Source organism: Mangifera indica, chromosome 2 (genome assembly GCF_011075055.1).
Source record: "Mangifera indica cultivar Alphonso chromosome 2, CATAS_Mindica_2.1, whole genome shotgun sequence".
Taxonomy (NCBI): Eukaryota; Viridiplantae; Streptophyta; class Magnoliopsida; order Sapindales; family Anacardiaceae; genus Mangifera; species Mangifera indica.
This window is the reverse complement of record NC_058138.1, coordinates 10581859-10653947: the sequence shown is the minus strand read 5'-3', so window position 1 is coordinate 10653947 and position 72089 is coordinate 10581859. Positions and strand designations below refer to the sequence as shown.

The 72089-nt window shown below is 32.3% G+C and overlaps 7 protein-coding genes across 11 annotated transcripts in view; 4 read left to right on the top strand and 3 right to left on the bottom strand.

Moving 5' to 3' along the window:
* Window positions 1-4191, top strand: part of LOC123209250 — a 5248-nt gene extending 1057 nt beyond the window's left edge. Inside the window, exons 4-7 of one of the 2 annotated variants that reach the window (XM_044627144.1) lie at window positions 807-921; window positions 1139-1261; window positions 3561-3732; window positions 3932-4191. In XM_044627144.1, the coding sequence (XP_044483079.1) occupies window positions 807-921; window positions 1139-1261; window positions 3561-3732; window positions 3932-4105 (584 nt within the window). In that variant the 3' untranslated portion in view covers window positions 4106-4191. Of the gene's footprint in view, window positions 1-806; window positions 922-1138; window positions 1262-3560; window positions 3733-3919 lie in introns of both variants that reach the window. The other variant, XM_044627143.1, reaches the window with a different exon arrangement.
* A 790-nt stretch (window positions 4192-4981) lies between these two features.
* Window positions 4982-6536, bottom strand: LOC123209251 (upstream activation factor subunit UAF30-like). 2 transcript variants are annotated; one of them, XM_044627145.1, is made up of 2 exons: window positions 6187-6536; window positions 4982-5353 (listed from the first exon to the last, which is right to left on the bottom strand). In XM_044627145.1, exons 1-2 carry the CDS (start codon window positions 6454-6456, stop codon window positions 5195-5197), a joined length of 429 nt encoding a protein of 142 aa, XP_044483080.1. In that variant the 5' UTR covers window positions 6457-6536; the 3' UTR covers window positions 4982-5194. The 2 variants fall into 2 exon arrangements, with proteins under 2 accessions (XP_044483080.1, XP_044483081.1); XM_044627146.1 differs by having other exon boundaries at window positions 4982-5320; window positions 6187-6524.
* Window positions 6537-19189: 12653 nt separating this feature from the next.
* On the top strand, window positions 19190-23182 carry LOC123198856 (RNA polymerase sigma factor sigB-like). The gene is made up of 7 exons (XM_044613653.1): window positions 19190-19428; window positions 19961-20148; window positions 20524-21126; window positions 21741-21971; window positions 22112-22252; window positions 22384-22584; window positions 22671-23182. The coding sequence occupies exons 1-7, from the start codon at window positions 19356-19358 to the stop codon at window positions 22959-22961; spliced, it is 1728 nt and encodes a 575-aa protein (XP_044469588.1). The 5' UTR covers window positions 19190-19355; the 3' UTR covers window positions 22962-23182.
* Window positions 23183-33635: 10453 nt separating this feature from the next.
* On the top strand, window positions 33636-37918 carry LOC123198817 (chromo domain-containing protein LHP1). The gene is made up of 6 exons (XM_044613606.1): window positions 33636-33972; window positions 34059-34084; window positions 34175-34261; window positions 34561-35316; window positions 37415-37475; window positions 37554-37918. Exons 1-6 carry the CDS (start codon window positions 33676-33678, stop codon window positions 37596-37598), a joined length of 1272 nt encoding a protein of 423 aa, XP_044469541.1. The 5' UTR covers window positions 33636-33675; the 3' UTR covers window positions 37599-37918.
* Window positions 37919-44554: 6636 nt separating this feature from the next.
* Window positions 44555-45889, bottom strand: LOC123208536 (uncharacterized mitochondrial protein AtMg00810-like). Its single transcript, XM_044626068.1, has 2 exons — window positions 45336-45889; window positions 44555-45248 (listed from the first exon to the last, which is right to left on the bottom strand). The coding sequence occupies exons 1-2, from the start codon at window positions 45887-45889 to the stop codon at window positions 44555-44557; spliced, it is 1248 nt and encodes a 415-aa protein (XP_044482003.1).
* A 1744-nt stretch (window positions 45890-47633) lies between these two features.
* Window positions 47634-48209, bottom strand: LOC123208535. Its single transcript, XM_044626067.1, has one exon. The coding sequence runs from the start codon at window positions 48207-48209 to the stop codon at window positions 47634-47636; it is 576 nt and encodes a 191-aa protein (XP_044482002.1).
* Window positions 48210-58989: 10780 nt separating this feature from the next.
* LOC123199075 (annexin A7) lies at window positions 58990-61394 on the top strand. 3 transcript variants are annotated; one of them, XM_044613919.1, is made up of 4 exons: window positions 58990-59129; window positions 60094-60429; window positions 60463-60633; window positions 60934-61394. In XM_044613919.1, the coding sequence occupies exons 2-4, from the start codon at window positions 60108-60110 to the stop codon at window positions 61158-61160; spliced, it is 720 nt and encodes a 239-aa protein (XP_044469854.1). In that variant the 5' UTR covers window positions 58990-59129; window positions 60094-60107; the 3' UTR covers window positions 61161-61394. The 3 variants fall into 3 exon arrangements, with proteins under 3 accessions (XP_044469854.1, XP_044469851.1, XP_044469843.1); XM_044613916.1 differs by adding an exon at window positions 59795-59951 and having other exon boundaries at window positions 60094-60633; XM_044613908.1 differs by having other exon boundaries at window positions 60094-60633.
* The last annotated feature ends 10695 nt before the right edge of the window (window positions 61395-72089 follow it).

The following is a 72089-nucleotide window of genomic DNA, read 5'->3' as shown; positions in this document are numbered from 1 at the left end:
TCGTTGGATTCCTTCTAGTTATAATTTTTTGTTTATCTGATTGCATGCCAAATGATTATTTAGTATGTGGATACATAGTAAACACTTACTACTACTATCATGCAAATCAAAGTGATTCATAATAGGAAAGGCACAAAAACACTAAGTTATTACATTATTTTTACTGTATCATACTTTCTATGCTGCTCTTGCAATTTGAAAGGAAAGAAAATGATATAATTGTTAAGCAATATATTGTTTATGGATGATTAACTAGGCATAAATTCATTCCATTCACTATAGATGAATGTTTACCCTACATAACCAACCACCCCGAAGGAACCACTTCCTTCATTTTTATCTGTGATTGCAAAAGTTGTTCTTGTTATGGTATAGCTTGAAGAAAGTTCATTAGCAAGGCCATCAAGTTGGGTGAAAGAGGAGCCAACATTTTTCAATCCTTGAACTAAAAATGGGGCAAAAATGTTCATGCTACATGCTGCTAGGATCCCTAACCTTTAGGCATGTATACAATAAAAGAAATCTAGAATTCTCTTGTATTTCCATAAGCAATAATAAGCTCCTTGTTCTGGTTTTTTAATCAAGTAGAATCTAATGATAAATATGAAGCAAATGATCCCACATTAGATCTTGCACTGTCTGGTTATCTCAAAGCAACTAAAATGGTGATTATTGAGGAAACTGCCGGCGATAGTAATCGGAATCATGTTCTGACTTTTGCACCATTGCTTCTTTATTGTAAATGCCTCTTTATATAATACCCACATACCATGCTATCTAAAACCCTGTAATTTTTCTAATTGTAGAGGGAAGTTTATCCCTGATTGGACACTCAGCTGGAGGATGGCTTGCACGTGTCTACATGGAAGAATTTGGGTTCTCTGATGTCTCTTTGTTATTGACTCTTGGTACTCCCCACCTGTAGGTTATCAATTTTCAGAATTGGATATTCTTGCTAAACTTTTGGATGCATTAAAGTTTTTCACACATACTTTATATGCATAGTGGAGTTGTTTGGTTGGGATAGGCTTGCAACTTCAGTTAATCTATTGTAAAAAATTACTTAAATTAATTGTGAGGTTTATCCTTTTTTTCCTTTTGTCATGAATCCAACCATCATTTTAAAAAACTTTTCCAGGCCACCTCCAAAAGCTTCACCTGGTGTGATTGATCAAACAAGGGGTCTCCTGAACTATGTTGAAGAAAATTGCCCAAAACCTGTTTACACACCTCAACTAAAATATGTATGTGTTGCGGGCAGGTAACCTCTTTATCAGATCCTGTTATTGTTCCAGAATTTAATCTTTTTTCAATTTTACCACTTAACTAGTTAAATTTTTGCAAGTTAAATATTGTTATCGCTAGTTTGTGCAACATACTGTAGATTTCTGAAATTCTCCTCTCAATGTACAATGCACTTTTTCATCAAAGAAAATAAGTGTTCTAAGATCCTATCGTTACCTTGGTGAACCATCAGTAGTTATTTTATTCTAGAATTTGGATCTTATTACATTAACTTTAGGTATGCACACAAAATATTCCTCTTTATTTCTGCGGTTGTTCATTTTTTAAAGAAGAACGTACTATTCACACCGTTCAAACCACATTTCTTTTAGATAAATTGCAAGACTGAATTTAAAACACACTTTCACCTTCTTTTGGAGGTTGAGGCCTAGCTTGATGCAGTTGAGGTGACTGCCTTTTGTACGAATGTTTTGATTGTTTTCATTTCAATTTTCATGTTTAGATATCTATGAAGTCAACTTACCTTAGGTTATTTGACTAAACGTAACTGAAAACAAGGATGCAATTGTTTTTCATGTGGTACCTAATTTTTCCCTTTTCCACTTAAATTAAGAAATGCTTCTTGTTTAAATCAATTGATCGAGTAAATCTGTGTTATTCCTTGAGAAAGTAAAGGAAAAATTGTTTTGTAGTTGTATAGAATCATGTCTGGTTAGTCTTCAGTTGTTAACCTGTTGGCTAAGTAATTCACAACCATCGTCAATGGAAAAGAGATAACACAAAAAACTCCTAGGTTCAGCTTTCTAGAGATCGAATTCTCTCCATAAAATTGCCTAGTTATCAAGATGCTAGACATTATCCTTCAATCAACCGAAGTTGCCCAGAAAACTTAATTTAAATTATCCTCCCTCTTCCTTTCCCATGCCTCCCTTTTTATCTCCTTTCTTTCCTTAGCTATATTCACATGGCCATCTCCCTAATGTGGGCCTCCTCTTTCGTTTTGTGCTAGCAGTTACATTGTGTTTATGCCAACGATTTTTTTCCTCCCTTTTCCTTTCCCATGCCTCCCTTTTTATCTCCTTTCTTTCCTTAGCTATGGTCACATGGCCTTCTACCTAAAGTGGTCCTCCTCTTTCTTTTTGTGATAGCAGTTATGTTGTGTTTATGCTGCTGATTTAAGCACCTTGGTCCATACTTTTCATCACACTCAATTTCGATTGGATATCGGCTTCTGAAAGCTTTCGAAAATTGTTGTCATTTCCTGCACTTGAAATCAACCCACTAGAACTCACAGGCTCTTTTGCAAGTTTGGTGTATTTAACCGAGTTAAGTCTGCTTCATTAGTGTTTGAAGATGGGTGGGAAAAATTGGATTTTGTATGTTTTTGGCTTGCAGGTTGTTAAGTGTAAGGGTCTGAGTAGTGTGTGTTTAGGTGTAAGTGGGTTGTAACTCCTGGGCCAGGGCAGTAATAGTTAAGGTTGGATTGAGTGAAAGTGTATAGGCTGGAACATTTGTTTATATGGAAATTAGACTTGAAGTAGATTGGGTTGGGTTGGTGTATGTTTGGGCTGTAGTGAGTTAAAGTGTTTGGGTTGGGGTTGTTAGTATGATAAAAGAATCAGGTCGGGTTATAGTCTTAGATCTGCAAGTTAAATCGATTGGATATAGATTCAGGTCAGGTGTTTGTCACCTTGTTCTTTTCTTGTCTTTTGTGCCCTTTGCATTGCATCTTCCAAATCCCTCAATCCAAATCATTTCACCTCAACAACCCATCCAGATCTTTTCTTAGATTTTTTGTGCCCTTTGCATTGCACATATGATGTATGTTTGTTTATCCTAAAAGAATCACATTGCAGAGAAAATTATGTAAATCCAACTGTATTTTAAAAGTTGTTGAAGTTAATTTTGTGGATGATCATCATTAATATCTTTCTCTTCTTTTGTTCTTTTTATTTATTTATTTTTATTTTCATTATTATTATTTTTTCTTGCATGTCACTGAATGGCAAATCATAGAAATGTAGTTAAAATTTACACGTACGATGCTCCTGTACATTTGATATGAAAATAGAAACTGAAAGGCTGAGGCCGACTGTAAGGGTTCTTTGCAATGGCTGGCTGTTTATGAATAATATGTGCTACTCATTGTGAACTGAATCATATTGCGCCTAACCTGAAAAGGTTTTGTAAATTTTATGTTGAAAAGAACTAAGAAATTGTGTCGACATAAGGGATTTGCAAATTGTACTTGGTTAAGTTTATGTAAATCAAAATATTGCTAAAACATTAAACTTAAATGAGTTGTATAATTGCAGGTATATTCAGGGAGCTCGCTTCTTTGGAAACTCATACGTTGATGTTGATTCTGTTGTTCCTGTCAACAGTGACCAACCAATTTCTGAGGTTGCTGTCATGAATAACGAGACTAATTCAACATCAGTTTCAACAGCATTTCGTGCTAGATTAGTTGGACAGGGGTACAAGCAGGTAACCTCGATGATCTCTGCACCTCATCCATATTTCAAAAAGTTAAAAAATAGAATGTTATCTAAAGAGTTTTGATTTCTCTGTTTTCATGTTTCCATCCTCTGTTTAAATTATGCATGTTTTCTTAGTAAAAAAGGATATCCTGTGAGTTGATGTTAGTGGTTGATTGGTCATATTGATAAATCAGGTGTGTGGGCAGGCAGATGTATGGGGTGACGGAGTTGTGCCGGAAATATCAGCGCATCTGGATGGTGCACTAAACATCAGCTTGGATGGAGTTTATCACTCGCCGGTTGGTTCAGATGACATGTTGAGACCCTGGTATGGTTCTCCTGCAGTAGTTGAAAAATGGATACACCACCTCCTCAACTAGTTATATATCTGTGAGATGCTTCACTAGAAAGCAATGATTATCTATTAATGCAGTGGTCTATCTATGAAGTGTTAAAATCATTTCAATTTCTTTCTTTTTCATTTTTTTTTTTTTATTTTCCCTTTTTGTTGCCTTCCTTCGAATTTGAAAGCCACCGATTTCAAACATCAAGAAAATAGATGGTTAGAAATGGCAATGGTCGAGCTATGTTGGACTGATCTCAGCCGAACAAAAACACAAAACCCAAAATATGGCCCAAGACCCCTAAGACTATGCCCTCATAGGCCCTTGTTCGGCTGGCCTGTGTGTTTTTGCACCTCTGTCCACTCAATTATAATTTTTTAATTATAATATTTATCTATTTTTTATTATTTATAATTTTTAATATTTTTTAAAGATTGTTTCTGGGCTAACCCAAAGGCCTTATCACACGGCCTAAAACACATCCTGCTTTTACCATGCTAGGCCAACACAGGCCGTGCCAAATTTTCCACAGCCGATCCCGATCCTTTGACATCTCTGTAAATGGTTGATGCTTTTTAGTGCTTTATATTGGAAGACAAGACCTCAGTCCTCTCTACGTATTTCTTACTGCCTACCAACATGATTTGAAAACCAAAGCCATATTGTCAGCAACTTGCTTTAAACATAGCGCAAAAGATTCATACATGCATCTAATTTCCTCTCATGGTTCCACATGTTTCACATACACAACTCAATGTTCTTAAGATAAAGGGACCAAATGAATACTCCTCATCATCACATTATTTTAGTAAGAAGCATTGATTAGGTATCATCCCCCTAGATAAATCAGAACTAGAAAAATAACCTAGTATGAAGCATTGTGTAGGAATCATCACCAACATAAATCAAAAATTGAAAAAGAACCTGGAGGCCACAATGCCAAATAAACCTTTTCCATGTCCACCTAAACACCTGAGTCACAAACCCAAACCCAAGAGTTCTGCTGTCACACAATAGTATGCATAAATATTACAACTTCCATACAAGAATGAGCGCAAGAGCAAGCTCTTAAGAGTTTGGTATCAATTTGAAGCCAAAAACCTACAGTTGATATCTGAACAGCAGTCAAGCAGTCTTCACAAAATGTGGGGACAATAGTTTCCCAATCTCCAGGAATCCAACAGTATCTTTACCATCAAAGATGGCCTTAAGCTTGGCATCACAGATGATTTCCCGCTTATTCTGAGGATTCTGCACCCAAAGGCCAATAGATATTACCATTCTCTGAATCATAGCACATTTCCAACTACACAAGTTCAGATACATGTATCTAATACTGATAAGCCATATGTAATATACATGAGATAAAAGAAATTCCAATCACGACAAATTATAGAAAGCAAATCAAAATCCAGAATTGAGCATGAGTGCCCTCCCCATTAATAGGCATAGCTGAACAATAAGTAGTTCTCTCTAAAATTTACCTGACTATTCTAATACTTGCTATACATGGAGAAGCCTTTACCAAATATTAGAAGTCCATCCTAAGGCTACTACATTAACACGGTAACAATAAAAGTCGAATGCATCAAACATAAAACTTATATATATGCACATTAGCTGACTATTTCATTTATAAATACATAAAACATGCACAAAAAAGAGTCATTCAGAATCAACAAACCTCAACGGTTGCACACCTCCTCACATGCCAACACAATGCATCACCATGCATGGTTTTTGGCAAATGAAATCTATCTTGCATAAAATCCCCAATGATCAACTTGTTGATTTTAATTTTCTAGCGTTTCCTAAATGAGATAACACTATTAAGCAGTGATAATTTACTTATTTGAAACCAAGTGCTTGAACCTCAAAGCCCAGCCTTTGACACTAAAAATCGTTCATTCTACGCGTAACTTGTTTTCTGACACTACCAATAGTAATTTCAACTAGTTAAAACTGCTTTTTAAAATAAAAACAAAAAATAAACAAACTCGGTCAGATAGTTCTACAAAAACACCCTAATCGAACCCAAACACAAACACAATCTGGGAGATTCCACATATACATAAATAAAATATTAGGGTTTAAAATGAAAAATGAAAAAAGAAAACCTGGAGGTTGTGAGTCTTGATGTGTGTCCAGATCTTGCGAACGGCGTCAGCGCGGGAAGATTCAGAGGCTCCCAGAAAACGAGCAAGGGTAGGGGAGATAGGGCCCACCTTAAGAATTCCAACGGGTCGAACAGAGGCTGGAGATTTGGTTTTGGGCTTTTTGGCAGTGGTTGAATTAGTTCTGGTGGCGACAGAGGCTGACGAAGAGGACTTGGCCGGAGCCAAGAGAGCCCGGCAAGCGTTGAAAACCCTAGAAGCAGCAGAGGACATCGGTGTTTATTGCTCAAGAAAATGAGTAAGCCAATTAGGACTTTGATTATATAGCAGCGGACACCGGTCAACAACCCACGAAAGTTTTAATATCAAAACAAATTAGTATCTATAGGGTTTCTAAAGCGTCTCTTATTTGTTAAAACTTTTTACTAAAAATAAGAATAAAATTCTTATTTTATTAATAATATAAAAAAATATAAAATTTAGTAAGTTTTTTTTCTTAAATTTTAAAATCTAACAATTTTATCCTTATATAAAGTTTTCTAACTTTAAAAAATAATATTTTTTTTTCCCAAAACCTATTATTTATTCTCTTACCCTCTCTAACCACCATCTTCAGCAACCGATGATGATTCTTTTGCCTGAGGACACATCTGCCACCATCCCTCACCCTCTTTAGCACACAATAAAAACATATAAATTCAAAAAAACTGATGAAGCCTTGACAATTCATCTAAAATCAATAAAGATAAGTCTTCGTCGATTCAAATGAGTTGACGAAGCCCTATCACTTTGTCAATTTCAAACAACTCTTCCTTGAGTCAAAGAGATAGTGATCAGTGTATGAGTTCAACCATCGTTGTTAGTGGTCGAAGAGGATAAAAAAATAAACCTTAGGTTTTTTTTTTTTTAATGGGAGTGGGATGTTATTTTTTAAAGTTAAAAAACTTTAGACAGAGAAAAAGTTATTAGTTTTTAAAATCTAGGGGGAAAAACTTAATAAAATTTATATTTTTAAAATTGTTAGTAAAACAATGATTTTAACATTATCTCTAATAGAAATTAATTTATGAGTGAAATATTAGATTTTTTAAATTTTTTGGATGTGTATTTTTTAACATTAAAACTTACAACTTACGTAGGAAATAACCCTTTGGCCCAATAAATAAATATAAATCCTAATTCACTGTAAAACAGTTGAAAAAATTAAGTATTGAAATTTAAGATTTATTTTGAAATAAGCTCGATAAATGTAAAATCAATCTAATCCCATTTATTTATTTATTTGAAGTTTATTATGGGTGTATTTTTATAAATTTGTATGACCAAATTTTGAAGGGGCGTTTTGGACTAAATTTTATGACCAAAAAAATTGTTAACTGACCAGAATGCCCTTAATATAAACCAAGTTTTTCCGTCATTGTCGCCCATTTTCCAACTTCCAACCAATTTTTTGTTAAAAATCCAGCAAATCCGTTGAAACACCACCCACTTTCAGCCTCAACACTTGAAAACATGATTATCCCTAGTTTTTGTTTTGTTTTTCGTTGCCGTTTGAATTTATCAAAGCTCTTATATTTCTTGTGGAGCTTCAAGCTTTGTTGATTAGCATTTTCAGTTACATAATAGCAAAGTAATGGGAAAAAAAAAGAAACATTTTACCATTTCATGCAATAATGTTACTAATCCTGACTCTGATAATCTTGATTATTATGGGTTTGTGTTTGAGAGATTGAGTCTTAGGGTTTTTGATTAACAAATACGGTTTTAGGGGTTATTTAACTGATTAAAATTATGAATTTGTTTAAAATAAATGGAGTTTCAAGTGTTATTGAAAAAAATTGAACGTGATTGGAGTTGATATGTCAAAATTTTAGTTGAAAAACAAAGTTTAGCATTAAACTTTAAAGAAAGTTTAGCATTAACTCAAAACTTTCAAACAAGAGGGTTTATGTTTGAAAAAAGTTAGAGAGTTATATGTGTTTTTATCATGTGACATGGCAAAAGGATTGGGTCAGGCCGACCATTGTAGTTTGGCCCAAAAAGGCATAACTCACTATTGTAACAGATTGCGTTCAACACATGGGTTGATCAAACTGTGTTGTAGGGTTAGCCTTCAACCCCGCCGATCGACTTGATTCAACACGGACTATAGCACACCCTTAAAAAACAAAAAAAAAAAAGGAAGTTGTGGCCTACAAGGTACAAAAACAACCCCACACATGTGAGAGACACTATTGGATAACCATACACGAGTTAATTTATTCTTCTTGCTACCAAAGTGTATGAAAAATAGTTACCTCAAGTCAAATGTCAAATAACCCAAGAAGACATAATTAGAGAAAACAAGTTTATCATTCCATCACCAATAGAATACAAAGTTTCATTTAATTAGATATAACATTTAGTAATAAAAAATAATTTTACATCATTTGAAAATATAAATAAGGTCAAAAGACTTATTCCCACCCAAGGTTTGGTATATTCCCAAATTCTTATCTGCGAAGTTTCAAAAACTCAAATACTGATCAATCTGTTAAAATTTTCTATTAGGGTTAAGGGTAAAAATGTTATTTAGCTAAAAAAATTTTAATCACATTTTCCCTCTTAATTTAAAAATCCAACAATTTTTTCTATAACACTTCTCTCTAGATACATACCTTTGGTAGGAATATGTCAAAAGAGAAAAGTCCACGATTAAATCATTTGAAAACTTTAATGCATTATTATAATTATAAAGCATACAAAAAGATGATGCAATAAAAACACTTTATCAATTAGTACTGATATGATCCTAAGTATCTAAAATGACTAGAAACAAAGATAATAATAAAAGCAACAATAATAATGATAAAAGTATGTGTCTGATAAAACTAAATTATAAAAAGCCCTTCTCCTCGTGCAGCTACTAGCTGGACTGCTAGATCCCCTGTCTATCCTACTACTTATCTTTACCTGTAAACATACGAAAGGAAACACGTGAATAAAACTCAGTAAGTGGTGACCTTTTGACACCTAAAACTATAATATATAACTAATGGTAAAGCTTGCATTCCATTCATAAGCTAAATGTGATCACATTATGGCACCTTGGTGCCCTGACATGGATCTCCCACGGGGAATGGTGAAGACCTAAGTTGAACTCGACATATCTGATACCCTGGTGAAAGTTACTATTGTGCCTTGCATACATGTCAAATGACCTATTGGGCTATTTAACAAGGACACCTTGATCACATGAGAAAATCTCTAATAATAGTTCATTATTTTACCACATAAGCTAATTATAACTATTGACTAACCATCTAGAGATGACTCTACCTCAAATACATAGTGGTGCATCCCGTTGATCACGTGAAAAATATCTAAAAGCCACATCCTTCCCATGCACACTTGAACTGAACTAGGTGGCTATACGTTTTAATGTCGAGTACATGATGCATCTCACGGATATCCATCCCTTTTGCTTCCATAATTACCGTCACTTACGCACATAGCTGGTGAATATCTAGTTGTGTGACAATAGTCTTAAGGTTATTGACTTTCAACTCAAATTCGATTCGATCAAAGTTGTGTTGTCATCCACACAATCGAGCACCTCATATATGTCTTTTATTAAATTTTGTATTCTCTATTAACTTATTATTCTTCTTACATAACTCTCTCTTGTTATACACACAGTCAAGGGTATAATCATCTTTTTGTCTTTGTCTAGGGATACATGGTCGTATACGTCTCAACCTACACTTATGTGCCTTGTAAACCATAGAGACAGATGTGTGACACTCAGCACACGATCGCGTATATAGTAGATGCACATGGGGAGTTAACTTGGACACACTCTCATGTACTTTGATCCACATGTACAAGTCACATGTCCTTTAACGCATGTTATCTATTTTTGGAAAGTCATACACAGATGTGGTCTTATACCACATGACTATATATTTCTCCCCTCATAATGAGCGTGGGAACTTCAGACTTCAAAATTTTTGGAATGACACAAAAACGTGTATAAGACCATACACGACCATGTGTCATAATTTGGAAATTGCATCCTAGGATTTCTACATTTCTCTAATTACTATTTCGATGATACTTACACAATCAATGCACAAACTATAGTCTTTAAGCATCCTAAACATATTATTTCCATCATTTCTAATCATAATGCATGTATACATAATCTCATGGCATCAAACCTAAAAGCAATGAACATTCATGCTAAAACACATAACCAAGAAACTAGACATGCATATAATTCATCCTATTCACATATGAAATCCATTTCATCAATTAGATCATCACAATCATGTATAAATCACCCTAAATCATATGTATAACAGAAAACTTCGTAAAGTTTATGATCAAACAAGGGAAGCCATTCCATTTACTTGTTTTCCTATGCTTAACGATGCACTCTCTTTGATACTAATGACTTTCGATGATTGACGTTGATTCCTCATTCGACCACAGACTTTTCTCACACTTTTTTGAGCGGTTAGGAAACAAAAGAATATGAAAGAATTAAGGTTGGTTACATTTTTATTTTATCTCTAGGATACAATACACCGGCGTGTATGGGACCATACACTGTCATGTGTGGGACTATACACAATCGTGTATCTAGTTGCATAACTAAGATAACCTTTTGTTTCACTGCAATCACAATCTTATCCACTAATTGACTTTTTGTTGACCATACACGGCTATGTATGCCTTCAAACATGGGCGTGTATCCTTGCAAATCATTAAACACCATATTTAAAAACTAAGAGAAGACCAAAATACCCTTGGGCTTACTTGTGAGTTCTACATCCCCCAATCTAAAGTTTGCAAAGTGACCATTTTTCTTTTATGGTTTTTTTCCTTCTCTCCAATGACCACTATTCTCATCATCAAAAATCGAAAGATGACAAAGCGTTCCTCTAGGTAGGAAATCAACCACTGTTTTTATAGGTTTTTGTTGAAAGACGACAAAACATCATCTTCCTCTCTTTGAATGGACAAAGACAATTCATGTTTTCGACTAAAAATTGGCATCTTTAGAATGAGTCTAATATAGATCTTCGATCAAACAAAGACAAATCATCTTCGTCTAACCAAAGAAACAAAGATGACACTTTGTTATCTTTTGACAAAAATCAAGGCGAACGGTGGTCAATATTGACACCTAGGGGAAGGTTTTGTCGTCTTTCGATCTTCGATGTTGAGAATGATGGTCACCAGAGAGAAGGAGAAAAAATCTTTAATGGAAAAATTGTCACTTTTCAAACTTTAAGTGAGGGAAAATTGTTAGATTTTTAAGGCTACCTCTCTCTATAAGCACTGCCCTCTAAAGAGAAATATTACTTTCACTTTATTTAACGCCAAAAGCATATTTCCATCCAAGGTTTGTTGAATTTCCAAACTAGTACATGTTAAATATTAAAAACTCAAACTTCTACCTGTGGACGATTAAAATTAGCAAAATCAGTTAAATTTAAAGGTATATTTGTCATTTAACCTTTAATCTAAAATAAATAAATTTTTATCTCATTTTCTCACCTTAGGTTTAAAAATTAATAATTTCCCCCTACCCAAAGTTTTGAAAAGTAATATTTTCACCCTTAAAGTTTACTTTTCTTTTTCAAAATTTCCGGCCATTGAAATCGCCTCTATTACACATTTTCTCTAGTGCTCTCTCTGCTTCCTTATAACACCTCTCTCAAGGCACTTTCCCCTATTCAAAATATGCACCCTAAGAGACGTGACTGGACAAACTTTTATAGCATGTTATCTTAATTATTAAATACAAAACATTTAAATCAAACCCACTATACCAAAAGTATACTAAAATGAAACACTATAATTCAAATATTATTTGGATAATATGAATGAAAACATCTAAAAGTAAGCTTGAGTTCATACAAATCAGTCCAAACCAATAACACTCAAATCCACTTGCATTAATACATATAAAAAATCCAAAAAAGTGTAATGAATGGTTTATGAATAACAATGAAGAACATCCAAATCCCATGACCTCATGCATCGAAATGAGTCGTACCACTAGTCTCCCTACTGCCACTCTGCTGCTCTGAAACCCTACCTACAAAATTACACAGAAAGCACATGAATGGATTTGCACTCAGTAAACAACAAAAGTAATTTATATAGTGGTGTTACTTCCTTCCTAAGAAAATTCACGGTGTACATTGACATCCCAAATGTCATGTAAAACCTTATGACATCCCGAATGTCATTCTTATATGTCATTCATACGCATCCCTATACATGTCCTGCCTTTACACACACAATCCCAAATGTTATGACACCTATTGTTAATGTAGAATCACATAGATTTATTAACCCAATTGCTTTCACTGCACTTTACACATAGGTTTTTCACTTCTCTAATCTGTATATTTTTAACAAAACTTCATACATTTTGAATCCCTTTCAAGGGATTACACTTCCAAATTTCCCTAACACTATTTGGGTGTGTATCCTTTACATACAGACATGTATTACCAAATCTACACGACCTAAGACAAAAACACACGGGGAGTGTATACTTGGGATAGGGCACACAACTATCTATCCTATACCATATAGACATGTGTCCATTCTCAATTCTACACCCCTATGTATACAACTTACATAGGTGGATATTCCTAAATACACACGGGCATGTGTTGCCAAAATTCCAAATTTCTAGAATTCCAATTTTAACTCCTTTATGTTTTTCATGCATCCAAAAATAACCAAAATTTTTCTCAAAGTACATACTTCATAACCAATACTTTACCATAGAGCCCTATTCTGCACTATACACATGAATCAATGAATTATCCATCATCAGCATAACACAACACATAGCCAGTATGTCTCTTATCCTACACTACACATAAAAAGCTCCTTCATCCACATACCAATCCTAGTGAGTTTTTTTATCATTCTACCAACCCAAACAACCTATTAACATTAAACTAAACAACCATACATAGAGGAAATCATTACTAAACCTAGATCAAACAATTCTAACTACAAATAAGACCACAATCATGTAAAAACTCAATCAATCTCTACTTCCATTATCAATATATATATATATATATATATATATATATATATATATTGATAATCTAAAATGTGACTTTAGCACTCTCTAATCCTCTCTTCTCTCTTGTTTGGCTAAAAGGATTTTGAAAAAAAAATAAGAACTGTCTCTTCAGCGACCATTTTTATTTTCAAATTAAATAGACATACATGAGCATATATGCTAAATACAGAGCATCTACGCTGATTATTAAACATTAAAAACATGTCACAAGATTCCCACAAAACATAGTCTTATCCCAACATTCAAAATTTGCTGATTAGACACGGTCATGTATCTTACTCACACGGTCGTGTAACCTAGTTAAAGTTTATCAAAATACATGATATGCGAAAAGACCATTTTACCATTTTTATCGCATCATGTACAAGTGTGTAACCTCTTATACACGATCGTGCATGCCACAAATCACATAAAAGTCTCTCAAACATAACCTCACCTAGGAAAAATACTAAAAAGACTAAAATAACCTTAAGCATACCTACGGATATTACATTCCCAATGATCTCTCCCTCTCTGGAATCTTTCTCCCCTCCAAAAGGAACATCATCTTAGAGAAAACACCAAAAATATAGATTTGTCTTCTACCTTCCATTGCGTTCATAGGTCAATCTGCTGCATGAATAAGATGTAAAGATCTGTCTTCCATCTTTTGTTGCATGAATCAAACTCATAGATTCGTCTTCTATCGCATGTCAATTCGGTAGGAGGCACGAACAATACATGCGATGCAAACAAGCAATGAATGTGCGTCTTCCATCTTCAGTGTTTTCTTTACAATGACGTTTAATCTGGAGGAGAAAAGATCACCAAAGATGGAGAAAACATTGGAAGGGAGAGAAAGCACCAAAGAAAATAAGCGATAGAGCCGGTTTCAGTGGTTGAAAGTTCTAGAAAAGAAAAGTAAACCTTAAAGGTGAAAATGTTACTTTTCAAAACTTTGAGTGGGAGTAAATTGTTAATTTTTAAACCTAAGGTGAGAAAATGAGATAAAAAATTATTATTTTTTAAGATTAAAGGTTGAATAACAAATATACATTTAGATTTAACTGATTCTATTAATTTTAATCGTTAATAGGTGAAAGTTTGGATTTTCAATACTTAACAAGTATCAATTTGGGAATTCAACAAACCTCAGGTAAGAATATGTCTTTTGGCATTTACTTAACATGCATGATACAATTATTAAATTATGCAGAATTTTAAACATTTAATTAAATTACTAAAATACCCTTAATAGAACGTACATCTGACAAAAACGTCAAAAAATATCACATTTATAATACCAATACTCAAGTGTGTAGTTTTAAAACATAATAACATAGAATATTTGTTTCATAGATAAATAAAAACATAAGCAATGATAAAATTTCCCTTATGCCTCGAATTAGCTAACTCACCACTTTGTAACTACCACCTCTACATATTATGTAACATCCCTCCCTAGAAGTACTACCCATCGAAAGAGAAATGTTACGAATTAATATTTGGAACGTCTATTTTTTTTCTTTTTAAAAATACTTTAAAATAAATGCATCATTAAAAGTGTTTAGAAAGTATTTCAAGAAAATTGAAAATCTGGAAGCGAACAAAAGATGTATATACTCATATGAAAACAGAGAGTAATCATATGCAACTGTACCATAATCTCAAAAAGTCAAAAGTCGACAAAAACATGTCATTGTATGCATGTAATATAAACCAGAGATAACCTGCTCTAGCCGAATCTACCTACGTTGACCTGACCTTGCCTCGTAGCTACCTCGATCACTTGTACCTGCAATCAGAAAAGAAAAGGGAGTGAGTGATAAGAACACTTAGTAAAGGGAAAGAATCAAGTAAACTATCTTTTTTTTTTTTCAGTTATAACTCACTTTTGGGACTCAACCTCACATCCTAACCTCTATAAGAGATTGAAGGGATAATTTAGTTCACTCTTTACTATTTGGGTCATACTTTGTCCCATTTGGTGTCTATTTGATACTTTCTGAAAAGTAACTATAGGGATTTGACACTTTTCTAAGCTCAAGCTCTTTTTCTTTCACTACACTATTTCTGAATCTGAATTGAGTTCTACTGCCAGCATGCTCTACTGCGAGCGGACCCTACTAGGGGTCTATGTCCTACTACGAACGTGTCCTACTGCGGACGTGCCCTATTGCGGGCAGTGTAGTGTAAAGTGCCCCCTTATAGTTTATAGCATGCATGCGGGTCTTATATCTTACTAATTTTGCTTCCATTTAAATTTATTCATAACTCACGAGACATTACTCTTGGGACGACCCCTAAATCTTGAGCCCTAAATTCCTTTTCTTGTTTTTCTTTCTTTTTCTTTTCTTCTTTTTCTTTTCTTCTTTTCTTTTTTTCTCTCCTTTCTTTCCTTTCCTTTCTTTTCTTTCTTCTTCCTTTCTTTCTTTCTTTCTTTTTTTCTTTCCTGCCCAAAACTACGAAATATTGTTCGCAGAACAGTTATTTAGCAGTGCAACCTTCTTTTTCATACAATTTAAGAGCCCAAACGGTTTCTAATTCATACAAGCTATATATCGTTGGAAAGAGGATTCAAAGATCTTTCCAACAGGATATAATAGCACTCATAATTCAATAGATAAGACAGTGAAAATGTGAGATAAAATCAGTGGCAAAAACTGTCTCCCCTGTTTATTTGGTAAAACAGTCCTTGTGGTTCATGCAATATTTAACAATCCAAATGATCCCCAATTCATACAAACTATATATCACTGAAAAGAGAATTCAAATAGCTTTCCAACGAGATATAATAGCACTCATAATTCTATAGATAAGACAGTCAAAACGTGAGATAAACTCAATGACAAAACAGCCTCCTCTGTTTATTTAGTAAAACAGTCATTTTGGTTTATACAATCTTTAACAGTCCAAATGATCTCTAATTCATACAAGATATATATCATTGGAAAGAGGATTCAAAGAGCTTTCCAAGAAGATATAATAGCACTCATAATTCATTAGATAAGATAGCCAAAACATGGGACGAACTCAGTGGCAAAAACTGTAAATATCATGCAACTTTCTACCATGAACAAAATAACACACATAGACATCCCAAATGGCAAAACAACATTCCTCAACTTCAAATTCATCATTATAACATAGATCCAAGGAACCAAAAGCCTAAAACATGTAACATATCAAGAAGGATACCTCTTACCTTGTTTCAAGTCAAATCTTTGCGAGTTGGCTTCCTCCTCTTTATTTTGCTTCCTTTATCACCAAGATTACTTTAAATCAATACCAAAACACACTAACATATTCACATAACATGCATATAAACATAGATAAAAGGAGAAGGAAGGAGATCTTTGGTTACCAAAGCTTCCAAAGTGCTTCTCTTTTTTTTCTTTTTATTTTATCTTCCAATATCTCTTAAATTTCTTCCTTTGGCTTCACAAAACAAAAGAAAAGAACATGAAGGAGGCTGGCTGTTGGAGCTTTACGGGAGAAAAAGATGATAGAAAAACTTGAAGCTTCCTTTTGTCTTTTGTCTTTTTTATAATCTTTATCTCTTTTTTTTTCTTTCTCTTTTTGACTTTTTTGTATAGTTATATATATATATAGTTATATATAACTATATATAAATAACTATATATATATATATATATATATATATATATATATATATATATATATATATATATATATATATATATATATATATATAACACACACATATATATATATATATATAAAATGAGAAAAATCTCAAAACAGGGTCAAAAGACATAATTATCCCTGAAATATACCTGAGGATATTACATATTACTCCTAAAATAAATAAGGAAATGAGTTAGTGATAAACACTCATTAAATAAGAAACATTATGTCCTACATAATTCCTTTTCTTATTCCTTTCCGTTATATAAATATATATATTCCACTTACTTATTTAGAGTATACTTTCGAACTCCAAACTTTGATGATGTGAAAATCTTTTATACTTGATCATCCAAGGAACACCTTTGGTCCTAGTTTGATAACTTAGTACTTAAATTGCATCACTTAGGGTATGCTTTTGGACCCCTAAACTTCAATGACTTTTTATATGCAATACATGCAAAACTGTGTTGAAAACATTTTTCTTTAAAAAACATTATATCTTTAAAAATATATATATTTTTTATGCCAATCAAACTAAGTTGAAGCAGAGATTCAACACAATTGGCCACATGAATAACATAGTTGCATAACTTCATTTCACCACACATCTATTGGATTACAATAACATCATTTGCATCCTATTATAGGCATATGTAAGAAGAATCTCATATATGCCCTCTCGTAAAAAACCTCATATGAAAACATATCTATAAAAACTATTATGATAAGAACATATTTTCATAAGTGTCATGCAAATTTGTAATACTACAGAACATGTCCCACATATGTTCTACTAGTATTTTTAGTCCACATAGGTACTATAGAATCGAATCCTACACATGTAATATGGTACTTTAGTCCTACATGTCTTGTAACACCTCATCTCGATGGTCTTGTCCCTCAAGGTTAGACATGGCAATGGGCCGGGTCAGGTCGACCCATCGGGCTTACGAGTCGGGTCAGGCCCAAGGCCCATATAGTAATGAGCTTTCAGGCTGGGTCGACCCATATATTTTTGAAAGTCCAAAGCCCGACCCTATATATAAATGGATCGGGCTGAGCCTTAAATGGGCCAGCTTATTTAAACAATTTTTTAAAAAATTTTAATTAAAATTTTTAAATACAAATTATTTTTCAATTGTTAAAATTGATAACAACACCTAGAATATTTTATTTATAATTCTTATTTGTGGCAAAAGAATATTATGGTTACATGATGAAAAATATTATAAGTTTATACTATAATACAAATAAATTAATTTACATATTGTATAAATTACAAATATAAATAAAATATATATACTATATCATTTATCTACTCATTTTTAACATTCAAATCTCTAAATTCTTTTGATATTGAATCTATTTGTAATATTTTGTAATAATAAAATTGAAATAAAAATGAAATTATAAATACAAGGAATTATTATTTACGAATTTAGATAATTTTTGAAAGAGAATTGATGAGAGAAAATGAGGTTGAGAATGTAATGTAAGAATTGAGATAGAGAGAAATTAAAATTGATAAAGAGTTGGATTGATTTATCTAGAGAAAAATAAATAAATCAAAAAATTTTAAAAAAGATTTAAAGGCTTCTACTTCGACAGAAAGGCTTCTGATTTTTTTAATTTTTAATTTTTAAATAGTAATGGGTCAGGTGGAACTAGCTCATGAGTTTAATATTAAAGCCTATGACCTAACCCGAAAGGCGCATGGGTTAGACCTGACACGCGATAGTACTAGGCTAGGTTTTAAATTCGTATTTTAGGTCGAGCCTCCATTTAGCCCAGCTCAATTAACACGTCTACTCGAGGTATAATGTTACTTAATCTTAACTAAGTAGAAGCAATAATAATACTACATACATGCTCAAAGAAAACCATTTATTGAATAACCTCAATAGCATTAATAATCACAAAATCTCAACAATTAAAATCCCAAGCATCAATACTCAAACCAAATGACAAATTAATCAATTTGTGTAACTACAATGAAATGACAAATGAGAAGAGTGCATACGGGACTCTCTTCTTTTTCATAGGTTCGAGTATTCAAATTTATAATTTGAATAAATTATAAAATTATATATTAAATCAAAATAAATTAATTTATATGTTTTTTCATATATTTGCTCTTTTAAAATCAAAATTCTGATATAATATTATCAATAAAATAAGCTATTGGCACATTTTAAACAAACCCTTTATCATAAACAAAATAAATAAGTTGTATTAAATGATAAATTTTCTATCTTTTAATTATTAACCCTAATAATGAGAAATGAGGAGTGCCTGGGCCTGTGTGACCCTCTCTCGTCCTCAAGCGGCTCTTCGCTTCCTTATCCTGTTCGTGTTATCATAGAACAAACACCCATTCCATCTCTCTCTCTCATGTTCGAAGTTATAAAAAAGCTAAAACACTCATCTCAACCTGACCAACATGTCCTGTCTACTCCCTCACTTCAAGTGCCAGCCTGACTCTTTCTCTATCTATTTCAAAACTCACAACCCCGGTACGTATTTATTTCCCTTCAATTCAATGCTTCTATGGATTCTAAATCAATGCTATCCATATGGGTTTTTTATTATTTAGTGGATACCATTGACCAATTTATGCCTCCCTTCATTTCAATTCCAATTCCATTTGACTTTGTTTGAATCGAAACCCTGAAGGGACAGATGACCATTGTCTTTAATTCAGTTGAAAATTCGATTGGATGACCATTGTCTCTTTCTCTCATGTTAGTGTCTTTTGCAGTCACTGACAATCATCATTGGTAGTGATTTCTATATGTGTTTGTGTGGACTTGGGGATTTAGTTATGCGTCACAAATTTTTCGGTATAATATTTAATTGAGTTGCTCAGCATTTTCTTGGGCTTTTTAAGTCTTGTAATGCTCAGTAATAGTACCAGATAATCGCCTAGATTTATTTGCATTTGGGGAAAACCAACCAAGATTTATTGTTTGTAATGTTTTATTAAGAGTCATATGAATCTTACATGTATATTTTTTCATTTTCTGGATTTATGATGCAATTCTGCAGCCAACAATAAAGACCCTATCTTTTTCCGTACACAATGTACTTTATCCACAACGTTACCACCAACATCAGCAGCAAGAACAACTGTGCTTGAGGAGAAGCTCAGCTTATCTTCTTTAGATGCTCATTCAAATTCCTTTGCTACAAATAGACCATGGACGTATATAGGAGCTGTTGGTCCACCCACAGAGGTAAGACTTTAATCTTAACTGGAGAGCTTTAAATTTTTTCAGGAATTAAGAAAGCAACAGTAGTCTTGTAAATTTCGTATTTGTTTTATTTATCATTTTATTTTATTAACTAGTCTTTCGATTTCGTTGTTGGCAATTTGGCAAATAAAATTGTTTATAACATCATGGGCAATTTGCTGGTACTAGAAATCGTTGAGACTAAATTTATTGGCTCTAGCTGTGCTTCTCTATTGAGTTTATCCTGTAATCCAAGTAGAAAGCCTTGTTTCAATGTGAAAGACTCCTTGATTTTGAAAAGGCACTGCCGGCACTCAGTTTGTGCTATAATTTGGTTGAGTTAAAGTATGTGTAATCTTAAAGTTATATAATCTGCAGGAAAATTTTGGAGCGACTTTAGCTACAGAAACATTTATTACCAGTGATGAGGCTGTAATAGCTGCAGCAGCTGCTGAAGCAGTTGCTCTTGCACGAGCGGCCGTTAAGATTGCTAAGGATGCAGTCTTGATGGTTAAAAATTACAATTCTGCAAGACCAAATATTAAAACTGTGATCCCATCACAACCTCATACTTTCCCTTCTAAGTGGGCACAGCTTATAGAAAGAGAACGAGCTAGTATGGTAGGGGATTCTATGGCAAATAAAACTGGATTAGAAGGGGATTATTCAATACAGCAATTAAAAGAATCTGATGATATGGATCCTTCAGATGAGGAGCTCAAGCATCTAGAAGAACAGCTTTCCCTGAGTATAGCTGTGAGATCAATGCGCCAGACTGAAAGAAAAGCCAAAAGGACAAGGGCAGCTGAGAAGGCTGCTTCCAATATAGTATCTGTGAGGTCAGGTACTATGAGCAGGAAAACATCTGCTTCTTTGCATGACAGAGACTACTCTGATCCATTGCGTTATTTAAGAGCAACTACCAGCAGTTCTAGGCTTCTCACTGCTAATGAAGAATTGGAGTTATCTGAAGGAATACAGGTGTGACATACACATTAATCATACTGATTTTTCTGAAGAAACAAGTTCTCCAGAATTAGATATTATTTTTCTTACACTGTGTACAGTAGCCTTAATCTAATAAATGTCAATCTAGGTAGTTCTACCTGAATCAAGTTAATAAAATTTGAAAACAATTTTGGATCTGTATGGATAGGCCATGAAAGATACTGCATTTCATTAAAGTAGATGTGTAGTATTGGATGGCTTGAAAGCCCAACTTGTTATATTTTTTACTTAAGAGGTTTATGTGCTCTTGTGACTTGCTGCCCTTGAGTCATAACATATCATGTAATATTCCAGTGCACAAGGTTTCCTAGATAGAAAAGTTATTTGTATCTTAGCTTGTAGTTCCTGCATGACTTCCTCTGGGTTAATACATCACTTTGGCAAGATAGTGTTAGTGATTCTGTAGATGTTGAGGCAAACCATGAAAATCACTGTTTGGAGTTTTCCCTTGATCATTTTGTAAGATAAGAGAAACAGCAAAGAATATAATTGTTTTGCAATCTTTAAAGAGAAATCTGTAGGCATATTCTTGTTTCTGTTCATCTTAATGGAATTTTGACAAAGCTGCTATAACTGATGTAATTCAGGACTTGCTAAAATTGGAAAGGCTCCATGACGCGCTTATAGAGCGATGTGGTGGTAAGCCAACTTTTGCACAGTGGGCTGCAGCAGCAGGAGTTGATCAGAAAGAACTGAGGAGGCACTTGAATTACGGTACTCTTTGCAAGGACAAAATGATTAAAAGCAACATACGGCTTGTTATTTCAATTGCCAAGAATTATCAGGGAGCCGGGATGAGTCTCCAAGATCTGGTTCAGGTTATACTTGGGTCTTTACCTTAAATAAGTTTAGTTTTGCACTAAATGAGTGAAAAGTATGAAAGATGGAAGGAACAAGAATTTGTCTAATTTTGGCTTTTGATATTTTTCATAATTAAATCTTGCTTGTCAATTCACAGGAAGGGTGTCGGGGCCTTGTGAGGGCTTCAGAGAAGTTTGATGCTTCAAAGGGTTTCAAGTTCTCTACTTATGCTCATTGGTGGATTAAACAGACAGTTCGCAAGTCACTTTCTGACCAATCCAGGATAATTCGTTTACCTGTAAGTTCTACTTCAATGTTTAGTTATTATTCTTTAACTGATATCGCTTTCCATAGTATGGTGTCCAACAGGGTTATTCTAATGTTGAATGTGTCATACCTTCTCGCTGAAATGTGTTTTTCTTATAACAGTTTCACATGGTGGAGGCAACTTATAGAGTGAAGGAAGCTAGAAAACAGTTGTATAGGAAAAATGGAAGACAGCCTGATGATGAAGAAATTGCTGCGGCAACAGGGCTCTCAATGAAGAAGCTCAACACTGTATTACTCACTCCTAAAGCTCCAAGATCTCTAGAACAGAAGATTGGAATCAACCAGAATCTCAAACCATCGGTCTGTTAAATAAATGTTCAAATACAGAATTTCTGACCTAACTGCATATTATACATTTCACTGATGGTTTCATGTTCTTTTACCAGGAAGTAATCGCAGATCCTGAGGCAGAGACAGGGGAGGATCTACTAATCAAGAAATTTATGAAGGAAGACCTAGAAAAGGTGTTGGGTTCTCTCAATCCAAGGGAAAAGCAGGTTGTGAGAGGAAGGTTTGGGCTGGATGATGGGAGAGTGAAGACATTGCAAGAAATTGGGGATTCTATGGGTGTAAGCAGAGAGCGAATCCGGCAAATTGAGTTGGGGGCATTCAGAAAGCTGAAGAATAAGAAGAGAACCAAACATCTGCAGCAGTATTTGATTTCATATAGTTCATAAGATCCAGGATCTAGTCCTGAAGAGGTATTTAAGGTGGGTTTACGGTGAAGCTTTGTCTTCCGATTTATGGTTCCATTTCTTGCTTCGTTCCGCGACGGAAATGTAACTTTTTTTTTCCCCCATGCACTAGAGATTGGATGTGAATAGAAACAGGAAAATTTTCTCATTTCTTGATGTATCAAAGCCAACTACTTGAAACAAATACCTCACTAATTCTGACATTCTTGAACTCGTTTTCGATCATCAAGACTTTGGTATTTCAAAGGAAGCACTAGTAGGAGCAAAAAGATGGTTCTTCTTACATAACAGTTATGTCCAAATTCCAAGATTCAGGCAATTTTTGGATATTAAGTGTGGCATGTTAAGCCAAAGTCAAATTTGGAAAGCCAAACTCTAAATTTAATGGAAAAAGTATTCTATTGGCCAAATTTGGCAAATAAATAGGTGAAATATGTTGATAACTGTAGTAATTAGATATCCAATAATTATATTCCTAAACGGCATAAAATCTTAATTAGATGTGTGATCAAGGTGAAATGATGTCAAGGATATTTTATGCAAGTAGAGGTCAAATCTTAATAATATGATGTCGGGGATCAAATCAATCTAGATGATTCATCTGGATCTTGATTCGTTTAGATGATGTCTTTGTTGCATCGTTTAGACAAAAGCGTTTTGGACTAATCTTTCATCGCACTATGCCTCGTTGTCACATTATACCTCTTTGTTGCACTGTTGGCTTGACTCAGGATGGTGGCCAGAGTTTCATCTACAACTTAGTAGTGATAATGTCATCGCCAGTGGCTAGAGATAGTGGCCAAAGAGAGGAAGAAAATAAACCTTAGGTTTTAAGGGGAAAATGTTACTTTTCAAAGTTAGAAAACTTTAGACATAAGTGAAATTATTAGTTTTTAAAACCCAGAGGGAAAATATAATGAATTATATATTTTTTAGGCAAAAAGACATATTCCCATCCTTGGTTTATTACAAACCAAAGTGATACCCGCTAAATTTTGAAAATCTAAATTTTCACTTATAAGGTGTCAAAATTAATAGAAACAGTTAGTTCTAAGATAAAATCGTCATTTAACCAATAATATATTAAAAATAATAAAATGTTATCCATTTTCCCCTAATTTTATAAAAATAATATTTTTTTCCCCAAAATTAAACTTAAAAAAATTATATTTTCCTCCATATGGTTTCACCTATAAAGTGTTAAAATTAATAGAAATGGTTTTTGAGTTTTTGAACTACCGCGATATGTTTTTGAGATTAAACTAAAACTTGAGTGAGTAATAGTCCTTTGGCCTTATGAGAATAGGAGATGGTTCAATGTCACTGGATTTTGTTCTTTATGGCTTCAACTTGGCAACATATTTTATGGTAAGAGGCATGAAACTCGTGGATTGGTAAACTCTAACTCGCACCGTATATATGCCCCTATTAACATTAAAGTATGAGAACAGAAAAAGACACAATCCATGTCCATTTCTGCTTTATGATTCTCAAACTGTTGAGATAAAAGACAGATTCTGTTGTGCGATTGGCTCTTGGAAAAGTATTTGTTCATAGAAGAGGCCTGTTGAAAAGGTAATTCGTTCTTACAAACTTAGATAGTAGAAGCACTTTGGTTTGATGTATAGCGTTCTGCAATTTCCTTTTGGATTCTCAAGTTGGTCTAAATCTAATACTGGTATGTTGCAATTCCCTTTTGTACTCTGTAAATGTCTTTGGAGCGCCATATATAAAGTTTTGAAAGACTCAAAAATGTATTTGTGTCATTTAAATCACTTTGGGGGGCTGTTGTTTGTGCACAGACACAGCAAAGCAATGATCCTACTCCATGGTTTACAAATTGGGCCACAGAGCCTCCAGATGTTTATCGGCGAAACTTGGCTATACCATTTGTTTCTTTAACTATCCGGAAATTTATTATACCATTGTCTATGTTTGCTCTGGTTATTTCTATATGATACCTATAGCTTTTTTCTATTTGCTTTGGTTTAGAATGGAAAAAATATTTATAAGGTTCAAACAATATTTCAAATCAAAGCAAACAACAATTTTTTAAGTTAGAAGCACAGAATGGTTTGGTTTGGTTTTGTTTGAAATTTTGTCGAATTATTTTTTTAGTTTGGTTTAATATTTGAAAATTGTTTTGTGCACACACCAAATTGCATAAGTTAGAGCTTGTTATTAAGGAATTTTATATGGGTTGCTTAGGTAGTTGATAAAAGTTATCATAGATAATATGTGTTGACATAAAGTATTCTAGTTTAATTTGAACTATTTAGAATGGTTCGGAAAATTAAATTAGACAAGTTACGAAGGTTGTTTGGAAACATACATTAGGGATGAGGATGGAAACAATTAAAATTTCCATGATCGGGATGGAGTATGGACCCCCTCCCCGCAAAAAAAAAAACCTTATCCTTTATATATCTCTTAAACTCTTAAATATTGAATTATTTTAGAAGTTTTAAATTATTACAAATATACTCTTACAATTAATAAATATTCTATTATTTTTCATCGAAAAGGGAAATTTATATCGCGAGAGAAGGAATCAAAATTTTCTATTATTCTATATCAGGGACAAGATGAGATAGGGAAATGTCTCCCTTATCGAGACAAGAATATGAATTAGGATATTTGGTCTCTTCCCGTCCTAGTGTTATTCTTAAAATACATTAGATATATTAAATAGTTTAATGTAAGCCTTGCATAGTTGTCATATTAATTTTAATATAATATAATTACCGAAAAAAAAGTTTAATATAATACTGAGCAAAAATTATGAGATGATTAGTGGAAGATAATTTGTATGAAAGCCATATAGGGTTTTGGACTATTGAAATTGTCAAAAATCCACTTACTACATAAAACCACCAAAATCACTATTTCATGCAATCTTAAAACTTGATCAAAAAATTGCTAAATTGCTTTCATTTCTCTATTATGATGGCTGAACACTTCGCCGTCCAATTCGTTTGCTTTGTGTATCAAAATTGTTTCAAAAACAAAATTTTACAAAGAGTTACACTTGCACCAGTTTGGGAAGAGTTTCGAGAGTCCAAACGTCTACCTTGTTTCACCAAGAAATCTTCGAAAATACATTAGGAGGATCAATAAAACTATGTGTATCTATTTTGGTATATAATTTGTGTATGCATGATGTGTTATTATGTGATTGAGTAATTTTAAATTAAAAATAAAATAATATCTAATCACATAATGATTCATCATCTGTGTATACAAATTGTATATCAAAGTGGATATATATAACATTACTCTAGGAAGATTTACTAGTGGTAAATTTTAATTGGAATGTAGCATTTATTCACTTGTATCTTCTTTTAGTTGATTCTATATATGTACATACTTACACACACACACACACACACACACACACACACACATATATATATATATAATGAATTCAAGGTAAGCATGAGTCGTTTGTGCTTAGACACTCTCGAATTGCATCCCTTACAAAAATTATTTAACATTAATTTAAATTAAATAAAACTATGTGTAATATTCTTTTTCAGATACATATATCTATTTGAAATACGATCCAAAGAGACGTGCACGATTGGAGTATTTAATTCAAAATCTTATAATTTAAGCGAAAAGGTAAAATTTGAATAAATACCTTAATTGTATAAAATGGTCAAGACATTATTACAGTTAATGCTTTTGAAAAATAATTAAAAACCGATAATGTGCATAACCAAAGCATGAATACAAAAGCAATATAAAACTCTAGAAATGACTTTTTGCCTTTCACCCTTATGCAGTCACTTTCTAGACCGTTGGCTTTCCCACATGCCCCGTTACTCACCTCTGACTATAAAACAATAAAAAAGAACGCATGAGTGAAAGTACTTAATAAGTTAGTGATCGCCCGATACCTTGAATTCACATAAATCTAATAAACCTAGCGTTTCATTTTCAAGTCCGAATGTGGTCGCGACTTGACACTCTCATGCCCTGACATGAGCCATCTATAAAGGTTGTTAAGACTTAAGTTGAAATTAACATATCTAATACCTTAGTGAAAACATGAGACACTTTACATGTCACTATCTATTATGCCTTGTGCACATGTCATATGCCCTATTAAGTCAGCTAACTAGGACACCTTGGTCACACAGAGAAATCTTGTAGTAGTCTTTTCCTTTATTACATAAACTAATCAGAACTATTATCTAAATCATCCTAGGATGACCCCTACCATAAGGTCATGTGTCATCTTCTACATAGTCAGACATTCTTTCTAACTATAACTATTTTGTCTTTGTTACTAAAGTCTCTTATTATTTCCTTTTTCTTCTTATTCTCCCTTTTTGTGCTTGAACTAAGGGTAAAATAGTCTTTTCACTAACTACACAAGTATGTCTGAGATTCGCTATAGAGGCCAATAAGTTAAAGGTGATGATGATGTGGTAAGATATATTGGTGGGAATGAGAGAGGGATGTGTATTGACACAAGTGTTGATTTTGAAGGATTCATTGCAAGAATTAGCTATCGTCTAAGATTCGATCGAAGTCAGTCAAATGTGCACGTATTTATAGTAGGTGATGCGGGTCCAATGGAGATTGTAGACGATGATGATATAGAGTTTTTTATGGTTGTAACAAAAAGTTCACAAGGATACACAAAACTTTATGTTACCAAGAGTCAAATTGACGAAAGGGACAATCAACAAGACGAATATGTTCATGAGGAAGAAAGGGAAAATCATTCGACAAATGAGTTGGCACATCCACAAAGTTTTCAAGAGTTTAATGGAAATTATGGTATTGAAGATGATAATGACAATGACATAGATGAGGATTATGAAGTAAAAAGTAATAAGGAGAAGGAGGAGGATGATGATGAGGACGACGAAGAATTCTCGGGGTTTAATAAGGACATGTACAATGTTCTGAATCAAGACGTTGGTAGAAATCAAAGTCATGCTTGTAATAAAGGGGTTGAATGTAGCACAAGACGTCATGACTTTATAAATATTGGAGTATATCCAAGTCACATTCATAATCCAAATCTATTACAATAGATTCCTGAGCCTGTTGTTGATATGCACTCGGAATCTGTATACATCATGGAATCTGTACCATCATAGAATTTGTACACCCCCTCTTAATAGTTGATTGCAAATGTCTGAAAATATATATTAATTTGTTAAATTACATTAATTAAAGACAATAATTTTAATCACAGATTAATCAAACAAACTGAATTATAATTATTAAATTAACATAATTGACAAAAGCTAATGTAACATTAGAATAAAAAAAATTAGATTATCAGTAAATTAATATACATGACATTACTTTTCATAAAAAGAGTTAAATTTAAGTGTTTTTAATATTTGATATAAGATTATCATTTTTGAGTTTTGAATGTCATTTAAGCTACATTTTAGATTTGAATCACCAGCAAACAATAACAAAATTTCAATTCCCCATAATAAAATCTACTAAACTACAAACATAGACGTAAAATACATGTGGTGCTTTCACTCTAATTTTTTAATATTTCTTTTTCTCTTGTCATATATTATTCTTTTGGAAGAGTTGGTTCTCTTCATCTTTATTTCTTATAGAAGTTTTGCTTGTTTTCAAAATAATTTTAGTGAAATATTCAGCCTAACAAAGCTTGGCGGAAATGCCAAGGCTTGGCGTTTTCGCCAACCATGGTACGACACTCACCCAATTTCAAATTAATTTCAATTTCAATTTCCAAATTAATCCAATCAAATCAAATTAATTTAAATTTGGACTAAATTAAAATTCAATTTACATTGAATTTGGATCAAAATTAAATTTAATATGATATATTTCTACTTTCATTTGATATAACAAGACCTAACATGTCTTCCTATCATTACATCAATAGTATCGATGATCGATGAAGTTATTTACTGAATTTTTTTCGTGAATGAGGAAACAATATGATGATCTATGTGGAAGCAAATACTTTTAGAGAAAATATGGAAGCAAACAACAAAACACTTTTGGCAAAAAATATTTGTCAAAACTTGCACATATATATGGAAGCAAGCAAAACTTCTAGGTGAAAGGTAAGAATGCAAACAAGAGCATGAGGAATATATTCTCCTCTGGTTGTCAATGAATTATTAAAGTAAATGTATTATTAATGTCAGTGAATTATTTATATATATTGATTATAATTTTCCATCTTGATACATTATTCATATACATTTATTGTACTTGTTGAAAACTTCACATTTTTAAAAGTTAAATCTAGAGGAAGTGGGTTAGCGTCAATTATTAATGGAAAAACCAAGGGTTGGCGTTCACATCCTGTCTCAATGAAAAATAATTGAAACACTGAAAAACTTTGAAAATTAATTGAAGCACTTGAGATTGATGCAACCCATGACATTTTTTAAAAATTATTTATTTGCAGTAAAAGGGTTGGCGTTTAAAAAATTATTAATTGAAGCATTTGAGATTTTAAAAGTTATCTACAACAAAAGAAATATTTAAGGTTGGTGTAGGGAGAGATAAAGCGGGAAGGGAGAGATAAGGTTGAAGAATTCAGATAAGTAAACATGGTGTAAGGGTAATGACTAATATCTTTTGAGAAAAATATTAAATAAACATGGTCTGGCACCAAGGAAACCATGGGCGTTTCATCAAGTGCAGGCTTGAATTAGACATTGGAGGGGCCTTAAGTTTAAATTAATATATTCCACAATTAGGACTTGGTCAATTGGAATCACTTTCAACATAACAATTATTATCCAAAATTAAAATTATTACAAAGCACTGAGTGCAAAGTTTTAGGACGCCAACCCTCGGCGTCAACGCCAAAGGTTGACGACAATGCCAACCCTTTGTAAATTTTAGGATGGTTGGCGTCAACACCAACCTTTATTTTAAAGTCAAGAAGGTTGGCGTTGAAACCAACGCCAACCCTTCATTTTTTTCCAATTAAACCCCACCAAATAATCTTCTCAATTGTATTTGTCAATTATTTATTTGATCATCCTAGTAGTTGGGGTCTAATATAAGGTATGAAGTGGATATGGTCAAGTTTTGATGGATTGCTCTTTTTGTATTATATCCTTACTTCGAAGAATTCTTAATTTGAAATTCGTTTCAATTTTCAGTTTTTTCCTTCTTTCTTTTGTTTTTGAAGCATTGACTCCATTCTGAAGCACTTGTTCTATTTTTCATAGTACAGTACAAAGTTACAAAGAAAAAGAGAAAAGAGAGAGAATTTCTCTGCATGAGTCCTCACTTAAAAGTCGAGGAAGAAGAGAAAAAAAGTTACAGAGAAAAAGAAAGAATCTCTGCATGGGTCATTTCAAGAGGGGTATTTTAGAAAAGTAGATTACTGTTGTGGTATATTTGTTTTAAGTTTTAAAATAAGTAATATATATATATATACACGGATTAAAATAAGACTAAAAATTTCAATTTCCCTATTTTTTATTGGGTGTATTTTATATTGTCTTTTTTGCTTGAATTTTATTTCTCTATAATGTAACCACAGTTTTCTTTTGTCATAAATAAGGTCATTTAATAAAATTTTAGAGATATTGTTTTTTCTTCAAGCAAATAAAAAATGTTCCAAAAATTTAAAAATAATCCAATAGTATTGATCATGTTAAGTTGACTCATAAACCTTATTTCATGACCTGATAAGCCCATGGGGTTGACATGAACCAATTTTTCTATGTCGAGCCTACATGAGCTGTGCCAAAATAGTCGTGCCCAGGTAGTCTCAACCCATTTGTCGTCTCTAATCTTAAGGTTTTTTTCAACTAAAAAATTATTATTATATAGCCCCGCATAAAAGTTTAATAATACATAAGTGTTTAGATAAGTGATTTTTTATTTTTACATTAAGTACATCAAAGTTGTTGTATATTTGTTCCCTAATTAATTATTATATTTAATTATAATATTTTTTTAGGTAAGGATTTAATTATGATATTACATTCTATAATTATGTTATTTAATTTTAAGGAAAAATAATTATTCACTAATTACCATATTTATATATATAACATTATATTAATTACAAATTTCAATTAAATTTAAAATTAAGACTTGACCACCAGTTGCCAATGGACGATTTATGTAGCAAGCAATTGATCGTTGAGAGTTTTTAGTTATATTATAGATATCCATGTGAAGCTCCTACAACTATCTATGTATTAAGGTACCTTAGAACAAAGACATGTTTAGAGGATAAGTTAATTAAATTAATCAATTTTTACGGGATCAATACAAAAATCACCAAGAATCTATACTTTATACTCACATAACAACAAATTGCATTGTGACGAAATCATCCCCATGTATAATCTCAAATTTTAGTCATTTTCTAAATTCAAACCCATTAGACGAGTGTATAACTTTGATTTTTCTAGTCCAATTTTCAATGAAATTTTGTTGAGTTTGAGATTTAAGCTTTCGTAGGTTAAAACTTTAGTGTCATTTGAAGGTTTTGTTTGTTTAAGTTATTCGTTGTTTGGTTTCCATTTCTTGTATTTAAAGTGTGTTTCAATTTGCAAAATGAGAGAGAGGATTAATATTTACAATTATGATGCTATATTATATAGAGTTCATGTAGAAATACAGGTTTTAAGTTTTTTCGAAAGTTAAGAGTTTTTTTAGTTTCAAATGATAAGTCTGATGATATTAATGGTTATTTCGTGAGCGTTTGTTGTCAATGTTGTTAAGAAGATATAAAATATAAGTATTTTTCTTGTTTTAGAAGATTTTCCCATGATTTGGGTTAAAAAAGCAACTTAGGTCTTGGCAAAATCAAGAAAATGCCATGTATGCAATATCCAAGTCGTGCAAACAAAATTTAAAAGGAAAAACCCTAAAACACACGTTAAAAAAACAATAAATACCCATGACTAGGGAGAAATTGTAATTTTTTTTTTTAAATGCTAGTAGTAGAGGGAGCCCAAGATTTTACACAAAACCCGTAATTTCTTTGTGCAATGCATAAAAAATTACATATGTCGTGCAAAATCTTGACCTCCCAATTTATTTTTCAACATTATACATTTATTTTTAAAACAATTATTCCATATTTTAGGATATGTTATTAATGTATATTTATGAATTCTTCAAAATTTCAGGATCATTAATGATTTTGTTCAATCTCATGTTTTTAAAATGTAACATCAAGTCCAATGAGAAAATTTGAGGGTTTGAATGACCAACATAATGGGGTCAATGACATGTTCCCAACTTGTAGACACCTTAGAGCCCAAGTTATCATCTCAGGGCACAAAGATAAGTTGAGAGAGATATGAACAAGGTTGAGTGACAACCAGATAAAGCTCTTCAAGGGGACTTGTTTCAAGTCATTTACTTCTGAGTCTCTTATCAACATAACAGGTAAGAGTGTGAATCAAACATATTTGTTTTAATAATGTTATCTATAGATCAATTCCACGTTGTAGACAATATGATGCCAAATCTTTCATCCACTGCCCGCATTTTTCTTCCATCCATGAACCCACTCCTCTATACCCAATCATGTGTCATTTTGATCAATCTTATAATAGCCAATACATATATAACCCTACTCCCAGGAAAAATTGCACTTACATCCACTTATGTAAAATACAAAAAAAAAAAAAAAAAAACTATTTACCCATCCATTTTGGTGAAAATTTTCATTTACCCATGTACATAATAAATTACAATTATCCTAACTCCCATAAAAAAGTTACATATACCCGCCAAAAGAAGAAGTATGCGACCAAGGGACATTTTTATTCGAGTTGGATATTTTATTTTCTGTTTTCCTACTATTACCCCGTTTACAAACATGATATAACTTATATTACACCTTATAACTATCCATAAACCTCCAACAATCTCTACATCGGCAATACATAAATTGTACTTCCGTAGATTTAACAAAATTCAAAGTTAAGATTGATAATCATACTTGAATGTTATAATGTTTTTTAATTAATTAAGAGTTGGAGCTCAAATATATTAGAGGTTTTTATTTTAGGGCTTAAAGGGGTTTTAATGTACTGTTAAATATAAGAGTAAAATTATATTTAATTAATTAAGTTAGTTTTATCGGTATAATGTATAGAAAATTTATTATTTTTGTCTTAACCGTTTACGAAATAATTATTTTGTTAATAATCAATAAGGAAAAAAAATATAATGATTATCATTTCTTTCTCATCCTCCTATAGCTAAAAGGGAAAATTATTTCTATAAAAAAAATGCTTTGTTCAATTATTAAAATTTGTTGATAGTCAAAGAAAATGGTCAAAATAGGAGAGAATTTTTAATTAAAACTATTATTTTTATATTTATTTCAAATATATATACATTTATATATATGTGTGTATATAATGACACCGCTAAAACAATGAAATTGAATGAAGCGAAAACTTGAATTTCATTAAATATTAGCATTGAAAGAAGAAGAAGCATAACAATTTTCAAACACCATTGCCCTGACTTGGAGGGAAACATGGGCGGGATTCACAGTCCAATTCCAATATCTTGCCCTAATAATTAATAAAGTTTACAATAATAAGACAACAACTAGGGAAATCAAGTGCTTAAACGGAGTGTATCAAGTGCGTGACTCTGCCACAGTTACCAAATTAAATAAATAAATAAATAAATAAAGGCAATTATTTTTAACATATTCAGGGTTTCATTTTGAATATACAAAATGAAAGTGAAGGGAGGAGGGAAGAGGAAGCTGGTAACCGGAGAAGGAGAGAACCTAGGTCTAAACGACGCCGTTGACGTTGATGTTGATGTTGTTGTTGTTGTTGAAGAGAATCACGTTGATGTGAATGAAGAGACACAACAAGGCGTTGAAGAAATAGAAGAAGAAAACAACGAGGAAGGAAAAGAGGAGGAAGATGAACAAGTGCCAGGTGACCAGGAGTCTCAAGAAGACCGCCCCAAGCTCGCTGAGGGTTTCTTTGAAGTTGAAGACATTCGTCATCGAAGAGTTCGGAAGGTCTTTAAATTTTAATTAAATTCAAGCTTATTTTGTATTTTTGACTTTCAGATTATGAGTTTACTTTGTTTTTTTCTGTGGAACAGGGTCAGCTTCAGTATCTCATTAAATGGTGACTGCTATTCTATAATCATAATCTTACTTTTAATTTTCTCAATGTCGGTTCATGTTCTTATTATTTTTTGGGTATGATTTGTTGAAGGCGTGGGTGGCCGGAAACTGCTAATACTTGGGAGCCATTGGAGAATCTGCAGTCATGTTCAGAAGTTATTGATGCATTTGAAGAGAGGTAATTCTTTATCCTGGCTCTATTTTTAATGTCTTAGTTCACAGATGATTAACAAGTTCTTAAGTCGTTTCAGTCTTAAACTGCTGGTTTGGTTGAGTTAATTTGTACAGCATAACTATTAAACTTTAGAAAATTAATCATGTCTCTTTCTTGAGTTTTCTCGGCATCCTAAGGGAGGATAAAGTTCATTGTTGTTAACGTTCTTTGAGTTTATAGGCAACCTAACATTGATTAGAGGTTAAGTAAATTAATAAATACGTGGCTTTTGCACTTTTTGTGCTTCTCTTTCTATTTTGAAGCTTGCGGTCGGGCGGCAAATCTTCTAGGAAGCGCAAACGCAAATATGGAGGTCCTCATACCCTGTCGAAGAAGACACAGCTGCTCTCTATTAATTCTGCCTTGAATGTTGGTGTTGCTGGTCTATCTCTAGTAACCTCCCCTCTCAATAACACAAGCCTTGTTGATCTCCCAGTCTCTAATCAATCTATAGGATCAGGTCTTAAAGGAGAAAAAAATGGAGATCTTAGCATCGTCAAAACACGTAGGCAAACTAGTGAAAGTATATTTGCAAATGGTTCAAAGCAAGTTGATGTCAGGAAAGAGGAAACTGAGTATGATCCAAAGCTTAGTGAACTGAAAGGAACAATGTCTTACAATGAGATCAATTTAGATAAGCTTGCATTAACTTTACAAGAGGCCAAGGTTTCAGAAGGCAATGGTCTTACACATGGGATCAACTGCAAGGTTGATCGAGTGGAATCAGTTCCAAATAATCGACATGCAGGAGCTAAGAGAAGGAAGTCTAGTTATGTGAAGAGGTTTAAACAAGATTTGGCCTCGACTAAAATGGTAGCTGTACAAGATTCAATACCAAGCATTGCTGCTGGCTGTGGTGGTACAGGTGAGCAACTTGTGATTGGAAATTCAAGTCACCAGAACATGATTGATGTTTCCAGATATGCCCCTGCACTTGTCAAAATCATCAAGCCAATAGATTTCTCAGCTTCTGTATCTGATAACGTCCAGGATGTGTTGGTGACCTTTATAGCACAGAGGTTTGTCATTATATTTCAACTCTTGTTTTGTTTATTAGAACTTTCTTAGCTTCTGTTTATTGTGCTAAAGATATTGATAAAAAATTAACTGGAACTCTTATCTGTAAATGAATAATTTATCTTAGTATTGGAGAAAAAAAATGATATTCTATAAAAAGTTTTGCAGAAAAGGTTAGAACTCCTAAAAGAAAAAGAAAATAATAGCAAATCAATAAAGAACCATACAGTCTCAATCTCCAAGATATGTTATAGAAGTTTTATGGACCTGCAACTAAGTTACCTTTTGTCTGAACTTTGCATCTTAAATGATAAGTTCTAGATTGTTCTGTCATTGAGCTTATTATTTCTCACCTATCTTATGTGCACCATTTCACATGGCTTTATTAGACTCTTGCTGAGTCAGTAGTTGATTACAGTTATTACTTTGGAGTTTTTGCTTTCTAGTTTCATCAGCTCAATATTTCTGATTGTTTAACATCATATTTACAAATATCACTGATAAAAAATGTAAATCGTTGGATGCACTATCTCTTCACATATCATTTCCATTTTTTCCCTCAACTATCTAATGATATGCCATTTTGGATCAAATTTATAACTGTTTAATAAAAACGGTCTTTATCCTTAATTAGATGAAGGCAAAAACACGTGCTATCTAAATTGATTACAAACCTGTGCCGATGGCCTGCTAAACAATTCACTTTATTTATAAAGCAGTTATTGTCTCATGTTAAATTACCTTTTTAGCTTTTCTTCCAGGTTCTATCTGCTTAGATTTTCCTAAAAGTTCAAATCCTTGAACATCAATTGCTTGAAATACATTGCCCGTAGTACTGTTATGAATGTGTGGTTCAGTCATTGCATCTGTTATTGATCTTCTTTTTTAAGTAATTTATTACTGTTTTTTACTTGGAGTTTGGGATAGTGTTAGACTGTATGCGCTCAATTTGTTCAAGTAATGCAAACACAACGTACTCAAATATCACTAGACCTGTGCCCCAGGTTGCTAGTTATGTACATCTTCATATGCTTGCTCAATTTTCTTTTAGAAGTTGTTGCTTTATGGTTACTCCTCAATTAGAAAATTAAATGAACATCAAATTTTCTGGAAAGGTGGAGGGGTTTTCATTTAATGAATGGTGCAAGACAAAAGCAGTCTCTTTACTCACAATTTTTTATGCCCTTGGTTGCATTCCTACATTAGTGGCTGATAGAGAAATTCCCCAAATACATTTGGTGAAAGGGGGTTAGATAGTGGGTCTAAGTATTGTTTATTCATCGCATTTCAGAGAGTTATAAAATGTAACTTTCTTTTACATTTAAACATGCAAAAGTCTTTGGTAGGATGTCATACAACATAATTTGCATCTGTTAGATTAAATCTCATTATCTATACTTAGATATTAACAAGTCACAGAAGTGGTTAGGTAAAGGAAAACATAAAATAAATGCATAGGTGGTGAGATATTATTGGATAAGTGTACAATTGCATCCTTTTATTTTTCTTCTTTTTCATTGAGTTTTGTGTTAACCAAAAAACATCTCTTTGTGACTGCATGCATTAAATATCAGAGTTTCCATGCTTTTTTCTCTCCTGTAAAGTAATGCAATTATTCGGGGCTTTCATATTAGTTTAATCTTCTATGTTTAATAGTTAATGTTGATAATGATTAACTTGTATCTGTGAAGATTTTTTAGTAGAAATTTGTAAGATATGTGGCCTTTGTTGAGATTATGTGGACCACTATACTGTAACTTATGAAAAAGTGGTATTGCCCTCTAGTTAGTCAGGATGATTTCCCTCTAGTTCACAATATCTTTCACTTAATGACACCAAATATCATTTTGGATTCTGGAACTTTACAAGCTATAGTTTTGCCATAGCAATGCGCTTGTTTAAAGTCTTATTTTGGAGAATCAGATTTACGAATTTTTTTCCTTTTGTCAAATATATTCATTAATCACTGTTCCTGTGAAATTCAAACATAATGTTATTGACTACTAAAGATTGGTTTGTTTGTTGCAAAGTATAGAAGTTGTGCTTATCAAGCTTCATCTGGATGAATGATATAATTTTATGTGATTGCCCCATTAACAGGTCTGATGGTAAAGAAGTGATGGTGGATAATAAGTTTCTCAAGGCTCATGATCCTCATCTGGTAATTTTATCTTATTATTTATTGGGTTGCTTTTGTAGTGATCCACTTCTTGATACTTATATCTCTTTTTATTGACAGTTGATCAACTTCTATGAGCAACATCTCAGGTACAGTACACAATGATTTGTTGGGAGTTTTAGAAGGAGATTGTGGGTGTAGCAGTATATTCTTCAAACTAGCTTTTTTTGTATACACATGCTGTAGTTCTCTAGTTGCAAGAGATCCCCCAAGATGACAAATGCCCTTTTGCTCTGTCTAATGACACAAAACTGAGTTATAATATTTTTAGGACCATTTCTACCTATATTTGCCTTTTGTCTAATAAGTTTTCAGATTTATCCACCAACTATATGAGTATTTAACATGGATAGCTTTTGAGATTTCACCAACTCTTGCAGTATAACGAAATTTATCTTCATCTGAAAAATTCTCTCCTCGATTAATGACTGAGTATTATCTTGTTTATTGCATTGCACTGATCTTCATTGAAATGGTAATGGGTGTATATTACTTTGTAAATATGACTGATTTTGGCATGAATCTAGTATAGGAAATATTTTTGCTCAGAAATGACTTGGGCATCTTGTACAGATGTTTATACTTGAGCCATGATTGCAGAGGTTGGTTGTTTTTCTGATAAGGAAACTCTTCATGTCTAGGGTTGGACATGATTTATTTGATATCATCTCTCCCTAAGAATATTAAATCTATGATTGTTATGCTCACATATGATATTGTCAAGGTTGTGGCTCAATCTGCAGAAATCACTCTATCTGCAATAAGCATATTTCTTTGTCAATCCTCTAGGGATATGAGGCAAAGAACAATAAGTAACAGTAGTCCATCACCATTGTTACCCTCTCTAATGGTGGGGGTTTTGGGTTATGTGATCTTTGGAATAATTTTGAAGCTAATGCGTGTGTATATATTAAACCACTGTAATACTATATGCACATAGTTCAAAATATACTACTGAATACACAAATGATGTGTTATCATGTGTATATATCAGTTTTATGTGTGTGTATATATATAGATTTGTAATTTCTAGTCAAGATCGACCTAATATGATCATATCAAGGTTGATTGTACCAAAATGATGCTTTTATATTTAAGGATCCAACCATGATTAAGCTATATTTATATCATTAACATACTATAATTACTTGGAGAAAAATGAAGGATGTTTCCACTGAATGTTTTAAGAAAAACATACCTGTATTGGTAGATGATGAAGCCATCCGTTTTGTAGAAAACTGATTTCTCTCTCTAAATCCTTGTGTGTGTGTTTTTTTTTTTAAATTTAAATCTCAGTTTTGATGGAGTTTTCGTGTGTAAATTTTTGGGAGAGAGAGGACTGATTTTATTATATTTCTTGCTTAATCTAGTATATCCATCAAGTAACCAAAAACATTAATCAATGCTCAATATTAATTGATCTCTAGAAACCCTTTTATGGAACCATTTTAAATTTTAAACAGGCCATTGAATAGAAAAAATGAGGTTTTTCTGACATTCTCTCACTTGGGTCGAATTTTATATTCACTTTAATGTCTTTTTCTCCGATGTAAGTTCTATGAATATATTGTATATAAGACAACAGACAATATTATAGGTATATAAGTTTGGTATATATATTTAGTTACGTAGATGATATATTATTATGTAATTAAATGTTATTTTATTTATGTATGTAAATTGTGAACTGAAAATATGTATGCATAATTTTATTGATAACACAATCCACGTAAACGATTTATTTCCTCCTCCCTCTAGCAAATCAACCATGCCACTTGAAATTAATAGAGGAACTCAATCAATTGACTGAAAGTACTCATTTTCAGGTGTGCAAAATGAAAGAATCAAATCACAACTAGAAACAAAAATATGCTGTTATGGTCTTAAAGTATCATAAACATCAATATCTAAAACACTCAAACGATCAACCAAGCTCCTGCAAATAGAAGTATCCTTGGGTGTGTGTTCTTCATGAGGGGTGTCCTCATTTAAATATTGATTACAGTTACTAACAAGTTATTCAACTACTAGAACAATATCTTAATCAGTCGTGGATGAAGGAACATTCACAGGTAAAAGCACATTTACCTTTATTTCCACAACTTGACATTCAACACTCTTATAAAGATCATTGTTCTCAAGGAATTTTGCATTAATTACTAATTTCCACAATTCTTAAACTAAATATAGTTTGATCAATAAAATCGAAACACTTTGGATTTATCTAGGCAACCAATGAAGTAACCACAAACCGTTTGAGAATCTCATTTCCTTTCTTAAAGATTGTAAATACTTACTTCTACCAGTCAACCCTAAACATACAGGTTCCTTAAGCTAGGTTTTGTTTATGTCCACAATTCAGAGGACCTTTTGAAACCACTTTGGTATGAAATTTATAAAATAAATATGTTGCCATTATTTAACCACATACATCGATAATGATTTGGGTAGTAGGGAGTTACTCATCATACTCTTAACCATATTTATCAAAGTTCAATTATGTCTTTCTATTATATAATTTTATTGAGGTGTATCTGATATAATATATCATGACACATATAAGTATATATATTTGTGTATTCAAAGTGCGTATACATAGTTTTACTGATAATGGATTATTACCTATCAGCCAAAGGACTTATTCCCATCAAAAATTTACTCTTTTTCCAAGTTTTCCCTTATTATCTTTAATAAACTCAAATACCCATATATGGGCTGTTAAAGTTAACCGAATCAGATAGTTTTAAAATTTTATCTTATTTTACTTTCTAAACCCTAAAAACTAATAATTACCTATAGACTTAAGTTTTGAGAAGTTACATTTTTTCTCTTATGGTTTCAACTTTTTAGTGACAAGTTTCCACCAATGGTAACTTTCTTTGACTTTCTCCTGGTGATGTCTCTTTCTCTGCAATATTATCTCTCTTTTTCGATCATATCTTTAATGTCATGTTATTCAACTAGCCCATAAATCATCTTTATGAAATATATTCAACTGCAATATATTGTGCACATATGCATGTAAATGGATCAAGAAATTTTCTTGATTCATTTCCCATTATATGTACCGCCTCTAAGAAATCTAACCATTTTCACTTTTTTTCTCTATTGCCTTCCAACCTTAGCTCTGTATACCTCAAGGATATCCAATGATTGAGAGTTTTCATGAAGTAAATAGTCATAAGCATGATATAAAAATAATTAATAAAGGTGTTGAAATACTTTTCTCCATCAAGGGATATAAAATTAAAAAGGTCTACAATCGTTGGTGTGTATTATTTCAAGAAGTTGTATACTTCTTGTAACTCATTTGTTACTATGTTTGGTTTGCTTTTCTTTAATGCAATCCACTCGTATTCCAAGATCAATAAAATCTAAGATAATGAAGAATCCCGTCTTTTATCGGTCTTTCTAACCTTTTTTTGGATATATGGCCTAAATGTTTATGTGTCATATTTTTTTATCATGCTATGCTCAAATCCATTAATATGATGCACACAAGTAAGGAATCTTTTTCTTTTTAAATCAGGCCTTGCATTTCAACCATTCTTTTTGGTAGTGCTTTAAGTATCCTACAGATATGTCACTTATCAGCCTATTGTTCCTTTCTTTCTGCCTTAGAAGCATTAGTAGGACCTTTCTTTATCTTAAACTTTTTGGCTTTTGGTCTCATTTCAACTACTTTCTTCATGGGATTAACAAAGTGACTTCCTTGACTTTTCAGTCTAGCCTCCTCAAAAGCAAGCCTAATAGCTAATTAATTAACAATATACTTGTCCTTTATAGTTTTATCATTAATCTAAAAAGACCCATAATTAATTAGAAGGTAGTGAGTTTATAATGAACTGTACGAAAAAGGAGTTCACCAACGCTAACCCCAAGGTCTTTAGCCTTGTAGCAATATTAATTAGTCATCTCAATGATATGCTCTTGCATACTTCTCAGCCTATTATACTTCATGCTCATAAGTTCTGCCATTAAAATACCAGTGAGTGATTTGTTTGCAAAACAGAAACGTTCTTTCACAAACTCAATGTAACCTTTGGCACTTCATATTTGTAGAATTGTTGTCTTTATGTTGTTAACAATTGTCATTCACAAGAATTAAGTTCAGGTTCAATCTGTTGTTTCATTCCCATGCTTAAAGCTAACTTCTTTCTTTTTGTTGGTTTTTTTTTTCTTTTGTAACGAGGAATCCATTTGAGAGTTAGACAATCCTTTTAGAGATAACATAGACTCAAATACAACCGCTTGATATTTTATCATATCTAGAAGGAATATGATTTACATAAAGATATTCACTGTAATGAATATCTTTGCATTATTTCAATGATCTCATGCCATAAATTTATTCTAGAGAAACTTCTTGCTCTATATTCAAAGTTGTACCATACAACAATAACAACGATAAGAGCAAATTTGTAATGAATCAGAATTTCCCTAATCAATATATATATATATATATATATATATATATATATATATATATTAAAGGTTGTAATGTAGACTTGGTCATCAGGATCAATCATAACAGAAATTCTCATACAAAGTTATTAGAGAGTTAGAAGGTTCTTTCACCCAAACATGACTTATGTACAACAAACAACTTGCTTTCAAGGCAAGTTAATTATTCATCAATCCCCAACAAAGGTAGCTATTCAATCCCCATGAATCCTTCTGTATAGTTTTGGACCTTTTCGTTTATTTTATGATATTAATAAATGCCTCTTCTAAATGGTGACATGTTAGTTTGCCTTTTACTCATATTTTTGCATTTGCTAGACTTCTTGCTTCGACATATAGATTGTGTTCATAGTTTCTTGATTTTCCAATATAGTGAAGCTATACATCTCTGATCTTCAATGATTATTGTTTATCAATTGGGATTGAGGTTGAAAACTTAGTTGTTCACAAGCGCATGCAAAATATTTCAGCAGAATCTTTGATTGAACGTCTTCCACATATTGCTAGAACTTTATTATTAAGATCAAAGTTAATTAGTTATTTATTATTGGGGCTATTCAATATTATAAGATGCCATCCGCATAGCATCAATATTCTCAATCTAAAACCAAATATATTTAATCATCACCTTATAATGTTTGTTTGTGTTGTATATGTAATGAGATTTAGTTTGATTTGATTCTCACCCTACCACATTTATTAAGCCTTTAACAGAATATATTTTCAAGGCACACTTTCCAGATTGCTGATCTGTTGAAACATATATACGTCTTGTCATTAGGGAGAGAAAAATTAAAATCTAATGAAAAACGACTTGAAATTTCATGGTTTGTACCATCAACATTTCATTTTGATCCTTGTAAAAGTTCAAAGGATTATTTTTTTATCAGATATTGCAAATAAATTATCTACAAAAAGTAACACAATCACAGATACTTAACTGAAAATACTCCAGCACGGGTTGAAATTAAAGGTGATTCAATATTAATAGAATTTGAACAGGGGTTAGTTCAAACTTAATTTGAATATAAAAAGTTGAGTTAGCTAACAATGAGTTTGCTAGAGAAGTCATTTGAAGATGTAAACTTGTTGAACACAAAAGGCTATTGTATGGAAATGTAGAGAAAAACTTGATAAAAGTGCAACTTGCACCACAAGGTTTCTTGTAAGTGACTTAGTATTGGCTATGAGGAGACTTAATTCTCTTCTAAAAGATGCAGCGTATAGATGCATACTTACAACTTATTTATAGTATCTTAGTGCAATTGACGCCCTAATGTACGTTGCAAATTACAATCATTTTAAATTAACCTCCTTGCAAGATATAGTTATAAACTAACTCAAGGACATTGGAATGAAATCAAACTTGTATTGAGGTACAACATATTTAGGTTTATTTTATTAATAAAACCATACATATCCACTTTCAGTATACAAATAAGTATACATTTGATATATCTCATTTTATGATATAGTAATTTTGAATTAAAGATAAAATAACATAAGTGTACACCCATATCTGTATTCAAATTGGATACACATGGTGTTGCTCTTATTTTATTCAAGAGGATCAAAATCTCTGTTGCTACTTGGATGTGCTGATGTTGGCTATCTCTTAGATTCACATACAGCTCAATCACAAATTAGGTTATTTCTTCACTTGTAATGATATTTCTAATTCTTAGCTATCTTTGAAACAAATCATAGATGCAACACCTTCAAATAATTCAAAGATACTAGCAATTCAGGAAGCAAGTCTTCAAATAACAAATGGAAGTTTTCCTCTTGAACTCTTTCTCTAAGAATCTCTCAAGTTTAGTATTTAAAATTTAGCATCATACAGAGATAATACTTATATAGCTAACCTAGCTTTATTTAATCAAGTGTGAGATAATTGGAGTTTATGCATTCATTTCAATAAAACAGTCCTTTACATATACAATCCATGCAAACACTCCGTTGCAAATTGTAATGTGGGTGTTAGACTTGAAAGAAATGAAACAAATTATTTTTCAGACTTAAAATAATCTTTCAGTATATTGTTCATACAACGCTAATGCTTATATGCTTGTCTTTATATAGACAAGTCAGTTACAAAGTAGTTTTTAGATAACTTACAAACCAACAGGGAGTTTTTTAACTACATGTCTTAATCTAAACACATATAAACTACTAGCAGTTTTTCCCAACTGTTTTCAACGTAACTCTACTTTTAATTTATTAATATATATTTATTTTTGAACAAAAGGTTCAGATAATCTTCAACACTCCTCCTTGAACCTTTTGGAAACAACTCCAAGAATGTTCTTTAACATCTCGAATCTAGACTTCGACAATATTTTGGTGAGTATATCAGTAGCCTGGTATTCTGAATTGCAATAAACCATTTTGATTTCTTTTGATTTTTCAGCTTCCCTAATGGCATGATACTTAATATTTATGTGTTTAATCCTCCCATGTTGGACTGGATTTTCAACAATAGAAATAGCAGACTTGTTGTCGCACTCGATCATAGTCGCTTCAACTTGTTCTTCTCCTAGATCTTTCATCAATTTTATGATCCATATTGCTTGATTCGCTGCGGCTGCGGTGACAACTTATTCAGCTTCAGCTGTGCTTTGAGCCACGATCTCTTGTTTCCTCGAACACCAATAGAAAATTCCCAAGCCAAGTGTAAAGTAGTAACCTGTTATACTCTTCATATCATCTACACTTCCAGCCCAATCACTATCTACATATCCTCTCAGCTTCTCCTCATCAACTCGTTTGAACCAAATTCCTTGGTCTTTAGTTCCTTTTAGATACCGTAAAACCCGTTTTCCTGCTGAGAAATGTTTCTCACTAGGTTCTTGCATAAATCTAGACAATAGACTAGTAGAGTACATCAAATCTGGCCTTGTTGTCGTTAAATACATCAAGCTTCCCACTAGACTTCGAAACTTTGTCTCATCAGCCCTCTTGTTTCCATCATTCTTCCTCAGCTTTGCATTCAACACTAAAGGAGTTGCTGTAGGCTTACAATTTTCCATAAAAAACTTCTTCAGAATCTCTTGAGTATATTTACTTTGGCATATGAAAATACCATCCATTTCTTGACTCACTTCCAAGCCTAGAAAATACTTTATTTTTCCCAAGTCAGTCATCTCAAATTCCTTCATAATACTCATCTTAAATTCTTCAATATCTTTTGGATTACTACTTGTAATTAAAAGATCATCCACATAAAGAGAAATTAACACCGTTCCTCCTTTAGTCTGTCTTACATATAAGGTTGCATCATTAGGATTCCTCCTGAAACTTTGAATTTCAAGCCATGAATCAATCCGACTATACCAAGCTTTTGGGGCTTATTTGAGGCCATAAAGGGCTTTAAGTAACCTGTACACTTTTCTTTCTTTTCCTTCAATTACAAACCCTTCAGGTTGAGCTACATAGATTTCTTCTTCCAGCCAACCATTTAGAAAGGTTGACTTGACATCCAAATGTGAAATTTCCCATTGCCTTTGAGCAGCAAGTGCAATGGGAAGTCTTTTTGTATCCAATCTTGCAACTGGAGCAAAAGTTTCAGTATAGTCAATATTGGCCATCTGAGAATACCCTTTCATAACTAAACGTGCTTTCAATTGTTTGACAGAACCATTTGGATTTATTTTTACTCTGTAAACCCATTTCACTCCAATAATTTTCTTTCTTTCAGGTGCATCTACTAGCTCCCAAGTTTTGTTCTTCTCAATCATTAAAATCTCTTCCTGTATTGCCTTTTGCCACCCTTCATGCTTACTTGCTTCAAAAAAAGAAGACGGTTCAATCATAACGTTGTTACACCTTTGATAAATTTCATGAAGAGGCCTAGTACCTTTAACTGCAATTTCTTCCTCATAATTCGCATATTCCTCATTATACACATCATCTTCAAATACATTTTTTGTCATATCTCAGCTAAAGAATTGTCTCCATCAATTCCTTTTACCTCTCAATTCCATGTTGCTTCTTCATCAAACACAACATCTCTACTCACAAAAAACTTTTTCGTAACTGGATTGTACATTTTGTAACCCTTGGCTTGATTGTTATAACCCACCAATACATATTTTTCTGTTTTGTCATCTAATTTACTTCTTTTTACATCAGAAGTATGAACATAGCCTATACAATCAAATACTCTCATATGCTTGAGGGCTGGCTTCAATCCGCTCCAAGCTTCTATGGGAGTCATGTCTCGTACAACCTTTGTTGGTAATCTATTAATCAAGTATACCGCCGTATTTGCTGTTTCAACCCAAAAACACTTGGGCAATTTTTTTTCTATCAAAAGACATCTTGTCATCTCCATGATGGTTCAATTTTTCCTTTCGGCAACGCCATTTTGCTTAGGAGAATATATCACTGTGAATTGGTGCTAAACTCCAAAATCTGCACAAAAAGAATCAAAGTTGGCAGAGGAATACTCCTTGCCATTGTCAGTTCTTAAACACTTCAAAGGGAAGCCACTTTGTGTCTCAGCCATTGCTTTGAATTTCTTAAATACACCAAACACCTCTGATTTAACCTTTAAAAAATAAATCCACGTCATCCTTGTGGCATCATCAATGAAAAGTAAGAAATACTTACTTTCATTTAGTGAGGGAGTTTTTATGGGTCTACAAATATTCGAGTAAACTAACTCCAATCTCTCTTTTGCTCTCCAATTTGAAGAACTAGGAAATGGATGCCTATGTTGTTTCCCAATTTAACAACTCTCACAAACCTTATCACTAACTTCAATACTGGGTAAATCACTCACAAAATTCTTCTTCTGTGCTAGTTGAATAGAGTTAAAATTACAATGCCCCAACCTTTTATGCCAAAGCAGTGATAAATCTTCATGTCTACTACACAATGCATAAGGTTCTATAGTGTTCCAATCCACCACAAAGCTTTTATTTTTCATAGGAACACATTTAAATTCTAGACCATTAGAGTATATAATTTTACAAACTCCATTTTTAAATTATAGAACAAAACCTTTTTGCATTAATTGGCTAACACTTAACAAATTTTGTTCTAAACTAGGTACCAAAAGGACATTAGAAATTAATTTGATACCTGAATTTGTTTGCAAGGCCACAATGCATTTTCTTGTGATTGGCACTTTTTCTCCATTTCCCATTCGAACCACTCCGTTTGACTTTTCTATATGAGTGAACAACTTTGCATTACTAGTCATGTGTTGAGTACACCCACTATCAATAATCTAGGAGTGATTTTGTTCTTGAGCATCCATCATCATAAACAAATATTCTTCATTTTTCTCTTCTTCTGCAACATTCAATTGCTGATTTTGTTGAACCAATGGTTCTGGATTCTGTTGCTCTTGTTTTCGGTAGCAAAACTTCTCTATATGTCTATTTTTGTTACAAAATCTACACCTCAAAGGTGGTGGTACTTTCCCCTTAAACCAACACTCATCCTCTTTATGATTATGTCTCTTGCAATGACTACAAGAGAGCAGACTTCTTTCTTTGTTATTTGAACATTTAAACCCCTCCAGTTTTTTATTTTTTCCTTTACTGAAATAAGGCTTCTTTCCTTCCTTCGTAAATTTTGGCTTAAATGTGGCCTTAGTTTGAAAAGCCATCTCGATTCCATTCTCACTTCGCATCTTCCTTCGTTGCTCTTGCGCCTCAAGAGCACTCATCAAATCATAAGAGAGATTGAAGTGATGTCTCTTGAATCCTCTAGAGAAGAAATTTTTGACTCAAACTTCTCCGGCAAACTCATAAGAACTTTCTCTACAATTCTTTCCTCAGAGAGATCTTCTCCCAAAATTCTCATTTCATTCACCAATTTCATAATCCTATCTAAATACTGTGAAACACTCTCCGTGTCATTCATTCTAGTATTCTCAAGTTTTCTTTTTAATATGATTATCTTCATGGTTCGAGTCTTCTCCGAACCCTGATATTCTTGTTGCAATTTCTCCCATACTTGCTTGGCAGTAGTGTAGTGCACAATCTTGACAAAAATATTGTCATCAATCACAGAGTGCAAGAAAGATAAAGCCCTGCTCTTTTTCTTGGTTTCTGACTTATACAACTGCATTTGAGCCACCGTAGGATTCTCAGGCATGGTTGGAAAATTTCCATCTATTTCAACAACGTCCCATAAATCAGCTGCTTGTAAAAAACTCTTCATTTTCACTACCCATATGTGGTAGTGAACTCCATTAACAACTGGTACTACGGGCAAGGAAGAATTTGATGAAGAGGCCATTTTTGTTCACCTTTTATTTTGTAAATCTTACAATGTTTATCCCTCAAAGTAACTCACACTCTTTCAAGCAATTTTCACACACAGATCCACTAAGAACACTTAATGCTCTGATACCAATTGTTAGACTTGAAAGAAATGAAACAAATTATTTTTCAGACTTAAAAATAATCTTTCAGTATATTGTTCATACAACGCTAATGCTTATATGCTTGTCTTTATATAGACAAGTCAGTTACAAAGTAGTTTTTAGATAACTTACAAACCAGCAGGGAGTTTTTTAACTACATGTCTTAATCTAAACATATATAAACTACTAGCAGTTTTTCCCAACTGTTTTCAACGTAACTCCACTTTTAATTTATTTATATATATTTATTTTTGAACAAAAGGTTCAAATAATCTTCAACAGTGGGATTCTTGTGCTTAGAATTCGTCAGAATTTCTCTCTAATTAATTCCTTATTTGCTTTTTAGATTAAAATAGGAAATCACACAAATAAAATACTATACTTTTATGTTTCTTCTAGTCTCTTCTCTTATTTTAATACTCAGGTAGTAAACACTTGAAAATCTTATTCTCTAGATACAATTTTCTGCTTTTAGTATTGTACATAACATTAACCCACTATTCAAATTAGTTTAAATAAAGTATATATAGAAAACTATTCACTTATTCAGGTATTGTTCTTCTCCAACTTAACGTTGTTTTTCTTTTTTCCATCATTCAACGCATTCCTCTTTAAGTAAAGTATTCCCTCAATCATCTTCATGTTCTCATTTCTCCAAACATGTTCAATTTCGTTTGGGTCTAAGTTTAAACTCATTTTAGTTATGAAACTAAACTTATTTAAAATAGAGGATGAAGAGATTCAAACTAGGGACAAAGATGTAAGAAGACACAAACACCATTGGCTTGGAAACATTTATTGTTCTACATTACCGAATAAATATTTTTAATTAACCTATTTAAAATTTTTAATTATGTAATGTTGACATTATCGATATGTCCAACAATGTTATTTGAATATAATCCAACCAGTATTGCATAACTCAAAGGAGCATATATCGAAGGCAATAAAAGAGAAAACTTCACCAAATTTTTTCTATACTCATGAGCTTGGAAAAGGTGGTAATATTGACTGTAATGTTTTGTTTAAAAACTATAAGGGTCATATTGTAATTAGAGCTAAGGATGCATGAGTCATTTCTTTCAGTGAGGAAGGGCAGTTCTGTAATTTTTTGTTGGGCTTCACTTATGTTAACCTAAGTATATAAACTTTGTGTTGCCGACAACTGCATATTGAGAGAAAGGAGAGGCGTGAGGTTGTTGGGTTTATTCCTTCTCTGGTTTTTGCATCTTGTGGCTGTTGTGAAGCTGTTTTGGCTTTTTGAGTTCGATTGGCGGTGTCTCATCAGTGAAGTCAGGTTCTCTTTGACTTTGTTTTACCGTGTATTTGCTTTGTATATTGTTTTGGGTGTACAAAGATTGAGATCCGTGTGTTTGTATTCTGTAATCGAACTTGATATTAGTGGATTTGACTAGAAGAACACCTCTGCCTTAGATGTAGGATTTCTTTTACGAAAGTCGAACCAAGTATATCGTGTCGTTATTTTTTCTTGATCTTTTTCGTTGCTATATTGTTTGGATCAGAATATCTTTGGGTTCAATAATATAAATCTATAACAAGTGGTATTAGAGCCACTAAAGATTTTTTCAATCTGTGAATTTTGACCTATTTTTCTTTTTTTTTTTATTATATTCGACTGTTTGTGTATATCTTGAGATGTGTTTGGCTTATGTGCTTTTCAGTATATTTTGGTGAAATATATGTGTTGTGTCTCTTGATATATTTGAATATATTTCGAAAAGGTTGTGTTCTTGTTGTGAGTACTTTGCTTTCTTGGTACTGCTGTGCATTCTTTTGGTATCTGTAGGATTAAAGAAACTAAAAGAAAAAGCAAAAGAACATAATAGGGTCAATAAGACTGGAAATAGAACAATTTAGTGAAAAAAATGATTTTAATATTTGGAGGAAAAAGATGAGGGTTGTTTTGGTGCATCAAAAATGTGCAAAGGCCTTGGAAGGTGTAGATGTTTTACCTTTTGATATGACAGAATCTCAGAAGGCTGAGGTACTTGAAACTGCCTATAGCTTACTTATTTTACATCTTTTTGATAATGTTTTAAGACAAGTTGATGATGTTAATACTGTTGCAAAACTATGGTTGAAGCTTGAATCTCTTTATATGACTAAATCTTTGACTAATAAAATATATTTGAAAGAGCAACTTTTTGGTTTTAAAATGGATCCAGGAAAGTCTTTGGAAGAAAATTTAGATGAATTCAATAAAATTACTATTAATCTGGCTAATATAAAAGAAAAGATTTCAGATGAAAATTAAGCCATTATTATTTTGAACTTATTGCCTGAAACTTTTAAAGATGTAAAAGCTGCTATCAAATATGGTAAAGAGTCTCTTTCTTTAGAAGATGTCTTAGGGGCTCTTAAGTCAAAAGATTTAGAAATGAAGATAGAAAAGAAAACCATAGGTGAAGGTTTGCAAGTTAGAGGCAGAACTTTGCACCAAGTAACTTTGCATACCTCTTGATTAGTGGTGCCTCAAATTTCACTGCTCAACTTACTCACCCCCTAGATCAACATGTAGTGGGTTTTTTTTTTTTCAGATAAGAGATTTAATAGAGCACACCAAGAGTACACAACAAATTGTGTACAATTCAGATACCAATATCAGACAATTTAGACCTCACAGATTCATGTTACAGAATGATTACTCAATCAATTGCTGTAAGCCTGATTCAGATGATAATGTATATCAATGCAAACTTCACAACTTCATGTTCACAATATGATTACTAAAACCGATTTGTAAACAATTCAAAGAAAAATGACATGTAAACAATTCAGGCACTAATACAGATCAATGCAGATATTAATATCAGTACACACAACAGTCTGTATATAATCCATACAACATACAATTTCAATCAAAAACATGATCAGCCACTATTCCTAAAATTTTCCAAGTAACTCATACTGCACACATTTAATGAATTACCTATATTCTCAAATTTAACAGTAGACAAAGCTTTGATAAAAATGTTTACCTTTTGGTGTTTAGTAGGAATATACTGAACCATAACATTTTTGACAGTAACTTGGTCTCTTATATAGTGAGCATCAATTTTAATGTGTTTTGTGTGAGCATGAAAAATAGGATTTGCACAAAGTGCATTGGCACTTTGGTTGTCACACCAAATAACAGGTGGTTTGAAACATTCTAAATGCAATTCACTAAACAAAGATTTTAACCAAGCAATTTCAGTTGCTATGTGTGTGAGAGTATGATACTTAGCTTCTGTGAAGGATAAGACAACCACCTTCTGTTTTTTTGAACTCCATTGAACCAAATTTTTACCAAGAAAAACACAGTAGCCAGTTGTGGACTTTCTATGATGCAAATTGCTAGCCCAATCAGAGTCAGAATAACACTCCAACTGAAGATTAGATGCATTATAAAATAAAAGACCATAGTCAAGTGTTCCTTTGATGTATCTCAATACCCGTTTACAAGCTTTTCATTGTAATTTAGTGGGAGCTTGCATAAACTGACTGAGTTTGTTTATAGAATATGTAATATCTGGTCTAATAAAGGTTAAATACTGTAAACCTCCTATCGGACTCCTATACAATGATAGATGTTCAAATTTTTCACTATCTTCTAAATATAGTTTGGTTTTTGTTGAAAAAGGAGTAATACAAGGTTTGGACTCAAGCATATTTGTTTTTGATAGAAGGTCTTTTGCATACTTAGTTTGACTTAAATGCAGACCAGTGTGGTTTCGAAGCACTTCAAAGCCTAAGAAGAAATGCAATGCACCCAAATCTTTTTATGCAAATTCTTAATTTAATTGAGTAATAACTTGAGTAATCACAGAACTATCATTGCCAGTTAACAGAATGTCATCCACATACACAAGCACATACACAATCACATGAATAGACTTATAGATGAATAGACTTGTATCAGAGATTGACGAAGTAAAACCCCATGCCATCAGTGCATTTCTCAACTTCTCAAACCAAGCTCTTAGAGCTTGTTTGAGCCCATATAAAGCTTTATTTAGCTTGCACACCTGTTTACCACTCTCAGACTATTAAAAAAATCCTTCTAGTTGGTTAATAAACACAGTCTCAGTAAGATCACCATTTAAGAAAGCATTATTCATATCAATTTGTTTAATTTCCCAATTGTAACGCACAACAACACTCAAGATTATTCTAATAGTGGCAGATTTAACAACAGGACTGAAGGTTTCAAAATAGTCAACCCCAGGTGTTTGTTGAAACCCCTTGACAACTAACCTGGCTTTATACCTCTGAACAGACCCATCAAAATTGTGTTTAACTTTAAAAACCCATTTACACCCAACTACTTACATATTATCAGACAAATGAACTAAAGTCCAGGTGTTGTTAGCAACCAAGGCATTATATTCATCTTGAATAACTTGCTTCTAGTCTGAATCAAGTAAAGCTTTTGTAACTGTTTGAGGTTCAGTTTTGGCAATAGAGGAAGTGATAGACATATGTGTAGAACATCTTGTGACATTAGAGGTAATGCATTGTTTTGGTTTTGGAAGTTTTCCTATTTTAGTTCTAGTTAACATAGGATATGTGTTGATTACAGAAGGTTCAGGTTGGTTTCTTTGACTGGTGGAAGTAAGACTTGGTGAATTGGATTGAGTGGTATTTGAACAAGGTTGTGATTAGTTAGGGTTGGATGAACCTGGTTAAGACATGGAAGCAGCAGGTTCAAACTGACCTAGAGGAGATGCTGATGTAGCAAGGGATGGAATGTAGTTCTCAGAGAATTGCTGAATATCATCAGGTGCATAAGTAGATAATTCAGCACCAAAAATACTGGAGTTTGAACTATTTAACTCTAAAGAACAGTTTGTTTAAGAACTAAGACCACATGACTTACTCATTTGTGGATGAGGAAATGTATATGTTATAGTACACCTATCTTCAGGTTTAAGAAAACTCATCTTTGAAGAAAACTCAATTTGTTTAAAGTCTGGATCATGTAGAAAAGGAAAGACCATTTCATTGAATTTAACACTTTGAGTGATGTAAATTTTTCTTGAGGAGGACAGACATTTATACCTTTGTGAGCTAGGTTGTAACTAACAAAAACACATTTTTCTCTGTGAAAGCTAAATTTATGTGACTGATAAGGTCTTATATAAGGAAAAACAACACACCCAAACACTTTGAGGGTAAGATAATTGAGACTTTTGTGGAACAGTAATTGAAAAGATGATTGAAAATCAAGAACAGAGAAGGTAATTTATTACTAAGATACACAGTTGTTTGAAATGCAAGCCACCAGTATTTAAGTGGCATACCACAATAAGCTAATACAGTGAGACCAGTTTCAACTATTTGCCTATGCTTTCTTTCAGTTCTTCTATTTTGCTGATGAGTATGAGGATAGAGATGTCTAAATGCAATTCCAAGACTAGTTAAGTATGGAGCTAAGGATCTATATTCTCCTCCCTAATCAGACTGGACGTATATAATTCTACTGTTGAACTGTCTTTCAACTAAAATATGAAATGTCCTGAAGGTGGTCTCAGTTTTAGATTTGAATTGTAAGGGAAAAATCCATGTGAACTGACTATAGTCATCAATAAAATGAATTTAATACCTATATCCCTCAAATGACACTGTTGGGGAAGGCCCCAAAGATCAGTATGTATGAGTTCAAGAGGTTTAGAGGCTCTAGACTGAGACATAGGAAAACTATACTACTTTAGTTTACCAAATTGACATGCATTATAGAAAAGATTTTTGCTAGAGTAATTTTGCTTGAGTAATTTTGCATGATTAAGAATTATAGTAACAATTTTGGGACTAGGATTACCTGGTCTAGAGTGCCAGAGAGCTTAAGTTGATTCAGACTTGGAAGGTTTAATAGTAGCTTCACAAGTTGTACCTTTGTCTGTCTGATTCTTAAGAGACTTGTCATTAGAAATAGCATGAGCAGAAGTACAATCACCTTTATTTGTAAAGTTGTCAACATTATCATTCAAGAGTTGTTTATTTTCAATAGTAACAACATGATAGTCATTATTCTTATGAATTACAAAGTAGACTGATTTGTTAATGCAATCATTTTTTTTAGGATACAGACGGGACAATATGAGATCCTTTGAGGCAATATTACTTTTAATCTTGCCTTGAGTTTGGGAACCAAATGGCTTAGGCAGAGACAACATACAAAGGTTATCTCTAAAGGTTCCCTACAATAAGACAACATTACTCAGTTTATCTTTAATCACACATTTGTCAGCTGAAAATTCAATTAGAACATTATTATCTTTGGTGATTCTAGATATACTGAGGAGATTCCTAGTAATATGGGGAACACAAAGTACATTCTTCAAGTGCACAACTTTGTTGTGGATAAAACTTGGTAAGACTAACTGACCAGTATAGGAGATAAGAAGATTCTCACCATTTCCCTCTTGGAGTTGATCAGTGCCTTGATAGGTGGAGGCTATTGCAAGTTGAGAAAGATCAACAGTTACATGATCAGTAGCTCCTGAGTCCATAAACCAAACACCATTTTACAGGGCAGTAGGACTAGTTATAGGTGTATTGGGAATACTTGGAGCATTACTGGAAGAGGCTCTAACAGTGTTAAAAGGAATAACATTGGGTTGAAAATAATTCTGGGTAAGATATGCTTGGTGAACATTAGGAGATGTTTGTGTAGTGCCAAAATTCGTGAGTTGAGTTGATGAAAAATTTGTACTGTACTGAGGTGTGTGTGGAACTGACACTAGTTGGGATTGTTCTGAATAATGATAGGTATTGTGTGATAAGGACATAGGATAAAAGTAATGAGATTGAGTTGGTGGAACATGACCAAGATAGAACTGAGGCATGACACTTTGATTACTGTAGTTAGGATTATACCTATGGTAACATTGTATGGTAGAATGTCTTGGTTTATTACACGATTGACAGATGACACGACTTTTTCCTCTACTTCTTCCTCTACCCTTAGCTAAGCCATTGTAAGACTTGTAAGGAAAAGTGTTCTGACCAGAATGTCTATAGTTAGGAGGACCAGAAAAATGTGTTTGATTATAGTAGGGTGGTAGAGTCTGATTGTAAGTTTGTTGACCATAATTCAAGGATCCAAGAGGGACATAGTTTCAGTGTATGGATGTTTGTTCCCTTCAGTGGGAGTAATAAAAGGTTTATGACTATTTATTGTAGGTTTAGATGATTTATCCAAAGGTTTAACCAAATTGACAAAGTGAGCACCATGAAATTCCAAAGACACATTAGATGTGAGAGATTGCTGAGCTTTTGGTAAGTCTAAGTTCATGTTTTTGTAACAGATATTAGGCATCTTGAAGAGTAGGTTTGTCATATTTAGACTCCATTCTGGAATTGAGGGTGATTATAGTTGAGTCATAGTCAGAGTCTAATCCATCTAAAATATGACTTAAGACCTCATCATTAGTAACATTGTGTCCCCCAGACATAAGAATCTTAACATACTCTTTCATTTTCTCAAAATATTCAGTGATGCTCATATTGTTCTTTTTTATACTTTGCATTAAGTTTTTCACATGCAACATTTGAGACTTAAACTCAGATAAGAATTCATTTTCAAGAGTAACCCATAGATCATAAGCATGTTAACACTTGGATATTACCCTAAACATGTATACAGAGATTGAAGACAGAAGCCACCTCATTAGTTGTTTATCAATCTTTTGCCAAAGTGAGTACTTAGGATTTGGCTTTTTGATGATTAATTGATCTTCAGTTTGGATTTGTATGTAAGGAGGAGGGCAGGTTGAGAAGCCTAGAAGATGATTGTCTAGACCATGAGCACCAATAGTAAACAGGACTTAGGATCTCTAAAAATTGAAGTTAGACTTATCAAGTTTGGGACTAATGGATTGTAGGTGAGAGAAGCAACTAGAGGTTCCCACACTAGTGGAAATACCTTCTGTAACAGAACTGGTTGAATTTTCCATAGGGCAGAGTTATAAGGGCTTCACAGATTCAAGAAAAACACACCAGGATCACAACTACAATGCACTATCAAGAAACAGTTAAAAAACATTCCAACTAACAGTATAAACTAGCAATTACAAATGTTATAGCCATTGTTATAGCCTGCATCAAAGTTACAAAACCTTGTTGTACCAGAAGGACGAGATTTTAAATAAACCTCTTCTTTAGCGCCAGTAGCACTGCACCCTCAGGTTGCCAGTTCATATAACTAGGAGGCAGATTACACATTGATTATACTATCAAGAGACAAACAATGCACACCAAAGATATAACATCACAACATACTACAGTTTGAGTAAAACAAGTTTTAATTCTGACATTAGAAATAAGCACTACAACTAATAAGAGCATAAAATTGTAATTCCAGCTGTTATAACCATTGTTATAACCTGCATCAGAGTTACAGAACCTTGTTATACCAGAGAAATTAGGTTTTAAATAAACCTCCTCTTTCGCGCCAGTAGCACTGCACTCTTGGGTTGCCAGTTCATGTAACTAAGAAGCAGATTACACACTGATTATATTATCAAAAAAACAGACAATCCACACAGAAATATAGCATCACAACAATCGGATTAGATATAAAGAAAAACTTTTAACATGTTTTAATCGATCAGATCTAAAGGTTAACACATCGGTAGCTTTATCAGTATCATTGAAGTCAAAAAAGATAGGTAATGAGTTGTAACCATGCAGATTTGAACAATTACATAAAAAAAAAAAATTAAAGAATCAAACCTATTAAAAAATCACAAAGATCTAAGAAAGAACTTTAGCACTGAGATAATAGCTTAACACGTTGTAATGAACTAGATCTAAAACTTTGCATATAGGGAGTATATCAGATGCACATAGATCGAAGAAGACATCAACACTAAGATGACATGCAAACACATTGTAATGAACCATATCTAAAACTTTACATATACACAGTAAAAAAAGAATTCTAGTATATTAAAAAAACACACAGATATAAGGAGATACCATGCAAAACAAGTAGTAATGAATCAAATCTGAGACTTTACATATTAAAAAAAGAGGACCAAAGCAAGTTCAAATATATTGGAATCAAACAGATCTAACAAAAAAAGAAACAAATAACATGCAAATCTTGCAGAGAACAAATCATTCGCTGTCAACAAACAAACAAAAAAAACTAAATAACATGCAAATCTTGCAGAGAACAAATCATTCGTTATCTAACAACCAAGAAAACAAATATATACAAAAAAAGAATCATTATCACAACGATTGTTTGTTGATACCTCAACCCTTTCTTTTTTTTTTTCACACAGGTCCAAATCTGAAGACGCGAGTCTTTGGCTATGATACCATGAAATGATATGTGAGATAAGCCAACTAGGGATTCATGTATCAGGATCTAATCCTAGATTTATAAAATAGAGCGAAAGAATGTGCGACGAAGAGAGTGAGGAATTCTTTGGAATGTTTTAGAAGGAGAGAGAGAGAGAGTTTTTTCTTTTCATTTAACTACATAAAAACCAAATTACAATTACCACCATCTTTTATATGCGTGTGGCTAAAGTGCTAATCAACGCCTCAATTGTTTACAAATAGCAGTTAAGTCCACTTCATTTTAGAGTTAACCTCTTAGTACCTCAGGTTTGACCACCTTGCAATCACACCCTTATACTAACACTTGTAATTCTCTCAAGAATTCTTCTGACTGAATTCATGTTCATTTTCTTGGTCCTCTACTTTGTCCTGGATTTCGAAGACCAGCTACTTCTTTCTTATGTTGTAATATTCTTATATATCCTACGATGTTCATTTATGAGTTCATGTCAGTCATATAAAATTAGCCTTTTTACTGGGTTGTATTTGATAATCAATCTCTTAAAAACTATATTCATAAAAAAAGTGAAGCTGTTGTTTCTTCATATTGAATCCTACAGATAAACTTTTCCTTGTGTAGCAAACGGGTTTTTGTGCAATCTGGTGGCTCTTGAGATGAGAAATCAGTTTGATGTGGAATTAAACATGTTGCTACAACACATTCACACAACTAACCCGAATTTGCCTTGTGACAACAAAGGATGGATGTACAATGTGCATTATTCTTTGTTACAAACTTTATGTTATTGGCAGGGTTCTGATGTCTACTCGGTATCAAAAAGTCAAGAAAGTGGGTGATCTGATTACAAGGGAGTCGGAGACCGAAGACCCAATTGGTAGTGTAAATGAATTATAAAAAGGGTTTGAAATTTGCAATTTTGTCAATGTAAATTTACCATTCCATAAAGCCAAATCTATGATTATGGTGCAGAGTAAACTATAAGAGAAAAAAATTATTCCACCATTAAGTTTAAATAAAGTTAATGATATGATTTTCAATTTCATAAATATTTGATTTCATCACATTTTTAATTTAAGAAATTTGATCTTATTTAATTCTTAAATTATAAGATTTGATTGATTTAGAAAATTATCATGTAATTTCTAATTTAATTGATTTAATTTAATTTTCTTTGTCTAATTTGTAAATTATAAAATTTGATTGATTTAAGATAATCTTATATAATTTCTAATTTAAATAATTTGATTTAAAATATTATTATAATGGTAATTACTTTACATTTTGATATCAATAAAAAATAAAGAAAATTATTCTACAAATTTCCTAAACATCTAAATTAAGCTAAACTGGTTGGAAAATAGAAGCCTTGGCAACGAGTCTTCGTCAAGAATATGGTAATAGGCAAAGCAGGGCCATATCTAACCTTACACTTTCCTCTTTCTTTCCAAACAAACGGGATTCACAATTCTCCACTACGGTAACCATCATCCAATCCCTCTTTCTTCTTCTACCAATTATCACCGTTGATTGATGTTTCTACTTGTGTTTTTCAATGCTTTAATTATCGTTCTTTGTTTTTAACTCTTTCTGTCTTCATTGTACTTAGAATTCTTATTTCCTTCCATTGTTCAACAAACCCGGAATCTGGGGTCAACATGAATCAATAGAATAGACTATTACCTCCAGTTTTAACCTTTAATTATTGCCTTTCTTCGAGTAATATAAATCTCAAATCCTAATGTTTCCAGGTTTTCTTCTTTTGCTGAGAACAATTTTATGTGCATAATTATTGTGTTGCAGATAAACCCATCTTTGTTGTTGAAATTAACATATGATTCTTTGTTCCTTGCCTTTTAGATGTACTTCACTCTTGTTTATGTTTATTTAGCCAAGAGAAAAGAAGCATCGGCTTAGATAAGAGAGTTTCCTGGCAAATATTTATTCTCCCTGTCTACCTGTTTTTTGTTTAACGAGCTCTCTCTTAGTTAAGTGAATAGTAATTCATTCTATAAGAATGTCAAGCAGAAGTCAACTCTCCAGCAATCTAGTATTCTATTTCTTAATAAAAGTCTTATATAATCGGTGATTCGCCATCAATTAGTAAAATTGGTAATGTATATTTCAATTTATTTGCCAACGCAGCTGGAAACTATTGAGTAAGAGCCCTAGCAGGTCAGAAGGCATCCTTGTTTTAAATCCTAGGGTGGCGGTTCCTTATGGTCAGTCTTACCTGCAATGCTAATTTGAGGATGAGAGATGGGGAAGTCTAATTGTAACATGCTCATATAGTTGACATAGGGTAATGGATATTTGATTCATTTGAAGAGCTGAGGAAACATCCTCTACTCCATTCAATTTGATAATATTTTCTTTGAAATATTTGTTGCATAAATTCCAATGTTTCAGTTCTGCTTAAAAGACAGGGTCTCTAATTTTTGTAGCATTGACTTGAAATATGGGAGATGGAAGGGACAAGAATGAGAATGAGTCTACTGACAAAGGGCTATTTTCACATCTTGCTGCGTATGCTGTTGGACACTATCCTCCACATGGATCATATCCACCGCAACCATATCCACCACAAGGATATCCTCCTCAGGGATATCCCCCGCATGGATATCCTGTACAAGGATATCCACCAGCTGCTTACCCTCCTCCTGGTGGACGTCCATCAGCAGGTTATCCTCCTCCAGCTGGATACCCAGCATCTGGTTATCCTCCCCCTGGTGGATATCCTCCAGCTGGGTATCCTCCTCCAGCCGGATACCCAGCATCTGGTTATCCTCCTCCAGCCGGATACCCAGCATCTGGTTATCCTCCCCCTGGTGGATATCCTCCAGCGGGGTATCCTCCTCCAGCCGGATACCCAGCATCTGGTTATCCTCCCCCTGGTGGATATCCTCCAGCTGGGTACCCTCCAGCTGGTTATCCTGGTCCCTCAGCTCCTTATTATCCCAGGCTATCAGCCCCACATTATCCAGGTAAATTGATAATTTTGGTGAAAAAAAAAAAAACTTCATATTTGTTTCAATGGTCTTTATGGTGCTTTAACCTTATATATTGTCTTTTATGTTGTGTTTAATACATAATCAGAATAACTTTCCATATTGAATTATAAAAATCTAAAGAATTTTCTCTTTTTTGTTTCTTGTGGGAAAGTTTCTGAATAAATTTAAAATTTATTGGTTTGCATCTCTCTTATTTCTTGAGAAGAGTTAAAATGGTCTCTTGTTTAATAACTGCAGTTTGTTCGTATTTTGGCTGACTAATGATAAAATCAGGACATGGATCTGGTATGGGAGCATTGCTGGCTGGTGGTGCAGCTGCTGCAGCTGCCGCTTATGGGGCTCACCATATGGCCCATGGTATGCACCATTTTGGTCATGGGACCTTCTTTGGCCATGGTAAATTCAAGCACGGCAAGTTTAAGCGTGGGAAGTTTGGAAAGAGATGGAAGCATGGCATATTTGGGAAGCACAAGGGCTTTGGGTTCAAGAGATGGAAGTAATTATTCCAGCATGTCAAACTTGTTTATTTGATTTTACTAATGTTGGCTTTGTTATTTTAATTGCATATCTGTCCTAATTAATGTAGACTGAATTCCAAGCCTTCTCATAAACATAATTAGATGTTAAGTATGAATTGATCTGATCTCTGCTGTAAAAATCCGGTGTGTTTGACCTCCTTGTTAATGAACTTGGTATTGTTGCTGGAGGAATGTAGTCCTTAGTTGAAAACTCCATTAACTTTCAAGAAAGTTTGAGATTTTTTTCTGAAGTATATAAAAACAAGTTTGAGAGCTAGTGTTGATAGAAAAATTATATAAGCATGTCTGGTAGGGATTTGATTTTGTTTCTTTTTTCCGAGTGTATTGGCCTCCATTAAGACTGTACTATTCTGCTTACAAGCACATTTCACACTTGCCAATTTGCTTTGTTATTGATGGCTAATCCAATCATGTACTGCTAGTTACAAATATATTCAAGAGTTTTAATCAAACAACAAGAGTCTCCTTAGTATTTTAGAAATAGCAAAAATCACTTTACTGTGAACATAGTGTTTAGAAGTTAATAATGCGGTTGGTTACTAAATAATATTTATCGAGTAATACTATACATATTCACGTTGAGTACACAAATGAGTACATACTTATATGTGATATTATATGATTAAGTGTTATTTTATTCTTAATTCAAAATTACTCAATCACATGTTGACATATATCAAATGTGTATCTATGTGTATATCCGAAGTGGATAGACATAGTTTTATTGATTTTTATCAACCTTCAATTTATTGTTATATTTGGACCAAAAGGTTTTGCAAAAGATGTTTAGGCAAGTGTTTAACAAATAATAAAATTAGTCATATTTCAATTGCTCCTTTCCTTCCTCTCTTTTGTCAAAATGCCTTAGCCTTGGATTATTTAAAGAATACTGACCAAAGTTTCATAGCCTAAACCAAGTTAGACCGCATTATATGAAGGAGAATTCCTCCGAAATAGAATTCAAGTGCCTAACTGTGAAACTTAAAATTTAGTTTTGGTATTTATTTATAAGTAATTTTATATGTACTTATAATGGGATAAGTAATATTGTCAGTGTTTCATCAAAACATTGTGAAATCCTTAGAAATAAGCAAATTTGTAAAATTATTGAAACGTTTTCTAATAGTTAAATTTCAATTGAAAAAGGTTTTAATCAAGAGATAAATTTGAAATGTGTTAGTGATACACATTGGGGCTTACGTAACCTTGTTCTCATCCGTTTATCAATGTTCTTCTAATTGTAGCAAAAGAGATGAGACAAACTTTAAGCAAAGATTCCATTCAAAAAACATACTAAGCAATTATTTTTCTAATGAAGGATGTACTTGACTTTTCAAATGAACATTCTCAAGCACTACAAATAATAGATCAAGATATTATAAATGCTATGAATTTGGTTGAAGTGTGTAAACAAGCTCCACAAGTGATGAGAGATAGTGGATTGGAGGCTTTACTAAACAAAGTTTGTTTTGTTTTTTTTGTGTCAATCATGACATTAATGTTTCAAATATAGATGATAAAATTTTTATTCAAGAGCGATCATAATGCAACACTCAAGGTATAAAAAACGTGCATCATTATTACATTGAAGTATTTTATAATGTCCTGGATATGTAACTTCTAAAGTTAAATAAACGTTTTAATGATGTAAATATGGAATTACTTATTTGTTTGACATGCTTACATTCAAATAAAAATTTTATTGATTTTGATAAGTAACAATTGATGGACCTTGCTAAACTTTATCTAAAAGATTTTTTTAAATTAGAACTTATGACATTTGATTCTTAACTTAATATTTACATTTTAGATATAAGCTCTAATCTGAAATTCATAGGATTGAACGAGATTGGAGATCTTGCAAAATTGATGGTTGAAACTAAGAAAGATAAAGTGTTTTCATTAGTTTATTTGTTAATAAAATTAACATTGATTTTTATTGTTTGGCATTGCTAATATAGAATGAACATTTTCAACAATAAATATTGTGAAGAATCATTTGTGAAGTCATTATACAATACTTTTAAAAGATGAAATCACACCGAAGATAATTATAAATGTTTTAGTTAATGCATGCTCAAATAGTCAAAGTTAGTGACATCTTTCTTCATATGGTAGTAATTTTGGAAGGGAGTGTAGTCTAGATTGCGAGACTGGAGAGTTGTCCTTGATGTTTGAGCCTCATGTCGGTTGCCTTGACCGTTCCCCTTAAGACGCTTGACCTTCTTCTCATTATGAATCTTGAAAACTTACATAGGTCACTAACATTTCTTTAATAAGTAGCAAAATTCATAAACTAAACTCTAACTTACAGTGATTCATTGCAAGTGTGGTTAGCATAGTGTAAGGGACTTACTTAACCTAGACTCGGCCTAAGACATCCTTAAGGTATCAAAATCATGCTTTGATATCAACTATAACACTTTTTCCAAAAGTACTATCTTTCAAAAGAAAGTATTACCAATGTTAAATATAAGAGCATGCATTACAAAAGAAAACGTTAAATCAAGTAAACTTATTAGAAAAATGATTGAAATACCTTTTTAACTAAAATATAAATACAGAAGCAAAACAAAGGATGTCATCATAATAAAATGACTAACATATCCAAATACAAAATAAGCATGTTCTAAGTTCGAACTAAGAAAAACAAAAAATAAAAAATAAAACTAAGGACGTAAATGCTCCCTTATTGCTCACATTCGTCGAACTCTCACACTGTAGCCATCACTCGATCTTATCTCTTGCAAAACAGAAAAAATAGGAAACGTGAATGATACACACTCAATAAGTAGGAATATAACTTAAACTTTTCATAATTCTTATTTTGCCCTTTAACTCGGTCCACCTTAAGCTAGTCATCGAAAGTATACTATTTACTCATATTTGATTACGTGAACTCATACATTACTATTTGCCACTCGAAATCTACTAGATCCTTTAAAACAGCCTCATAACCTTTATTTATCATGTCAAACATCTATCGATCTCTTGGGATCCTAGCTAAATTGACATGCTACTAGTGAAAGCTTACTTAACTTAAATTAAAGCTATAGTTATAATTGACTTATCGATTAGACTAAGTTGATATAAGGATTTGACACTTTGGTTACATAAATATATTAACTGTGAAGTCTACTCCCTACAACACTATCAGACTGTGCGTTTAACTTAAGCCTACTACAGCTCTTCACACCCTACTAGGGTGATAAGGTTCTACTACGAATCAATGTCCTATTATGGATAGTGCCTTACTATAGGTTGTGCAAGAAGTATCTCATGAGTACCCCCTCGTAACAACCCTAAAAACTCATACCACTAGCTATGGTATAGTCATACTACGCATGCATGCTAACTTGAGCTGCTTATTTATGAGCATGTATTTGCTTTAACTTCACTTAGTCTAAAACTTATACTTTTATACATAGACTCTCGAGGCAGTATCCTATTACTACAGGTTTGTATTGTACCACTTGAGTTTTCAAGATTCATAACTTAGTTATTTCCTATTTTTTCCATTAAGCATGACCATTCACTATCGAGTGTATGATCGTCCCTTTCTAAAGATGATGCATAAGTGTGCTTGATCTGATACATGAACATGTGTTAGTTATAAACCCTAAAGGTAGTTTTGTCTTTTCATCCTATACATGGTCATGCATCATAATGCATGAGCTTGGCTCTTGAATGCCTGAGTGTGCATGGCATGTAAAATCTAATGTCCAGGCACATCACAGTCGTGCATGGCTAATGCATGGTCGTGCATGACATCTAAGATAACTGAAGTAAGTTGTTTATCAAGCTAAATCCAACTTAAACTTATTACCACACCAAAGCATTCATACAAACAAGTTTATAACACCAAAGTACATCAAATACAACAAAAATAACGCAAACACAACCCAAATCACATAAGTAAACATTCAAAACCCTAATACATGCTTCTAATAACACAAACACATATCCAATTCATGAACAATGAATAACACATATTTATATAATCATTTAATCATCTCAAAGGCATAAGTAACCTCAGACATACCTGGGATCCTCAAGCAGCATTGCAACACAAGATTATCCCACATACACACATAAATATTAAAAAAAAAATGATAATCATTCAACAAGACTCACACTGAATCATGCATCATTTATATCAATAAGATTACACATGAACACAACACAAAAAGGCAACCGACGTTCCTATTTACTTAGTCACTGGAAAGCTACATGATTTGATATTGGGATCTCTTTTCTCCTCTTCCTCTTTCCTATTTCTCTCTCCTTCATCAAAATAGCTCCTTGTTGTCAGTCAATGTGCCAGTCAAGCCAAAACTCCCTTTTTCTCTCTCTTAGATAAGCACAAATTGAAAATATGGTATAAAGATCCATATCATGCAATATTGCCTAATAAATAGACAATTTGTATAATGGCGTGAACGGGTGTGCATCCTATGAGTGCATGGTTGGTCATCACATTTGAATTTGCCAATTTGGTGCTTATCCCATAAGTTGACATGTAGGGCTATGCACGGACATATGTAGACTCGTGAATGATAGCGTATAGGCTAAAATTAAATATTACTATTTAATTTTAATCCACTTTCAATCCACAATCAATAGTAGTCAAAACACATAATTAGAAATGAGTATTTAACCCCTGATCATACGTGTGGATTATTAATATTTGGCTTGTGATAACTTTTGTAAAAGGTGTTGTATTTTGACAATCAAACAGACAAAAATGTATTGTCTTATCTTCCATTGAGATTGAATATATATTAATTACTGAGACCAACAAAGAACTCCATTTTTTACTCCAAGCCCAAGCATATTAACTTAGGGTATCATTAGATTTCAGATACACTAGAAGTAAAGGAGTTTCACATTGAAAAGATTTATGCTTGATGATAATGGATCTTACATGATAACAAAGTCATTATCCATGGTGAAGCTTGTTATCTGTAGAAGAGTCATGGTTATGGTCGATTCTCTCTCTTGGGCATGAGGGCGAGATTCGTTGGGTGGTCACCAAGTGGTGAAATCCACATTAAATGAAGGTAAAAGGGAGCAGTTTTTTTCGTTCTTTTGTGAAAAGACTTCCCATAGAATCCTTATAAGCAAAAATCGACCATATGCCTCAAGTGGACAGTGATAAGCAAAAGGTGCTTGCGGGGACAACGACCAAGAAAACTATAAAACAGAGAAATAATGTAGACAAACATGAGAGGAAAAGTGATAAATAGTGAGGATTTCCAACAATAGAAAGAAAAGGGAAATAGTTGCCGAAGGTAAAAGGAGATTTTGGCTAAATCAATTGAGGAAAGTTTTCTCCTTCTTCTTGCATATATTCTTGTACCTATTTTTAGGTGTGTGTTATGTAGTATTTTTGCATATCTCCTTACAACTTTGGTGGTGGTTGTGGGTTTATTTTCTCTTGGTTGGTTTTCAATCGGAAGCAAGAACAATCTTGGAGCGAGGGATAATGAAGAAATGCCGAATTTTTTGTTGTAAGAAAAGCTAAGATTTTTTTTTCCATGTGTTCTTGTTGTATTTATATTTTGTTATCTTATGGGTATGTCATTGAGGATTCTAATTTGTTAGAGAGAAGCTTTTGATTGTAGATTGTGTTTGACATGGTAAAAGCTTGTTCTCCTATGGTTTTTTTATCTCCTCACATTGAAGAGAATTTTGCACGCAAATTCGGTGTTTGTTTTTGCAATCATTTGGCTGCCACTGTTTTGATTTTTTTCCCCAACACATTGAAAGCGGCTAGAAGTGAACGCATTAGAGCCTTGCTTTCTAGGCTGTTGCTTTTGTCGATCAACAAGATAACCATGAAGTTTGAAACAAACATCTAGTGTGTGATCATCTAAACCACAACAAGTGCAATGTCTTTGTGGTTTTCCTTTTCTGCCATAGCCAGAGGATCCGTCTACAAATCGAGAATCAAGGAGTGACTAAATCATTAGATCACTTCTTTTGGGTTGTTTGTTTAAACCCATCAGCAAATCCAAATTTGTTTTTCGCACGAACTGCCATAGTCATTAAACAAAGCCATGTATGCCGGAGAGAAGAGTTCATGTTGACACCAAAATATAAATGTGAGTGAGCATGACGTGTATCATGTATAAAAAATCTAATTTTTCGTATTATATATAAAGTATCATATCATATTGTATGATAAAGCTTTTAAAAACTAAAATAGTAAAAAATCTAATTGATATATCATCAATTTAAAAAATATCACAAAAACTTTAAAAAATTTAAAATTTTTCAGACACCTCTATTATATCATTATTTTAAAAAAAAAAAGTATATCAATTTATATCGGTAATATATATCATATCATAAAATATACATTATATTATATAATACGTTCGTTATATTATATTAATTTGATATACTCTATTATATATATCGTTTTATATTTGTATCATATTTTATTATAAAATATATATTATATATAATAAGATATTGATAATTATGATATTAATATGTTTGTTGTGCAATTATTAATATAAAATAAATGAGTTGAGCAAAGCAGGGTCCCATTTGCGCATGCAATTCCCTCATTTTTCTCATTTTTCATTCAATTGCCAAAATAGTTATTTCCAACAAGAGAGCGATAAAATTTTCATCTTTTAAATTGAAAAAAAAATATTTTCTTATATGTTTATCAATTTATTAATAAAAATTGTTAATTATTATGGTGCAAATGTCATTTTACCTAAACTTTTTTAAATTTCTGTGATGTCTTCATATCAATTTAAATATATGAATATTATAATAAAAATTTCACTTCAATTTAATAAAAAAAAATCATTTTCTCCTTTTTTTTCTTCATTTTCTCTTTCATCCCTCCGTTTTTTTTCCTTTTTCCCCCTCCCTTCACGTTGTTGACCTTATCTTAACATTTTACACATGCTTCTAGTTTCCATTCAGTCCCTTTCTGATGGAGGACATCGGCACATGGGCTTCACTTTGAAATTGCATGCGAACTTTGAGACCAGCAAATGGGAGTGGAAGCCAAAAATGATGGTAAAAGAATAAAGTAATATAAGATAATATTTAATCAATGGTAACACATTTAGTTAGTAAATACAAGAACGGAAAAAGAAAAAGTATGAGAATTATATAAGTATGATATAGCGAATGGTAAAAAATATATTTGATTATAAAATTCAAATACAAAAATTTCAAAACGTGTATATACGAGTTTAATACGATACATTGTCAATAATACATTTCAACAAATTTAATAATAGTAATTTTAATTTTAACACTTTTTATACAACACATTATTAGAGTCAGTATAATATTTCAAATTATAGCTTCAATACTTTTAACCACAATATATACCCAAGATTCAATTATAGTCTCCCAAACACATAACATAATTAATTAATAAATCACAATTGCTTATTTTTTCTATTTTACATGAAAAATTTTTAAAATAAAAGATGACTTATACCCAATTTTTATTCTTTATAGTCAAGTCATATTTAAGTTAAGTAGATATCATCCTCAAGAATTATAAAAAAAAAAAAACACTTTAAAAAGTAAATATTAATAAAAAAGCCTTAACCCCAAATTTTAAAAATACATATAAAAAGAAATTTAATTATATCTCTAAAATTTCTATTTTATCCTACCTCATTTCCATATTTAAAAAGAATTTCAAGTTTTAATGATTGTGTTACAAAATAGGATTAAATTTTTCATATATGGATCAAAATTGGGTTCTAATGTCAAATGATAAAAATAAAAAATGATTTATCAAACCATTATTAATCAAGTTTAAGTATTATTTATAACCAAAACAATGGAGGCTAAAATCTATCATTGTAAGATCATTCTAATATAAATCTAATAAAGTAACAAGTTTTTTCCCTTGATTGAGTCACTTGTGTGAACTGTTATTTCCAAGTATTATCAAATTGATGGATAAAATGATGAGTTGATGGTAAGAAATAAAAAAAAAAAAAGAAAATATATGAGATTGTTAGAGATTTTTGATATTGAAAGAAAATGAATGCAACCTGTCTCTATTTGGGTTTGGATTTTACATACTTTATATAAAATGATGTCATTTTGTGTCTTGTAGAACGACGTTGTTTTATTATTTATAAAAAAAATAAACAAAATATAGCAACATATAATACGGATGTTTATATAGGTTTAATATGACAAACCTATTAAATACATATTTTATATATTTTTAATTTAAAGATATGATTGAACATATTTAAAATAGTAAAATACGACAAACTATATAACACACTAATAAAAATGAATTTACTAACTAGAGTGACATATCATCATTGATATTTATTACGTGTGCACATAACATTATAACAAAATCACTTTGATGTAAACTTAAATTACACTCTGATAATTAATTAGAATAATCTTTTTAATGGGTATATACAATGTTAATCAATATTTTAAAGATTATATGAATATAGTTAAAAAAATAATATAATACCTATTTTATCCCCATCTCTAATATTAAGTTAACCCTGATCACATCTTCTCTTCTTCATCCACAATTTCATTTAGAATCCACTTACAAATCAACTGAATCTTGCAACAAATTCATTATAATGCAAATAAGTAAGCATATTACCTAGTTTCTTATATCTTCAAGAGCTGAATACAAACTTTGAATACATTTTAGGTAGACGCAGTTTGCTCCTAATTTGACTCTCTAATTCTAATCTCATGCTTTCATCAATTCTTTATCATATATATGAATTTGAGTTAATAGTTTAAAACCATGTTTGGTTTATTTATTTTTGTGTGAAGAGAGTTGACAAAGGATCGGGTTGTATTGGGTCTAACTAAAAATGACAAGACTCAATATATCATAGATTGTGTCGTGTCAAGACTTGCAACAAGTAGTGTTGGGCCACTAAATTTGAAGGCTTTTGTGGGCTTTTTGGCAAGCTAACACTCCAAAAATAAATTTTTTTATTTTTTTAAATTTTAATTTATTAATTTTCATAAATTTTAATTAATATTTTTAAATTTGAGAGTTATACAACGTCTAATGTTGATGCATTTACTCATAGAATCTACACTTCACTTGGTATGTTTTAGGTTCTTTATGTCAACATAGGGGGATCCTTTTTTATCCCAAAATCTCAACACAATCCCTGGGTTTTGTAAATTCATACCTACAAAATAAAAACGTTTATTGTTAGTCATCTATACAAGGAATAAGAAGTTAACAAAAATTGCTTACTTAGCATGAACACATAACTAGGCATTGGGAGACCTCTACAAATAGTAAAGAGTGGCATACAATGTTCTTATACTTCTTTTGTATAGATTGTCTCATGGATATGTTGTCAAATTCCATACTAAAACGTCTCATGGGTAATAACTAAAAATAGTCAAATAATTTATATACTCTTATAAGACCATGGAATTTAATTTTATGTTAAATGACCATTCCCACCAATTTTGATGGACAAATTTTCACTATTTAAGTTTTTAATAAAACAAATTTCTATCTGTCATCTAGTCGTATTAATAAATTTGTGTGATTTTGTTGGAAATTATTGGTTTGCATTTTTATTAAAATTACAAAGCTATCATTAACACTTAAGATAAATATCAAATTACTAATATATTCTTATCAATTTAAAAATTTATTATTTAAATATATAAAAATATTAAAACTCTAACTATCTTTAAAATATTGCATTCTATTTCATTATTTAAATATGTAACTATCATTTTTAAACTATTAAAAAATATATTAAAATTATAAATTTTTTAAAATCCTAAATTCTTTTAAATTTTTAAAAACCCCAAAAATATTTTATTAACACCAAATGTATTTAAAAAAATTCTAATATATCTTCAAACATTCATTATTTTGAAAACAAAAAATAAAATAAAAATATCTATATAAAACAATATTTTTACCCTTTCTTTAAACATTCATAAAGAAAATGTATTAGGGATGGAATCTCGCTATGAGAAAATAAAACTGCAGAAATTTGATGTTTTAGTAAGGGAAATTAAAGTAAATACCCCAATATATATAAAACTAAGCAAAAAAGCTCTAAAACATGAAATGACCAAATTGCCCTTATATAATTAAATAAAATGTTAATTGAATTTCGCGAAATCACTGTGTGTTTAAAAACTTCATTTAACGTTTCACGAGATTAAATATGCATTGCCATAAGTCATCACGAAACCGACCAATTTTGATGAGTTTTTATAGTTTTCTGGCGACAAAAATGGTCAACTAAGTTAATAATTCATTCCTTATCAACTTTCAATCATTTTGGTGTTGATATTTCGCTAATTAGAAGAAGATTTTTCTAATTTTAGAGTTAGGGCTTTTGGTATGAACAATCCATTTTATGGGTAATTTTTTTGCATGTTTTGGATGAATTTCTCGAGGGCTTTTGTTTTATAGTAGACATAGATTTGTTTGGTGTTGAAATGAGAGTCAAAGAAATGCATTTTTTGGTGGGAAATTATAGTAGCGACACCATTTTGTGATGGAGTTATATGATTTGCATATCGCGAGTCATATAAATTTCATTGTGAAACAGTTAGATTTTTAGGGTTTTTGCGATAAGGGGAAATGCAAGTTTCTAAACAATACATCATCTTTGAGATATTTCCTGATAAGGGGGAAAATGAGAGTTTTTTAATAGTGACTCTTTGTAATAAATCACAATAACATAGAAAAAAGCGTGTTTCTAAGTAGTGATCTTTTGTGATAGGGGGAAAATTACTATTTTTTGGATTTTGGCAAGGCAAATTATAATTTAATGGGTTTAAGGGCAAACAACATTTTTAGGTTTAGGGGGCATATTGAATTATAAGGTTTATGATGGGGCAAACAAAATTGTTATGAACTAA

What these genes read in the sequence shown, in the direction of transcription:
- LOC123209251 (XM_044627145.1), bottom strand. Translation starts at nt 6,456, where the DNA reads ATGTCCTCTGCTGCTTCTAGGGTTTTCAACGCTTGCCGGGCTCTCTTG. An exon ending in TCAAGACTCACAACCTCCAG is followed by an intron (nt 5,354 to 6,186) that starts GTTTTCTTTTTT and finishes GCTATGATTCAG; the next exon opens with AGAATGGTAATATCTATTGG.
- LOC123208536 (XM_044626068.1), bottom strand. Translation starts at nt 45,889, where the DNA reads ATGACAAAAAATGTATTTGAAGATGATGTGTATAATGAGGAATATGCG. An exon ending in AAAGAAAGAAAAGTGTACAG is followed by an intron (nt 45,249 to 45,335) that starts GTTACTTAAAGC and finishes TCAAAGTTTCAG; the next exon opens with GAGGAATCCTAATGATGCAA.
- LOC123208535 (XM_044626067.1), bottom strand. Translation starts at nt 48,209, where the DNA reads ATGGCCTCTTCATCAAATTCTTCCTTGCCCGTAGTACCAGTTGTTAAT.
- LOC123199075 (XM_044613908.1), top strand. Translation starts at nt 60,108, where the DNA reads ATGGGAGATGGAAGGGACAAGAATGAGAATGAGTCTACTGACAAAGGG. An exon ending in ATCAGCCCCACATTATCCAG is followed by an intron (nt 60,634 to 60,933) that starts GTAAATTGATAA and finishes TGATAAAATCAG; the next exon opens with GACATGGATCTGGTATGGGA.
- LOC123198817 (XM_044613606.1), top strand. Translation starts at nt 33,676, where the DNA reads ATGAAAGTGAAGGGAGGAGGGAAGAGGAAGCTGGTAACCGGAGAAGGA. An exon ending in ATTGATGCATTTGAAGAGAG is followed by an intron (nt 34,262 to 34,560) that starts GTAATTCTTTAT and finishes TCTATTTTGAAG; the next exon opens with CTTGCGGTCGGGCGGCAAAT. An exon ending in GTGACCTTTATAGCACAGAG is followed by an intron (nt 35,317 to 37,414) that starts GTTTGTCATTAT and finishes CCCCATTAACAG; the next exon opens with GTCTGATGGTAAAGAAGTGA.
- LOC123198856 (XM_044613653.1), top strand. Translation starts at nt 19,356, where the DNA reads ATGTCCTGTCTACTCCCTCACTTCAAGTGCCAGCCTGACTCTTTCTCT. An exon ending in GTCTCCAAGATCTGGTTCAG is followed by an intron (nt 21,972 to 22,111) that starts GTTATACTTGGG and finishes GTCAATTCACAG; the next exon opens with GAAGGGTGTCGGGGCCTTGT. An exon ending in CCAGGATAATTCGTTTACCT is followed by an intron (nt 22,253 to 22,383) that starts GTAAGTTCTACT and finishes TTCTTATAACAG; the next exon opens with TTTCACATGGTGGAGGCAAC.